General features: G+C 34.0%; 1 protein-coding gene across 1 annotated transcript; it reads right to left on the reverse strand.

Annotated features, from left to right (window-relative positions):
- Positions 1 to 25,379: 25,379 nt before the first annotated feature.
- Positions 25,380 to 60,389, reverse strand: LOC123526938 (uncharacterized). The gene is made up of 11 exons (XM_053523911.1): positions 60,285 to 60,389; positions 59,288 to 59,333; positions 32,296 to 33,621; positions 31,819 to 31,905; positions 30,913 to 31,001; positions 30,539 to 30,607; positions 29,659 to 29,758; positions 28,356 to 28,456; positions 28,028 to 28,096; positions 27,477 to 27,612; positions 25,380 to 27,177 (listed from the first exon to the last, which is right to left on the reverse strand). The coding sequence occupies exons 1-11, from the start codon at positions 60,309 to 60,311 to the stop codon at positions 27,173 to 27,175; spliced, it is 2,055 nt and encodes a 684-aa protein (XP_053379886.1). The 5' UTR covers positions 60,312 to 60,389; the 3' UTR covers positions 25,380 to 27,172.
- Positions 60,390 to 62,737: the final 2,348 nt, after the last annotated feature.

The following is a 62,737-nucleotide window of genomic DNA, read 5'->3' on the forward strand; positions in this document are numbered from 1 at the left end:
ATAACTGACATTTGTTGCAGTCCTAACACGAAATGTGCAATTTCAAAACTACAAAGACAAAAAAAAAAAAAAAAACGTCAATTTCCCTAAAGTTTTACTGCACGTTTCGGTATAACCAGAAAATTTGGCCATAATGATCTTAATTGAACTGGAGTACAATTGTCTATTTATTGTAATAACGAAATATTTTCTGGTAAAAACGAGATATGAGTCATAACGAGTTAAAATCTCATGTGATACGGGTAATTTTCTTCTAATAAAATTGAAAGAATATCTCGTAATTACCAGATAAGAACGATTGTTTTCTAGTAACGATATAAAAGACATATACATACATTTTAGAATGTCTTCACCTGGACCCGTCATTTATTAAATTACTTGATTTATATAAAACTGCAAACTCAGCACGAACAAAGCATGGACAACTATAAATACATACATCATAAGGCCTTGCAAGTTTAATTTTACTTTTTGCAAAGTACTTCAAATCATTCATAAATACGACAAAACGAGATATGTTCGAAACTTTCCTAAGAATCAGCACTGAATATCATTAGTGTTTTAAAAAACTTTTAATTGCAATAAATATTTATATGCAATCTAATTTAAACTCCATTTGACTTGGTATTTTTATTTAGCACTGAGACACAAATCAATGAATTGCCTTTGCCTCAATGAGGACAATATTAGAGACATTATATAATATCACGACAATCTTGATTTTTTCGTGAGGACCGTGTTTTAAGTCAGAGAAAAGCCTCAAACTATCCATTATGTGAAAGAATGGACAATCTCGGCGCGTTGCGCCTCGATTTGTCCATTCTTTCACATAATGGACAGTTTTCGGCTTTTCTCCTTTACGTAGTAATCCGTATCAATCCGTACGACTCAGGTACAAACCTCACCGACTGTTTACTTCTTAATATATAAAATGTTGAATGTGTCATTTTGGTACTATTATTTTTCAGTGGCTCACCCTAAGTTGGCCATCCAAACGTCAGAACTTTCAATGAAAACAAATCGAGAGGGTCATGTTGATTCTCGATTATTATCCTGACTTTATTAAAGGGGCCAACCAAGGTATATTCCTGTGAAATTAATTCAGAATCGGGCCATATGTTTCTTCAGGTGATGAATTTCAAATGTTCCATGATTATAGCCATATAGAGAAGACTAGCCTGACCCCTGTCGATCATAATTTTAGACAAATATTAATAACATGGGATAATTTGGTAGAGGCCATCTAAGGCAATCATTTTAAGATCATTGCGATATTGGGCCAACGGTTTCAAAGTAGAAGGTTTTCAAAGTTTTCAATATAGCCATATAGGGAAAGCTTGTCACGTGACGATTTTTTTACCAAGACTATATAATTTCTAACTTGACCTAGATGGCCTAGAGATAAATATCCTGACAAAATTTGATGAAGATCGAGCAAATAATGTGGTCACTAGAGTGGCAGTAATGTTTTTAATATATGATTTAACCTAGAAAGGTTTTGGTGACCCAGTGTAATACTGACCTAGATTAGTTAGAAACGGACACTCTGACAAAATATATGATGTTCAAATGGAAAAAAATGGTGTATAGAAATTCTAGAGATTTTCCTTTGATTTTATACAGAGACATTGATTTAAGATCTCAGGTATCCTCGTTTTGAAACTGACCTAGATTTCATAGAAACATAATTCTGACAAAGTTTTGTGCAGACGAAGCAGAAAGCGGGGTCTCTATAGTGTTATCAAGGCTTTTCTATGATTTGGTCTAGTGACCTAGTCTTTGCCTAAATAACCCAATTTTAAAGCTGGCATAGATTTTACAAACTTTAGGCAAAAATTCTGACTAAGTTTTATAAGAAGAAGTAGAATGTGTGGCCTCTAGAATGTTAAAAAGAGTGTCCTTTTTTAGACGTGGTGACCTAGGTTTTGACTCCTGATCCCAAATACATTTCTCCCAAGTTGTATTGATGGTAACATATTGACCAAGTTTCCTTAAGACTGGACCAAAATTGCGAGAGTGATAATAATCAACTTGTTGATGATGGACGACAGACCCAGGATGATCAATATAGCTCACCTAGAGCACATTGTGATTAGGTGAGCTACTGAATAATAGAAATGAGCCTAGCGTATGGTGTCCCGCTTCGCAGTTTCAGTTACAGTTGTCGTCTTCAGACAAGAAAACTGAACATAAGACGATTATAGGTTACATTCTACCAATTCAATTCCTTATTTATTTCATATTAATAACAAAACATTCAGACCTCATTTTCAGCACTTTAGAGCATTTCAATGATATGATAACCATATATGGTCATTTAGTATAACATGTCTTCTTATCAAAAATAAAAAAAATATTGACATGTTATGTTGTATATAAGGAAAATAATCTGTTCTGAGAAACATCACCCACTAAAAATGCCCCCATGAAAACAGCCGTTTTGCAATTACGCGTAGGTAGACATTTTTCGCAAAGAATAAAACTTGTCGGCCGTAAAAAGTCGCCCCGACTTCATCTCAGTGTTGTTATATTTTCTGGTCCTTCGGGATCATTGATTTCAACTCATTTATATTTGAAGATTGAATACTGCTTAAGCCGGTGCTAGAGGGCGTGGGCAGTGTTGCATTTTCCATTACTGCCCATGAACAGACTCAATCAAACCGAGTCTGCAATTTTCACTGTTTGCCTTGTTCTCGATGATTCCGAGGGATCTAATTTCCAGATTTTATTCCAGGAAATTCACAATGAAAATGGTCTAGATCTTTTCTCAATACAATAAGCAATTAAAATAAGCCAAAAGATTAACTGTCACCTCCTCATGTCACTCATTATACCAGATTTCATCCATAGCATGGAACTACATTTTGGACTACTTAACACTGAGTAGTCGCTTCCGGTTTGGTGTAATCCGTCCTTATAAGGATCTTTCATGCCTGCCTGTGTAAGACCAGTTTTCCCTACCCGAGGGACAGTGTGGAATGAAAAACCGAGCGTTAGCGAGGTTTTTTATCGAAACTGTCCCAGGGGTTGTGGAAACAGCTGTCTTACATCTAGGCAGACATGTAAGATCATTTTTTTTGCCTATCACGATCAAAATAGATCGTGGTGACAAATAGATTTGGGTATTTCCTTGCATTATTTTTATAATTATGACGTCATAATGAGTGCCATTACTATGTGACGTCACTTAAGTGCACGCTATTTTGGACAAGGTTTTTCCCTAGGGAAAGACAGGAATATCTATACCTGGCGTGTGCTCAGACAAATGTCTACTTTCCCCGCTAGGTAGGCAAGAATATAAGGATCTTACATGCCTGTCTGTGTAAGACGGGGTTTTCCCTACCCGAGGGACAGTGTGGAATGGAAAACCGGGCGTTAGCGAAGTTTTTTATCCATGCTGTCCCGAGGGTAGGGAAAACAGCTGTCTTACACAGGCAGACATGTTAGATCATTTTTCTTGCCTATCATGTTCAAAATAGATCATGGAGACGAATAGGTTTGGGTATTTCCCTGACATTATTTATAAAGTGTATGACGTCACAATGGTACCAGTACTATGTGACGTCACCGTAGTGTACGCCATTTTAGACAAGGTTTTTCCCTAGGGAAAGACAGGAATATCTATCCCCGGCGCGTGCTCGGATAAATGTATACTTTCCCCGCTAGGTAGGCAAGAATATTTGTTTGTCTCAATGCGACTAATACAATGTCTCTTTAAATGGCATCTAGTTAAGAATTTGCCAGTCCGGATTTCAGAAGGTGTCTGTAAACTTAGTTACAAAGTAAGCATTATTGTGTGTATTGTATGAAAAATATCTGTACATAAAACTAATAAGGAAAAATACTTATTCTAAAATTTCCCCGGGGATTTTCTAAATGTTTTGTCCCATTACAATTTGGTTTCATGCAGTGACATGTAATAGACAGTTAATGTTAATTAGAAAGTAAAAGGAAGTGTATAATAATAAATTATGCACCTGTATATTATCGTTTTACATTTTATTGCTATTATTGTCATGGGATATCAGACAGATCATTAAGCGCATCGAATTTGTTTTCAACTTGTCGTGATAAGTATACTTCCGTCTTAAGACATACAGCTGCTTGAAATATGCATTAACCGAAGAAGAACGAAACTATTAAATAGAGGCAAAAATATAAAAAGCAAACTATACATGTGTATAATCCATTCAGTATTTTATAATCGGTCAATAGGTTTTTCGAATAAGATATATAAACAGACACAAAACTATTACAACCTTTTTAAAATCTTAGTAACGATTTTTTTAAAAAGTTTTATATTCTTGAATAACAACAGTTTAAAAATGTAAGAACCTAATAAGCCATAAATATAAAACCTAAGAAGTTATTAATATAAAACCCAGGAAGCTATTAACCTTTAGCCTGTTTGCGGAAAGTGATTTTGCCATTGCATCCAGTGTTTACCAAGATCAGCCTGCAAATCCTGGTCTGCACTGTTCACTATTCAGTCAGTAAATTTTCAGTGAATACCCCTTAAATGATAAGTGGCACTGCCCAAATTGAACGGCCTAGTCCATTATAGAAACTTACCAGGGTAAAAGTTAATAATTAAAATTATGTACTTTTTGGACTATAACTTTACTAATCGAAACTTCTAACGCCCCATCGACAGTTTTGGTATCATCTTCCCTTATACTTAAAATTTGTAATACAATTAATTTATTTTGTTGATAAGATAGAACAAAGGTCAATACAATCGAGTAATTCTACGATATAATTTGACACATTTTATAACTACAGTCGAATTATAAAAAGCCACAAAGCTTTCAATGAAATGTGTGAAATGACCTCTTTTTTTATACCAAAAAAAAAAACCCAAATAATTCGGCGGTTTTTATCAACATTTTTAACATCGTCATTCTTCACTCAAACAAGCGCAGTAAGCTTAATATTCTGAAAAAAACAGAAGTGCTCAAGTGGCTGTGTAGAAAATTATGTAATTTTGTCATTATAACACATATTTTGATGGCCATACTTTCTTTGGACATATTTATGCGAACTGATATTTGTTTATAGAGTTTATGATGTTATGTCCTGTACTAGGTACTCGATTAATAAAAAGTTTCCTATTTGGAATAAAGCAACATCTTGCTTTTTGAAAGTTTTAATTGAAAATGTGTCATTCTAAATGAATGTGTCTAATTGTAATCAGTTTAAGGCTCCAGATCAGAAAAAAAACCATGTGTTAAAAATCGGAAATTAATGCTGTAATTCTTAAGAAACTTAATATGTTACGAACACATGATAATTAGTTGTTTTTGATACTTTTATGGTGAAGTCGAAGACGTTTCTTTTCTTGATTTGCATTTTCAAATTCTATGTTCGTATGTGACCAAACTTAATTTGAAAGAAAGATCATATTTTCCCAAAATGGAGGTCAATGCCTTTAAGGACTTTCGTTGATATATATCACCTTATTGTTAAAAAAAAGTTAAATAACCTAAAAGTATGCCAAAACGTTGGGAAGGGATGAAAAGTGAAAATAACAATAACAACAAACCACTCAGAAAAACTTGCGTATATAAAATTACTACAACTAAATCCTAAACCCCTTACCTTCAGAATCTACATAATAAATACATGTTTATAACAAGTCAAATGGTTTATCGCTGCCAGAAATTTGTACAAACCGGACAGAAGTTACGAAATTGTCATTTGTGCAGGAAAGAAGCGTTTACCATAATGTCCAGTACTGGACAGGTATAGTGACATACGTTTAAGATTATGTAGGTAAACTTGTGTTTGGTTAAATTTCAACAGAGCACCATTGTCTGAACAGTGTACAAACTCATTACTGTTTTTTCAGGCAAGGGTGGAAAAAAAGTGGTAGACAATGAAAGCAGTAACATTTTTATTTAAAAAAAAATAAACAATGAGACAAACATTTCCAACATCTTCGGACGGCTCAAAAATCCCATGTTAAACATACGATAAAGCCCGAAACGCGTGAAAATATTCCGAATGTAAATCGGGTGAAGTAGGCGCTCTATGTATAGAGTTAGATTAATATGCGTCTTGATACTGTACCAGAGGGGTCGGTCAATTGTGGGTTATTGATTACACTGGGCGAGTCTACTTACTTATTACTTGAGGATGAAAAAAAAACGTGTTTTTTAAATGTTGCTCTTAAACAAGGGTGGCGGTTGAACTACAAAAAGTACAACAACAGTTAATTCACAACAAATCGTACGGTATGTTTCATAATCAGTAGAAGCTAGTCGTATTTACGCTTATGAGACCTGTTTCACCCATAAGTAAAGAATTCACAGGTCCATCATGAAATATTTTCCCCAGCGCGCATATACTTCACCTATTCGATATGATCGCGGCCTCCAGGGTTAGGGTTAACCTTAACCCTCCAGGCCGCGATCAATAAAGACAGATTGTTTCCGGTAATACATTATACGCGTCAGTGTTTGTATAATAGTCTCAACAAACATGCGTACAACAAAAATGCAGTGGGCAAGTATTTTATTTTAGATGAAGGAGCAGTCACATGATAAAAATTATCCATTTTAACTGACATATTTTGCATGTTGAAAACATATTGCTTCTATCTATGTTTCTATAAACTATACAATAGCAAGTTTGACAGATCCCACCGAAAATTCGTCACAGGAATGACAGCCGCCCACGAACCAAAACCTCTGTGAGGCAAAAGAACGTGTGACCGTAGCGTATGCACGTAGGGTTTAACTAATACAGGAAAAAAACAGATATACCCTAATTCAATCCTCTTAATACGGACTCCGAGTATGCAAATGTTTCGTAAATGAGTACATCTCGAGGGCTTAGAGCGAAATGGTTATTGTTCTATTTCTTATACAGATAGCAGTTTCGCTCTAAGCCTCGATCTGTAATTACTTATCTTTAGATATATGTAAATATACAATTCACATATTTTTCGGATTTGAAAACTACGTGTTACTTAGCCGAAGTCAAACCCAGAACTGGATTTTCCCTCCAATAAAACCAATCATTTCGTATGAATTCAGGCTTCGATGAACCGCTCATTGTACTACAATAACGTTGAGACATTCGTTCTGCACTATACTGCGTAACGTGCTGAACTAGCAAGGCACAACACACCTGGGTACAACAAAACCAACACAATTGCAAGACTTTTATGGAACGGTAAAAAAAAAGATTAGCATAGCGTTTTCAAATTCGAAAACTTACTTTAGACAAGAACAATACAAGAAAAAACCTTGTCACTTGTCACTGACATGTTCTATACTTTACCTTTCTACAACTTTAGTTGATTGGTAATATGTAATTTCTTTTCAACTGAATCATCAATATATGATCTTTGGAAACATCTGTTTTCCAACTTCCATGGCGTTTAATACAACGCTCTGAAACATCACTTGTGTTTGCAACAGTAGTGGCTCCAGTAGCACATAATGTGTGAGTACCTAATTTCAAATCAGGTGCTACATACCTTACTTTTTGAACAATACACTCGCTAGCACGAGTACAACTCAGCTTTCAATTCTTGTTGAGTAAACATCATTTCGACCCTGGTCTGCACGCGGGTTGAAATAAATATACTTCTGAATTATTGCGGAGCTTAGCGAGCTGTATGTATTTCTGTAATATTGATATCGGGCATGCACTAGTGGAACCTCTAGAAATGAAAACATCTCTACCAGCTCTATAAAAATCTGTTTTACTATGCTTAATACGAAAAACTATTGATCTGAATTAACGTTGTCACAATGTCGTAAGTCGCTTGCTTTACTTCGCTGAACCTGATAGGAATATTTTAACACAGTTCTATCTGCTCTGGACTTAAGAATATATGTTGCCATGCGATCTACTACATAGTCAGAATTTTCCACTGTGACCCCCTGCCTCGTCAAATTTAGTCAAATTTCCTCTTGAGATTTATCTTAAGTCAATACCTGAAAAACATATAATTTTATACAAATATATGTAAAACTTCCACATTTTCGTTTATAAATAAACGTTCTCATTGTCCGCGAAGCTGTATCTCAGCGCTACCATTCTGAAAGAAAATGGTTCTTTACTAAAAACACCACTGTTTCCTCGGCCTTGACAAACAGAACCTACAATAGGCAATACATACTCATCTTTCACAAACACTTTGTATTTGTCATCAGGGTCTAAAACAATTGCCAAAACGGTGCCGACTGCCACCTTGTTATTACTAATGTACCTGTACATTTATCTTTTGCCATCTTATTTATACATTCTGTAATCATACTTGGTGGCGAAACTAGCCTTAAGTTCTTTTGACCACATTCGTCTAAACAATTTACAACTTCTGTGCCCGGTTCCCACCATTTTGCATTGAATCCAACACAGTTATTATTATAATGTTTAAAAAAATGTATCAAAACTGCGGTCACAATAATTTATCTAATAACTGTAAACATGTTCATTTACTGACCAGTCATCTAGATCTTAACAGTGACTATAATATTCTGCCCTCTGATTTCCAGCTCTACGTATCCACTCAACAGTATATCTAATATTGTGCAATTATCATACATCATTAATTTGTAAACAAACTGTATGTAGGTTCTCTATATTACTTCCCGATTTGAGAATGTATGTAATTAGACCTTGAGCTGACAATAACCCCACATCCTCCCTCTAGTGATATTTCTACGCTATGATTTTCTTAAAGCATATAACATGAGCTATCATTCCAGAAATTCTGCCATCTGGCAGTCGGGTTCTTTTTACGTTACAGCCTACTTTATACGTTACCATTAATCATTTCTAGAAAATACTGACTGGCACTACAGTTACCCATAAATGGTTTACCAGCTACACAATATATCAATATATAAAGACAGAATATACAGATCTATATCTTGAAGGTAAAATTGACACTTGAGGCATGTGCTTTACGTGATCAAATGTACGTTACCAAAAATTGTGACGAAAATAGAAAATATAACTATGTGATTTTATATTTTATTTGAAATGTCTATGTCAAAAGTGTTATAAAAAGAGGTTGTGGTTATAACAGATATGAGTTTGACATAATTTTATCGATTGTGAAATATTTCTAATTATTACGAAAAAATAAGCAATAAAGTATAGTAAAGAAGATAAAATGATATAATGTTGACAATATGAGTTTCAAATTTATAAAAATTATTTTTTTACAAAAGTCGAAAAATATTTGGGATATGGTAAAATATTTTGTTTAAACATATATGTAACTTGTACAAATTCCATAAATATGTAATATATATTTTAAAACGTATAAATATATCACAAATCATAAATCTATGTAACGAAAATTACTAATTACATAAATTATATATAGTTTTCTTTAAACAAGATTAATAGAAAATCATTTTTCATGATCGTGAAATGAAACTGATTTCATTGAGTGGAAAATGAAATGAATTGAAGTAGAATGAAATAAATAAATAAATAAATAAATAAATAAATTACAAATGTGTGAAATGATTTGCAGAGAGTGAGTGTTCAAACTTGTTTCATATATATGGCACCTTGGAATTATTCAATCAATGATAATGCTACAGTCCAGCATATGTTAAAAACGTCAGTAGATGCAAGTAATGAAGTTAGCCAGAAATATACTATAGTGACATGTGACTCGGCTGTTGCTAAGAAGGCATATTCTTTGGTTCTGCTGTCTAGAGATGGACTTGGTAACATAATTGTTATGTTAGAATGGGTGTATTTCACACAATCTGCTCCATATTTGGGCCTGTAGGAAAATTAACGAAGGACAATGGTCTTGTAGAACTTAAAATAGAATAAGGAATTTGTTCTAGTGGTTCACTTGATGAAGTATTACCAGGTAAACGCTACAACCATACCCTAAATGTACACAGGACTGTAATGGAAGTTCTTGAGCGTTTGCTTCTATGCAAGTTTGAAGAGACAAAACCCCGTAAGGAAAGCATTTAAGAAGGCATTCATATTACAGAAACAAACTGAAAGTTCATGCAAAGAAAAAGTGTTTGAAATAAAAAGAGAATTTCAACAGACGTGAGCAGTTCAAATCAGAAATCAGAAAGGGTGAAAGTGGCAAAACTGCTCAATTTTGGTTAATGTATATAGACATAATTCACGTGATATTGTTCCTCTTCAAAGCAACACAGATTTATGCTTTTGATTTACATATATCATCTCTGTACAAACTGTGCTCTTTGTTCTTCGCATTTGACCGCAATAATTATGCCCGCTACCTCCTCGTTTACCTGTTAACATTGATAAATATTGATCCAGGTGCAGAAGATCTACTCTGAAGTAATGGTTTTAGTGTATCTGGGTCTTCTGTACCGGCATTGAGAAATGCAGTAGATATAACTACAGAGCAGACAATTAACAGACATGCAAAGTCTGTGGTTGGCATACTTGGTTTCAGTAGAAACTATGCTGCATATTTCCATTGGTGCATGACCCGTCATTACAGCGTCAGGTATGTTGAAGCAATACTTTAGAATGCAGACGTACATAGAGAAGACATGTCCGACCACGAAGAAGTATAACTTGTTCAGATAGGCTTGAGTGAAGAAGTTAACAGGATTATGACGGCATATAATCCTTCACGAACCCATTCCAGGCCGAAAAAATAAAACAACAAAGATAAAATTTACTGCGTGTGGTTTGGTATTCATGCGAAAGCAGAAGTCGCTCATGACCTTAAGGCAACTGAAATAGGTGAAAAAACAATGGATGGATTATCAAAAGAAGATTGATTGAAAAAAATCAGTGCCTTTCCAAGACCCCATTAAGAGAAGAAAAGTTAATATATTTGCCACAGCTGAAGTTAAAAGGAAAGAAACCAGTTCTCAAAACAAAATACTACAGATAAGAGCAGAACGTAACGTGTATGAACAATTGGTACTTTTAGCTGTTCAGCACAACATAGATTTAGAATTGACACTTTCTTTTCCTTTAGGACCTGTCACCTGGCCGTTATAGCTACTGCGACTGGAATGCCAATGAAAACAGACAAGTCAAAAAATATTTCACTATGTAGAGGCTGCAGTCATCAAAAAAAGATGACATTGTTTTGTTGATTGACAGTAACGCCCTGCTGCAAAGCTTAGTAACCATCCCTGCAACAGTCCAAGACGTAGCCGAAGCTGTGTTCATTCAACTACCTAAGACAGCTCGTGTCGATTTTGTAACTGACACTTAGAGTACTCAGTCGATCAAATCATATCAGCGTGGAAGACGTAAATCTGCTCCAAATTCTTACGTGTCAGGAGTAAAGACCAAAGTACCATGTGACTGAAATGCATTCATGTCAGATAGTGAAAACAATATCTTCAAAAAAAAACCGAAATACTGTTTTATTTTACACTGGAACAGACGGCAATAAGAGACGCCATATAAATGCTCACAACATCTTGATAAGCAAAGGAGAAAGAATCTGCTCAATTTCGCCTGCAATACTCTGTCTGACTGGTTGAAACAACCAGTGATTTTGTTCGCACAGGGAAAGTTACACCCCTCAAATTAGTAGGGGAAAAACAGGTGTATGTTGCAACATTAGCAGAAGTAGTTCATACACATCACTGATCAGATGGACTGAAGAATACAATAACATCAATAAACTTATGTATGACATGTTTCTTGCAAAGTATCAAGTACGTGCTGGCAATGTCCCGAGTACATATAATGGTATGGACATGAGTCTAGCTGAAATTGTGACACATCGGCACATGTGACTAATGACTCTGATGATGACTATGAAGAAGTAGAGATGACCAATATAATTGACAACATATACGAAACAGACAGTGATTATGACGACTTAGATGCCTGGACCCCGCAACTTAGTTGTTTCTCAATTTTGGTTTACGTGAATTTATCTGGTTAAACAGATAAGCGATTATAAGCGTGTATTTTTCAGTTACTAAAATACACATTAAGTAACGTATCATAACGTAGGTTACAATGTCAGTGCTGTGCTATATGCATTTTTATATCGAACTTGATAAGATACTTGCATTATCTAAGTTTGAAATAATTTTAAGGATTACATAAACAATCTATTGATTGAGAAATGAAAATCTATATATCGTAACTTTTAGTAACGTATATAATAATTGTAACGTACTTGTTCTTAAAACTGTTGAACAATAAATTTTTAAATACTAATGTATTGTGTATCTGAAAATACTATACTTTAGACATATCTGATATTTTCTGACAATTAAACCTATTGAAGTAATTGATACGATAATATATAAATTATAATGGTAACGTAAATTACAAAATGAATTGATCAATTTAGAGAACAAAACTAGGCGGGAACATTGACAACAGCATATTCTGCATATCACTGAACCTACTTGCTAATGATTCTGGTTGTTTCTACCATATAAATCACCACATTCCAGTTCTATCATTTATTAAATAAATGTTAAGGTAACGTAAATAAGAGGCTGTAACTCATAGAGAACCCGCTTGCCAGATGGCAGAATTCAGAAATATGATCTACATACAAGGGGCTTCAAAACTAATGGGGTCTACAAAAATCCCTAGGGGGGGGAGGGTTTCACCTTCCAGCTCTAGGTCTAAATATTCTTGTTATCCGTGTAAATTTTTACTACTTTATTCATGAACAGTTTTATGTTGTTTAGTAAAACACTACGTATAGCCTTTAATTTTCTTCAGGTAGAACTTCTACACGATTCGTATGCGTTCCAACTCCCTGTAACTTCGTTATTTTGTATATGAACACAACTACTTACGACATTACTTGTCTGCTTATATGTTTGTGCGAACTCGTTTGTCTTACAACTTTCTATCACTTTAAATCCTCACTGGCTCTTTCCGAGAGCGTTAACCTGCTGTCCACTTCCGGGGATTTCTGAAAACTTACTTCTATCAGTCTCTTTAACCCTATGTCATCTTTCGAGACCAAAATCAACTCACTTCCGGGAGTTCCTTTAAACTTATGTCAACTTCCGGGGACTTTAACTGCCGCAATACCGGTGGTTTGTGTGACCTAAGTCCTTTTCCAGGGCCTTGATCGGACTCACTTCCGGGAGCCTCTGTGACCTAAAGTCCACTTCCGGGGACTTGATCAGACTCACTTTCGGGAGCCTTTATGACCTAAAGTTCACTTCCGGGGACTTTAATTGACGCACTACTGACAGTCTCTCTAACCTCGAACAGACACACTTTTTGAGCCTGTCTGACCTGAAGTTCACTTCCGGGGACTTTAATTGATGCACTTTTGATAATCTCTCTAAACTCAAGTCCACTTCCGGGATCTTGATAGGACTTACTTCCGGGAGTCCCCCTGACTTAAAGTGCGCTTCCGGAGACATTAATCGACCCACTCCCGAGAGTGTTTCTAATTCAGAGTGCCCTTCAACTAAATTTACTTCATTATTTGTTTCTGTTAGTGTATTATACAAACCGTTTTGACAATTCTGTACTAAAATGTCTTCTTCAAAAGTTTGAACTTTCCTAGTTTCAGCATAAATTGACTTACTTCACATACTTCAATAAACCTGCCGTACAGATGTGACCTGCATCCGTATAGATTTTAAAGTCTATTGAAACGTTTTCTTTAATAACCCTGCCGGCGTTATTCATGAGCCGAACATTTTGACGTCAAATGTTCAACTTAACTAACGTTTTCTTTTCAATCAACACTGTAGACTTCTAGATACTTCGTGAATCTATACATTTATTACAGTATCAGCAGAAGTCTAAAGTTTCAGATAGTGTAATGAAACTTCTATGCGGTTAATACGCTCTTTTGTGATAAACAACAAGTTTTCATTATAATACAGTACGTGACCATGCCAAGTAACCATGTGTGATCGGAACCAGCTACATTTGTCTTAAGCTTCTAGAAATCCTAGCTCACATAGACGTTCTCTAACAATTTTGCTTGATTTTACGGCCTTCTCAAAATTTCTATCACTACCTATACCATCATCCAAGAACATGATAACTCTGTGACCTATGGTCCTCCAGAGTCCTATTACACATTTAAGTGTTTTTGTGAATATATGACCTGCTGTGTCAATACCAAAAGGAAGATAGTTTAATACTTAATATTTTGTTTCCTCTTTTGTTGGTCAGGCGAGTATGATTTAAACTTATGCTTATGTGCTGATAAGCACTTTTGAGATCAAAAACAAAAGCATACGTGTATTTTATCAAACGTATATTGTGCAATACGAATATCTTCAAATTTTACGTTAAAGATATGCAAAAATGGATTGATGTGCCTGCAGTCAAGTACTAATCTAGGTTTACCTGCCCTATTGTATGCTACTGTTGGTGTGTTGGTAATTAAATTAACCGTGCCTGGTACCTTGGCCGGAATCATTCGTCTGCCCGTTACGCTTAGTCCCGGGTGTCAATGGCGACTCTGAAGCCTGTGAGGGTCTCTTGTATGTATAAGACAAGCTCCTAGACCTTAATTGCGAATTGCTTTTGTCAGATTTTATATTTCTTGTAGCCCTAGCTTCCGCCTTGAAAATCCTTTTCTCGTCTTCACTGTCAGACACTATAGGATTTATCTGAGCTGCACCATGAGAAAACCAACATAGTGCAACTGTGACCAGCATGGATCCAGACCAGCCTGCGCATCCGCGCAGTCTGGTCAGGATCCATGCTGTTAGCTTTCAAAGCCTATTGCAATTAGAGAAACTATTAGCATTCGCACAGTCTGGTCAGGATCCATGCTGGTCTCAAACGCACTATGTTGGTTTTCTCAGTGCGCGGCTCATCTCGTATTCTGCAACAAACCGCCAGCATAAAGTTGACGAATCTGCCAGCTGTATACATTTCTGTCTCCTTTTCACAATATCTTTAGCTAAAAATAATGAAATAAATACGTGAAGTATATACAACTGTTAACGTGAACAGATAAATACACAGGTAAAGATTACCGGTTTACCTTAAGATATTAGACCCGTAATAGTGTACCTCCAGTAACCTCCTTTTTGAAGAGTATTTAATTCTACCATAAACCTACTTTGACTACAATTTTCAGTGGGACGTAGGTTCAAGCCCCACTGGGACCAAATATTTTTCCTTATTTTTCATTTTTTCTAGTAAGATTTTACTTCTTTCAAGACTCATTATTGATTTATTGTACAAAAGTGGAAAATTTTCGTTTGATCAGCAATTTCTTGCTGTTCAATGGGAATTTACCCCTGAAACAGAAGGAGTAGAGTTAGACATCTTTAAAAATACAGAGTTACATGCGGTAAAAGTTCTCTATTTTCCTTCATTGTTTAGACTACATATTGTGGAAGAAATGTAGGTAGGTTTTACTTCTGCCCAAAAGTTATTTTTGAATAAAGTTAGCAAAATTCAAAACAGACCCGCAGGATTCGACCTTGATTAATGGTATATTGAATTCTCTGCAAACGTTTTGGATAGTGGCCATCACTTTGAAATTTATCTCTACTTGAGCTTGAGGAAATATAATAAATTACCCAAAATTCATAAAAAAACGGCACGGTAAAAGTTGTTCAAAATTGCAACACAGTGCGAAACATTTAACAACTTTAAGAATATACCAAGCAAATGAAAGTTTTTTTAAATATTACTATTAGGGGTCTAATACGTTATTATAATAAGTAACCTATCGTAAAAATCTATACGTCTTTGTGTACATAGCTTACCCACAGACACTTGGGGTTCGGACCTCCACACACCCCATTCTCCTACGCCCCTGGTTAAGTTTAGCCAATATATTTTAGCATTTTACCATGTATTCAGCATAGGTGACGATCATAAAAAGCATTTTGTAACATTTCAGCGTGTTTTTAAAAAATGCATTTTAACCATCAATGCTCTCAATACTAGAAGATATGCAACTTCTCACGAACAATGGGAACACTTGCTTGCGCTGGACCCTCGCTTTGTGTAGTGCATGTCATAAACCGGGAACCAAAATTGTTACTCTTACGGCTATGTTAAACCAGATCATCACTTCTTTATGTAAACAAACCTCGTGTAACACGTGGTGAAGCGATAATCCGGTTATAATGCAGTCGAAGCGGTATCAATTTTCACCCCCTGGTACCGGCGCCCCCAAGTACAGGTGGCACTCACACATACAGCGCTCGATAAGCAATTTTAGAGGAGCGGTGGTGTAAGTTTTTCTTATTGTATCTCCGGTAATTCAAAACTTTTTGTAAAATGAAAGATATCTGAGCCCTGGTGAATAATTGATGACTATGTTCCGTGAGTGTCACAACATTTCATCTTGAAATAAACAAAATACGGCGAGTTAAACGTGAACGTTTGACTCAAAAATGTCAAATGTAAAAAAAATCACGTAAAATACTCGGTAAATACTCCAGATGTATTCATTTTTGATACAACATCGTATAGTCATATCTTCCTACAATAACCAGTTCAAATTCCAAGACTTAATTTGTTATATTTAAAGAATGACTCGTGTTGAAAGAAGGTAAGTGGTTTCAAAACGGCACTCACATCGCACAGGTGTCCATTTTTTTTTACGCTCACCAAGTACAGCTAGAGAAAGGTCTTCAGAAATGTGGAGAAATCGTCAGCTCTAAGGCAACTACAACGGAAAAGAGATGAATCGGACTGGTTAGTTATGTGTGGTAGAGATTACACCACCAAGAACAGTTTGATGTTCGATTAAACAGTAGTTAATGGAACTAGTCATTACGTCTCATGTCTGCTATTAAATCGGAATGACTCGCATCGATTCCTGAGAGAGCCAAACAAGAACTCATTAATTGATAAATTCCTTGAATTAATAAGATATTAAAATATGAGCGTCTTTTGTACCGAACAGACATTTTAACAAAATTCTTTGGTGGCTGATATATGCCATTCCGTCTTTCCGATAATTTTAGGCGCCGATTTATAACGTAAATATCGACTTTTCGCTCAGCGCCCCACTAATTATCATGTTTTCAATCCACGCTCTCGCCCTTTCTTATTCCTAGTATTTTTTGTATGGAGAATCGCAGACAAAAAATTTAGATTTAATATGTAAATCGTCGGGGGGAGTCGAGCGAAAACTGGCTGATCAGCGGGCTCCGAGCAAGAAGTTGAGGTTTGAAAGGCATAACATTGGTGGGCACCCGGGCACCCAGCCGCTTTACATCTTGAATCTCACTCAACGCCAGCACCCCCCCCCCCCCCCCCCCACCCCCGCATCCCCATAATCGTGTTTTCGCTCCGCGTCGCCACATGTTATCGAATTTTTGCTCGCTAACCACTCCGCGTTTAACTTTTTTTAATTCTCGTGTTTTCGCTCGACGGGGTCGCGTGGCGAATTGATGAAATGGTATAAATCATCCACCGTAAAAACCTTCTATTTTTCTGTTATGAGTGTTTACTGAATCTTAAATCTAATGAAACAAGTAAAATATTTTCGTTCAACATTTATTATACATTCAATGTAGGCGTATGGTAAGTTGTTAAAATTAAAGAAAAGAATAGAAAACTTGTCAGTCCGTTATAAATGAGTTTTACTAACTCTAATTAACTATAATTAAACATTTATTCCACACCCCAACGAAAAAAGTATCGACCTGGCTCTATATATATCATACGGATGCTCACTGCATTATACTGGTATTCAAAAACGTTGAGATTGACCTGAAATATTGTTTAGTAACGGCGTTTAACCAAACGCATACGCACGCACAAACGCACGCAAGCACACACATATCTTCTTGCAAACCTTACCGTCCACTGATCCCACTGAGTCACATGAATGTTTTGAAGCACGTTTTTCATTTTTCAACGAAATCCTAGGACATATCAAAATTTAGCATTAATCAGTTTTCAAGAAGCTTTTTAATAAAAAATAATGTTAAAGTATTGTCGCCGTAAGTTTTAACATAGAAAGGTCGACTTCTACAGTCAGTTTTTTAACAATATAATGATTTATGATCATACAGGCACCACACTGAGAGTAAACAACAACAAGGTCTACGTTTCTGAAGACTTTTCTCCAGCTGTCCTTGTTGAGCGCCAAAAAAATTAACACCTGTGCGATGTGAGTGCCGTTTTGAAACCCCATACCATCTTTAAACACGAGTCATTCTTTAAATATAACAAATTAAGTCTTGGAATTTGAACTGGTTATTGTAGGAAGACATAGCTATACGATACTGTATCAAAAATGAATACATTTGGAGTATTTACCGAGTATTTTACGTGTTGTTTTGACATTTGACATTTTTGAGTCAAACGTTCACGTTTAACTCGCCGTATTTTGTTTATTTCAAGATGAAATGTTGTGACACTCACAGAACTTAGTCACCAATTATTCATCAGGGCGCAGATATCTTTCATTTTAAGAAAAGTTTTGAATTACCGGAGATACAATAAGAAATACTTACACCACCGCTCCTCTAAAATCGCTTATCGAGCGCTGTATGTGTGAGTGCCACCTGGACTTGGGAGCGCCGGTACCAGGGTGTGATTTTGGTACCCGGCAATGATATGCGCAGTTTAAAGCAGGGATCTATTCGCAAGGAAGTGTTCCATAGAATTTAGATAGATTGATTTATATTATTTATTGATTTCTCGTCGGAATACAAACGACAATTGTCGGGACCGGTGTCATTTAACAGAATGGTAACAGATCTGACGATTGATACCAGTGATTCATTGGTAGGGGTTCATTTAAACGTTTAACTGGCTATTGTTTCTCTAGTGTTCGTGAGAAGTTGCATATCTTCTAGTATTGAGAGCATTGATGGTAAAATGCATTTTTTAGAAACACGCTGAAATGTTACAAAATGCTTTTTATGATCGTCACCTATGCTCAATACATGGTAAAATGCTAAAATATATTGGCTAAACTTAACCAGGGGCGTAGGAGAACCCCAAGTGTCTGTGAGCTTACCTTGTTTATAAAGTGGGATATTTACCTTCAATTAGATATTATGCCAATATGTTCTAACTTCGTCATAACTTTGAAATTATGTTTTAACTGTTCATCATTCCTTTAAGGTTACATTTTGGTATTTCAATGTTAGTAACTGACGAACGGAAGGTGAAATTATCTTTTCCATCATTGCTCCTATGCTATTCAATAAATCCTCTTTATTCTCTTTCAGTGCTGAGTGTGCTGTTTCTTGAATCATTATTTCAATTTCTCCTTCGTCCATGGTGAAAATACGTGTTACTTAGCCGAAATCAATCCTACAACTGGATGTTCCCTCTAATTAAACCAATCTTTCTGTATAAATTGACGTGACTTCACGCTTCATTGGACGCTCATTGTACTATAATAGCATTGAGACATTCATTCTACACTATACTGCATAACGTGAAGATCTAGCAATTCTTATTCAAGTGACACATTTCAGAAATACTGACACAAATACATAGATAAAAATCAAGCATACATTTCAGGTTGTTTTTTTTATTTCAAGTTGTATGCAAATATTCAGAAACTTTATAAAAGAAAATTATCTAAGCTCATACGGTGGCAACTTTTGTGATACTTGAAACACAGCCACATTGATAGAAGTAAGGTTCGTCATACTAATGTGGTATGTCAGCAAAGAGAAAAAAAATGAAAACTTTAAATGCACCTTTCTTTTGTACATTGCGTATTGAATGGCCAATTGCAATCACAGAGAGTAAAACAGAAAACATTGTCATCCACAACCTTAAGCCAAAATCATGAGGGACAAACCTACAATGCTTACATATATTGAGGAATTATAATCGTTTAAACATATGGGTAGGATGGGACATGTGGCAGATTTACATGTATCACACGAAGTCAATGTGTTAAGGAATTCTGATGAGATCGTCCTAATAGAAAAGAAAGGTGGAAAATGTGGTTTAAATTAACGAATTTACAAGTCACATTTAGAAAAATATATTATATGATTGTCTCGAAACTTTTATAAAAAAAAAATCAATAGTCTCAAACTAATATTGTCAGACTTCAAATATTTTTTCACGAAAACGAATAATCGGTATCGGTAAATTCTAAAAGACTTAAGAAAACAAATTCCAGACCACTTGCCGTATAAACAAAATGAAATTAACATCAAAAGACATGTGCGTTTAATTCATTATATAGCACTAATATAGCAATAAATATAAAAACCTATTACATTTGTTCTATTACATACCTGCCATGTGAAAAGCAATCCAAATGTCTGAACATAAGCCAATCAGATCTAACAAACACCATTGACAACAAGTGAGCGCAGTTCAAATTTAACCTTTGTATTATCTGGAACAGTACATTAACTTCTAGAATATAAGAACACATAGGTATACCAATAGTATACAGATTTGTATAGTGAACATGCTTTATTTATAGGAAATAAAGTATCACTTTGCAACGTGTGTAGAAAAAAAAGAAATTACCGAAACAAAAGCGATTGGAAAGATGAAAATGTTGACACTGAAAAAATACTGTTTTAATTTTTCATGTGTATTCAGCTCATACATTACAGGAAAACGCAACGGTAATGGGAAAACATGTAACAGAAGACGTTTTGAATTGCACTCTTAAACCGGCTTCAGCAAGGATGATACTTAAACTCAACCAATTGATAAGTGACGACAAGCGTTTAATTAAATGTACATAACTGTACATTGGAATACTTCATCGCCATGTGTCCAACCTGGAAAAATGTTTTTTTTACAATATCCGTTTTGAGACAGCGTTTACTTTTGTTGTCAGACCATTTTGTTTTGTTTTGTTTTGTTGTTGTTGCTTTTTTTGTTGTTGTATTTTTTTTTTGTTGTTTTTTGTTTTGTTTTTTGCTCGGGACGTTGTCCTATGGCATCGCATATTTACAGATAAGCTTGAAACAAGAAGCGAAAGATTGTTTAGGAAATATGACATCTGATGAAGCAAACACACTTCTGAATCACATTTTACTTACATTTTCGAACAATTCTATAGCAATAAACAACAATGGAATAAGTGTGTTGCATATATATGACAGATCAGTAAACAGTCAAGGAAAGTGTATTTTCTTCACTAAAAAAGTGTTGTACAGAACTGGTTAAAGACTCGCCGACCTTATACATACAGTTTATTTTATTTCAATATGTAATTGTATCGTAATGATCACAAAGTCGGCTTATGCGAACAAATAATTAGAGACTTTGTTGTAGTTTTCAATTTAAATTGACAAAATTCAATAACTATTTTATGCGGAAAGTATAAAGTGGGGGTGGGGAGAAACGATTTCTTTTGTTCCAAACTGGCCGATCTTTTGCTATCGCAGTCATCGACGGATACCAATAATATCATTGTTATAGTTAGAGCACTGGGCAAAACCTCAACCTTAGAAAGAGATCAGTTTCTATCCGAATCGTGTCCTCCGATGGGTATTTTGGATTTCCTTCGTGTAAGTTTTAGAGACATAGTTTAAAGATGCAAGTAAATCTGTGTTTTCAAAAGTTACGGTAATTTTAAATATTATTTATGCTTGATGAATTTTGTTACCTTTCTTGTGTTACTTTGCCTGCTGTAAATAGAGGATATTTATTTTATACAACGACATGAAATTGTTTCCTTTGGACGTTTAATGGTTTGTTCTTTTTCTGTTACACGTCTACATTTATTTCTTACTAAAACTTCTAATAATGAGCTCGGAAGCAGGCTGGATATATGTCTCCCTTCCTGAACTTGTTTTAATGGCCATTATACTACATCGTATATTAATTAAGGTATAGTTATGGATGCTTATTTTTTTTTAAGTTAAATAAAGAATACGAGGCAACATTAAATTAAAATTGTTTCCAAACGTTCGGGTGCTGGCTTTAAAGTCGAAAACCAGCAACACTAATACTTTGACTTGTAAAGGTTATAAACTTCAAAGCTTTATTTTTGTTTGTTTTGCTTTACATATTCTAAGAATGCGGCTTGGCCGACAGGTTAAGTTCGCTGACTTTGAATCACTTGGTCCTTACCATGTGGGTTAATAACCTCGCTTGGGTTGTATAATTTTTCATACGGGGAAGCTAGCAATTGGCTTACGAAAGGTGTATCTATCTAGATGCCCGTCAGTGCCTAAAAATACCTTAAGGGACACATAAGTCTTCGGTACATATGTTAGGGCAGGATGACGGTATCAATTCGGATTATATATTTACAGAGCAAATGTTTCCTATACGTTGCATTTGAAAAAATATATGGTACCGGGTGATTACTTTGAGCTTTCACAAAACTTATCCGTATAGCGCTCAACGTAAATGAGGACCGCATATGATATTAAAAGCCTCAGTAATTCATGCTACTGTGACCTAAGATATTATATCACTAGTTTTTTTTCCAGCTTTCACAGAACGCATCGGTATACGACTCAACGAAGGAACGAAAACCGCATTACAAGCCTGTTTAATCTAGGGCTACAGTGACTTATGTGTCCGTCTCTCCCTGTCATTAAAGATATACCTTTAAAGTTAAGATTTTGATCTACAATTTGAGTGGTAACATTGCCGATTCGGTGCATTGGTTAGGGTGACGGTATCAATTCGGAGTAAAATTATATATTTACAGAGCAAATACGTTGCATTAGAAAAAATATATGGTTCCGGGTGATTACTTTGAGCTTTCACAAAACTTATCCATATAGAGCTCAACGTAAATGAGGACCTCATATGATATTAAAAGCCTTAGTAATTCATGCTACTGTGACCTAAGATGTATGTCACTAGTTAAAAAAAATCAGTTTTCACAAAACTCATCCGTATACGACTCAACGAAGGAATGAAAATCACATTACAAGCCTGTTTTAATCTCGGGATACAGTGACTTATGTGTTTGTTCCTCCCTGTCATTGAAATTATATATTTAAAGTTAAGATTGTGATCTACAATTTGAGCGGTCCGCATTCGTATACGACTCAACGCAGGAACGAACATCACATTTTAGGCATAGTAGCCATAATGCCTTTCTACTCCTAGTCTCTCTCTCTCTCTCTCTCTCTCTCTCTCTCTCTGTGAAAACGATAATGTTTGAAATCTTACAAGGCTGTTTCAATATAGACTTTCAAATATTACTTTGATATAGTTATAAAGCAATCAAAGGCTTTTCTTCACAATTTATTTTAAATTTTGACATTTCTTTACTTAAACTACGGATGTGGGATTATTTTTCCAAACCGTTGAGAATTTATTTTTTCATACTCTCTGAGCATGAAGAACATTAACTTCTAAGACAAACAAGCGAAGAAAAAGCACGGGTCACCGAATTCGTTTTAACCTTATAGGGAATTTTCTTCACCCACTGTTTGAGCATTTCTGAAATTTTGTAAAATTGTACAAATGCTGGTACTTTATAAAACATATAATATATCACTTAATATTATGGGGATTTCAGGTTTTATAGGTTACTATGAATACAAGGTTATATTAGTAATACTAAGCATATACGTCACTAACAAGTCTCTTTCATTTTTACATGTTGACATAATTACCACACCCACCTTATTTAAATCTGAAAAAAAAAATCCCGTTAAGATTGTAAAAATATTTTGCAGCATTAATGACACATAAAAATGTTTCAAAATGGAAAGAAAAAAAGTTGGGGTCACCGTGCATCAGAAATTTATTTACAAAAAAATTCTGGTGAATTTCGATATTTCTATTTTGTTTGTTTTAATTTGTATTTCCTAGATTATTTAAAGTGATTTAAAGGTATCTCCACACAGAAATTCATCCTCTAGAGCGATCTGACCAGAGAGACAGAGTGAGATAAAGCCCCCAGAACAGATAGAGAGAAATCCTGATTTTAGATACAGACTTACCTTTCCTGGGAAGAACCAGTAAAGGCCTCTAAGTTAGGTGGGATACACTCAAGAGCATCTCAGAAATTTCCAGTGTCTGGACCGGGATTCGAACGCCTGACCTCTGGATTGACAGTCAAGCGTGTTACCACTAGACCACCAGCACACCTAAGACTAACCACTAAATCAAACTGAAATTTTGCAAAAGTGTTGACAATTGTAAAATAATTTAGTGTAACCATATGATTTTGAAACCTTTGGCATTATATTAACGAAGATAGTAAGTCGCCTGATATGCCTCACTAGGTGCCGATTACACCGTGACGTAATTTGCCATTCGCCGCGTTTGCTTATGAATATTAATGGCATGCTTTTCCAATTTCTTTCTAGAATTTATCTTTAAAAACTGTTGTTTTCCAATTAGCTTGAAACATCCTTGAGGGGCTTCTAAGTGGTAAATAATTTTGAGCAACCGGATAACGTCAACATGTTCGCCTTTTCAGCTTCCAGTAAAAGCTTTAGAATCCATCACATGTGTGAAAGTTAACCCAAGTTACGGCAAACCCGATTTTGAACACACCCTTTGGGCTTTCTCTTCGAGCTCTCTGTTAAATATGAAATAAATATGAAATTAAATGTTTCCATCTGTCGCGTTCTATGTGTCTTTATGTCGCATTATCTGTTTCGTTTTGTCGCGTTGTCGCGCGCACCAAAACAATCAAAACTTTCAAAACTTCGTAATGGCACGTTCGCGTGTGCGCCAGGACAAAGAAACGTGTTACATAAACCGCGTGCAAGCCGCCCTAGGCACTCGCCCGCTTAGCTCAAGTTCGAGCCCTGGACGAGGCGTATATTCTCCGTGACGATTTGATAAAAGACATTATGTCTTAAAGCATTGGTCCTCTACCGCTGAATTATGTGGAGAAGTTGGCAGTTACTTGCGGAGAACATATTTGTACTGGTACAGAATCCAGGAACACTGGTTAGGTAAACTGCCCGCCGTTACATAACTGAAATACTGTTGAAAAACGGCGTTAAACCCAAAACAAACAAACAAACAAACAAGCCGCCAACGCAACCAAACGAAATGTCCTAAACCAGCCACCATAGATAAACCAATGACAGCCTTTACACCTAAGAATAAAAAAAATCACGCGAAATATTTGAAGACGAGTTTCAGATGTTATCATCGACGAAATAAAAAGTATGCTTTGACGGGCTGGATACAAAGAGACAATGCTAGGTATTAAACAAAAAAGTACACATCAGTTGACTATTTCGCGGCATTTTTGTCGCATGTATTAATCATTAGTGTAATATTGAAGGCAATGTCAGTCACCACTGTTGAATTATATTTTCTGGAGATAATTTTACGATAATGTTGATCAAAAAGCCTGCTAATAACTGTCTTTTTGATATACCATAACAGATTATCAAGCAATTATATAAATAGTAGGACAATTAGATGTTGATGATGTCGTCATACTTTTCTGTCATTGCTGCCCTAAAACCTTAATATCGCTGCCCTACAAACCTACTATGGCATCGCCATCCTGCAATTCTATTATCCTACCATTGTCATTCTACTATTACGCTTTTATTATTGGGCGATGGGCGATGGTAAGATATGAATAAAACAGGATTCCATGACATTTTTTGTTTCTGTATCAATATTATATACTCTTTATTTCCATCTTTTAGCGATTACAACATAAATAACAAGAAACATATATAACGTATTGTACATAATAGTAAGAAATATACATACATCTACTTTTTTAACAAATAGCATGGTCAGTTGACGGTGTATTAAAGAATTTATATATATGCACAATGAATTGTTAAAGTATCGTTTAAAGCAGTCATATCTCAGAACAAAACGAAGGATTTTTAGCGACATAATGTACAAATATTTTCAATTGAGTAAATTACCTAAGGAAAGCTTACAATATATACAATTGAAAGGCAAGAAAGTAAAAAAAGTATTGTTTTCCACTATAGCAATATGAATATATTAATTATCAGAACATCTTCCCACATGATGTATACAATGAAGATGCTTTAATATTGAACCTGGAATCTTAAAGCTTATCGAAACGAAATATAAGCGTTTTAGAGCAGGTTATACTGATAATTTTTTGATACTTTTACTTTTCTATAGCTTGCCAAACTACTTGTTTATTAGACAAGTTGGTTAGCCATCGTATGCTATGCAATCATGTATAAAGTTACAAACACACTGTATGAGCTTTTTGTGGAGCAATTCATCTATGCAATATATATCAAACACATGAACATTAAGTATACTCCTTAAAATATTTCTGCATCACAATTTTTAAAAAAAATTGCTCTGTTAAATACTGTCTTCCGATACAAGACGGAAAGGTGGGACGAGACCTTTTATGAGATGTACATTCTGATACTAAATGGAAATGTAAGTAAGTGTTTTGTGTATTACAATATTTACAAGCTTTTAAATCACTTTGCTTTGTTTGAAAAACAATTCTACAGTACGTAAAGCATGTTTCACTGAGGTTTTAGAATCTGAGTGTCTTCACATTATTGATGGGCTGATATTCGTGTGCACAGCTTTAAAACAAACAAGATCGTCATCGTTATTTAATCGTTCTGACCATTGCTGAGTATGGTATATGCGTATATGGCATATAAGACTGTTCATTTCCATTCTAATTTGCCAGGAAAATTTGCAGTTTTTTAGTAAGACAGATTATATTTTCTCAAAATTCTACAAACATCAGGAATATATCTAGTCTGTCCTGTAAAACATCTATTCGCATAGTTAAAGATTTTACATGTAAGTAAACTTGGAGGCATCGTGCAGAGTTTTTGACGGAAATTTAATTTTCGTTTATTGATTTCGGAAATAGCGGGTAACCATCCATCCAAGCATTTAAGAGCCATGTCAGTTCGAGTTCTCCGCGGAAAATGTTGAATGCACTTGGCAGCAAGCAGAAACAATCTTTCTATTTTTAGATATCATTTTGTTCTTTCTAAATATTAAACGGTTATCTACAAAGTTTTCAGGTTGAGGGATTTTAATAAAAACAATAAGTCGTCCAAATATTTACAAAATTGAGCGTTTTTGTAAAATATCCTCTTTAAATAAAAAAAACGAATGCAAACGAATTTGAAGATTAGAACAATACAGCTATATCTATATTGGATTACCAGATAAATATGTTCCTTCAATTTTTCTTCTTTTTGTAATGCAATTTATAATCCGCTTTAACGGTTAAGCAATAGTAGTAAAAGTTCGTAATGCAAAGTACAATGTCTCAATATATACGTTAATGTTATACATAGTCTGTTTACACTTAAATAATCAAACATATAGTTTATTTACAAATGGCGCGAAATGCTACCCTTCATCTTCTGTCAGTTTTGTCTGTAAGATTTCAAACTCAGCCTAAAATGCAAAGAGGCATATAAATTGTTTAATCCAAAATGCTTCAAACACTTTAACTAAATAAAAGCCGGATATAACAGTTATCCCAGACATTCACTAGATCACTTTTGAAGTCATCATTTATGATAAGTTAAACAGATACATGTTAGTTTTGATATATTGCTTAGACACTTTGATACTTCTGATATTCTACAACTTTGCCTTTGATGCCAAATTTCTCATGATTTTTCATTCCTTAATGTGTACCTATATTAAGCATTAATAGTACCTGTTTAACTGTCTAAATCAAATTTCCTTACCAACAAAAACAGATCCATCAGCTCCGTTAGAAGTTCTGGTACAGTTCTTATTGCAGTAATCATCATGGCAACAAGAATGACAGACTGGTGTTGCTCTTTTTGACAGATGATGAACAGTTCTCGTCAGAGGATCACACTTTGAAAAGAAAAACTCAGCAAATGACTGTAACACCGGCTAGATTCTTCGTATAGTACTTTGTTCGTTATCTAGAAAGTCTTAATTAAATTTTCGACGTTAGAGATCTACATTTTTGTATCCAGACACAATTAGTAGCACATTGTGATTGTGCGTTTTTATCGTGAATCTAAACGTTACTGAATAGTTTAAAGAACTAATAAAATAATTGATATGAATGATACATTTATGTAAAATATGATGAACACACCTCCATTGGCACTGCTGTATATCAAAACAGTATATAAAGCTGAACCGCGGAAACACAGGCGTGTTCCTTGAAAATGTTGCAGTCAAATTAACGAAGGATAACGTATGTCGGTACGACATTCTAAACACCAAATAAAATGCATAAAAAGTACAGAAACTGTCTTACGAGGTTGTTTGCACATCCCATCTTGTAATGATAGCCTTCACCCCATGTCAACTTTTCAATACGACATACCTGCAAAACAACTCATTACCAATACCGTCAGCTGTAGCGTGCTGCTGATTTTTATTGCTGTGTACACGCTAAAGTTCTATATTTTTCTTATGTAATCAGGATATGATTGACAATGTTGATCAAATGTACAAAAATATATACGTATATGGTATCCTTATTTTATTCCATATGTACTTTTGGATAAGATTGGCTGAAGAAATGGTGACAAAAAGTTTTCAAAACTGAGCTAGTGTATATATATATATAGAGACAAATCTACCTGTTGATGTGAGCACAACGTCACAGAGGTACATAGCTCAGGTGACGACACGTGTTGACAATCGTAGCATACTGGACCTCTTTGATCACGGTTTGGAAGCCCTAAAATTGAAATAGCGTAAACACAAAGACAACACACAATCAAATGTGATGGGAAAGTTTGTTTGAACCATAATCTATTATTTCATACATTCAGGTGGATATTATGAACGTGGAGTATCATCTTAATAACCAAGATCTGTATTCATCAACATTTCAAGTCTGAAACTTGAACTTTGAAATGCTAAAATTACATTTTACCCTATAGCTTTATACGTGATTTTTTACGGACTTAAATATTTCTGATTTAAAACGTTGACGAATGCAGCCCCAGACCATGGTTGTCCTTACAAGTTTCCTTATTGTAAGTATGTTAACAAGAGGGCCAAGATGGCCCTAGGTCGCTCACCTGAGGAACACACCATAACAGTGTAAACATGTCCGACCTAGTGATTTCATGGAAACAAATATTATGGACAATTTTCATTAAGACTGGACCAAAAATGTGGTCTCTTGAGTTTAAACAAGTATTTTCTTAGATATGACCTAATGACCTAGTTTTTGACTTCAGACTCCATATTCAAACCTGACCTAGATTTTATCAGAGCAATCATTCCGACAAAATTTCATGAAGATCAATTGAAAAATACAGTCTCTATCGCATACACAAGGATTTTCATTGATTTAACCTAGTGACCTACTTTTTGACCCCAGATAACCCATATTCAAACTCGACCTAGATTTTATCAAGGCAATCATTCTGACAAAATTTCACGAGGACCAATTGAAAAATACACTCTCCATCGCATACATAAGGCTTTTCTTTAATTTGATCTAGTGACCAATTTTTGACCTCAGATAATCCATATTCGAACTCGACCTAGATTTCATCAAGGCATCGAGCGATCACAAAAGCTAATAAGAAACAATGATAAGCTTACACACAAGCCCATTCATATAATTATATACATTTGATTACTGTAATAAATATTAAGAATTTTTGAATGACAACATCGTATAAAATATTTCTAAAATGACAACCTTATTCAAGGGAAAGCTATACACTGATAATCAGGAGTATCTTATAAAATATTGTGATTCCCTGGTTGTTCATCTGGGTCTTCAAGATCAATGTTCTTTTATGATCGAGTTCCGCTCAGAGTTCTGCTGAGTATGAGCGGTGAACATTGCGCTTTTCATAACCACACAGGAGTAGGCTAACTTATTTTCCTCTGTAACGTTGAAATTCTGAAAGATTCATTCACCTGTACTTCCACACCCTTTGTTGTTACAGAAGCTGCCACTGCAGCATTCCACACAGAAGTCGTCCTTAGACAGTGACTCTTGGTGCTCGCTGGCGCATACCTTAAACAAGGAAATTAACGTTTTAAGGCGGCAATCTCTTAACCACATGCGATAGTTTATATGAGTATGTGCATCATTAATGTATACACGAATATACATAGACGGAGTGTTCTTGCCTATCTAATGGGGTAAGATATTATTATCCTGGTAGCAAATCACCTAAGATAAGCTACTCGTACGCACATTAACTTCATAGTTTGACGTCATATTTTAACGTCTTTTAGTAGTGGCGACTTTTAATGTACCTCAATATGTTTTTATATGTTGCAGTAATATCAACGGTAGGCATGGGAATTGATATATCATGTCTTCCTTAGTAAGGCAAGTGTTTCTAAACCATCGTGACAGTTTGAATAAAAAAAAAACTCGCTAGAGCTCGATTTATCACCTCGCGCTGTTTCTCGAGTTTGAGGATATACTAACTTACACAGGCAGGCATATAAGATCCTTATAAACCACATCGAAAACAATGCAAAGCAAACAGATAAATGAACATCACAGTGAGGCACTAACTCTAAAACTACACTGGTGTATTTGAACTGGTTAAAACCTTACTCTTACTCTCCACCATTCTCTTAAGTCTGGCTAACGTCTAGACAATCGTTTTAAACATTTTAAATTGATTTTTCTAACTTCTGTGTTTTTCTAATTTACTGTCTCAACAAAACCCAGACCCGGTTTGTTTATCTCCGTATGTTCTGAGAAGAATAGGGACGTAATTATACAAAATCTAAATAGCTTCAGGAGCTTTGAAATATTTATAGATATTTTTATTCTTACATCGGCAGATAAGCATCCAGATCTGTAAATGTCACGTCCTGATTTGTTCTGTCTTTCCACAAAGCACACCTAGGGAAAATAAGAACTCATTATATTGAAAGATATTACAGACATAATAAAGATTACGGGTAGTTCTTGTTTCTTTTTCCGTTCTATTTTGTCTTTAATTGAGAGATATTCATTTTCTCGGCCTCTAAATATAATACTGGGTATCAGATCCGCTCTCTGGTCATTTGCTCATATGTTCAAATGTGGGAACTTAATTTTATGTTTTAAGCAAGTCATTTCAAATTTCTTTTCAACATACCTGTTTGTTTGGTTTTTAACTTGTACATATGTCACGGTAAAAATTATTATCACTAGATAATGTCTACCTCTTTCACATGACATGCTTTGACAGTGTCACACAGGTCAATCCGTCCAAGATCTTCACAACTGTAGCACATTGTAACGTTGTTTTGATCTGAAATATTTATAACGACAATAAGACAATTTCATTTAACTAAACAAACATCTCATGTTGTGTTCTATGAACTTCAATAATGTACGTCTGTCAATTGATTATTACTTCATTAGTTGATCGTATAATAGGTTTTCTTTAGTACATAACACATAGTTTACACAAAATTTATTCATTTCACAGCCTGAAATCATCATGAATTAATTATTGCATAAAAACTCTCTTTCTCTCTAAATGCACAGTTATAAAGAATATTTTATCTTTCTTAGATTAATTGATTTCTTCATTTTATTTCATAGTTCAATAATAGTCTTTCAAAACATTAAAAGTTACATCTCTGTTCAGACGATTCTGTCGCAGTGTTGAAAATACAGTTTTGCATTTTCCATTACTGCTCATGAACAGACTCATTCAAACCGCGTCTGCAATTTTCACTGTTTGCCTTGTTTTCGGTGCTTCCGAGGGATCTACTTTCCAGATTTTATTTCTCTTTGGTACATTTAATAAAACTATCCAGTAACATTTTATTATCATGATATGTATCCACATGCTTGACCATTTCACATACTTTGCCTATAGTTGCTGACTCCTAATGATAAAAAATAAACTCAATATGTTTATGTCATATAGTCCAGCTACTATATAAAATGAGTGCTGTTTAATTTTAGAAAATGCACGAATTGAATCAAATTTGTTCTTAAACAGTCCGAAATATCAAAAAAAAACTATCAGCTATAGTATTGTAATAAAGGAATCAAAGTCAGTTTTGTAATGTACTCAACGACAATTAGGGAAAATTAACGCAACAAAACATTCTTACCGGGTCCAGTTGTTCCGGTTGAGCTTGTATAGATAGGGGGTACTGAATGTGTTGTGGGTTCAGTACCAGGGTTCTCACACTGGTCGCCTGGAGTATATTCATAGTTTGTTTGCGACCGCAGGAAAATAATACATGTTTACGTTACAAGCCGAAAATGAACCCAAAAAAATGGTGGCTTATATTTTGAATTGATCGGCTTTCAGAATATTTTGATGAAAATGGATAATAAAGCGTCATTTGAAAAGAATGATATGTTCTGCCTTAAATATCCACATATGATCAGTCAAGTAGAATATACACCAACCAATCAAAACAAATTTAAATGTTAAAATGTTCCAAGTTAAGCAACAAGGTCAATGTATATGTGGTGAGAAGTTTTATTATAAACTCTTCATGTCATTAAGAATTTTCTATGAAATAGTTTATATTTATTTGCGAGCTTCAAGAATAGAGATGTTCAATATAAAGTATATTTACCTTGTAAATTGAAGCCAGCATAAAAGCCATAACTGTTTGTATATTCTTCTATACCGCTATACCAATAATCGTAATCACTTGCATCTGATTTTCCAAACCCATAAACAAGCAGTCCAAACTTCACATGTGACAAAAGATGACGAACTCTGTGATAACCTTCACTTACTTCAAATGACAAAACAGTGTAATTACTAAACGGTAACGAGACGGGAAACTGGTATTTTGTTCTCGAGTCTCCCATATATTGTACAGGTACGCCGTCTATGAGCAAGTTGTCTTTGAACGTTGTTGGAACAATGATTGCTATGTAATTCTTCATATGTAGATGCAACTGCGTGCTATTCGAGTGTAGATGTGGAACGGTGAAGCGATAGTCATTGATGTACTGATCAACTCCCGGCACTAGAACCATGAAATCATCATTGGTGTTGTTGGAATAGAAACTGTTTTGCAAAATGGAGAATGGTTTTTCAGCTGTTAGAACCACGGATGTATTAACAAATGATTGGTTTTTATTCATAGACAGAAATGAGTGGGTATCTGTACTTACATGGACTCGAAGTGAAACATACTCAGACCAGATTCTGAGCGAAGCTGTGTCAGCATGTCTCGTTTGGGGTACTATATATTTATTCGACCAATATTTGGTTGGAATCACGGATACCGTTCTAGCTCTGAACTCGTCATTTCTGTAGTAGCCATAGTAGTCATAGTAGCCATAATGCCTTTCTACTCCAGCTATCACCGTAATATCACTTTCAGCTTCGATAAGGAGGCCGGTAATTAGGTTGTAAGGGCTGTGATACTGATAAACCTCAAACCTGCTAATTATCATGGCGTTAAGGAGACCAGTTGAGGTGTTATAAAATTTTACAAGATTATTGTCAGCGTTACTTGTTACAAGGACAGTATTTGATCCATACCCCCAATATGTCCCTTGTGTCCCCGGAGAAATGAAATAACGCCTCCCTGCACTTCTTGAAGGGAACACATTATACGATTCGACAGCGGCGGACTCATTCGACCCCGATTTCACGCATGTAACTAGGACTGATATATCATAATCCGATGTTATACGTATACCCCTTTTTCCACGGAAAGTGCCATTATTTTGTATACTACGACTTATATTTACAGTTTTACTCTGATCAGGTGGTATGTTGTGATATGTATCTATATTGGAGTACGGTATTTGTAGATAAATCCTGGTATGATTGGGCGAAGCGTTAGTTATATGTAATTCAATGGTGTCGTTGCCTGGGTTTGGGTTATAAAAATTCCCCGCTGTCTGTATAATTCCAAAGATGAATTCTCGTCCTTCTATACCTGAAATGTATTTGTGTTTAATGTAACATTGATACTGTAACGACCTGCACGTTTAAAGCCAGTCTCTGACAACTGCGTCTGGGAGTCGTCTTTTTGGCTCAGTTGGCAGTTGGGATTTTTCGGATTTTTCTTCATAAAATAATGCTATGCTCTTTGATTTGTTACGCATTAACCATCGTAAGATAGGGGCTCGTCCGGGATACAGACTTGATCGCGTGCCGAAAATGCCACTTTCTATGCCAAGATGGCTTACACGTCATCATAGATGATGACTTCTTTGAAGATGGGAAGTGTTACGGTCGCTTACGCATTCAATTCATTCTTTATTGCATAATAAGGCCTCCGGCCCATACACAAGAGAAATACAGAACATATAACATCTAATTACATGTGTGAAGCAAAGGTCATTTACTATTACATAATAATATTATAAGGTACTTGTCAATTATGTATTATACAGTAAACACATGTCAGTATATTTTGGTACCTGTTACCAAATACATGTTCAAGTAAAGTCTGAAACTAGCCGACTTCTTTCTTTAAAAGCATAATATATATACATTGCCAGGTTTCTAATAATTTCATCACTTTCTGTTGACATTAGATCATAAAATTTTTGTATTGTAGCATTGTTAACAAAGTGGTATGGAATGTATAATGACCGAATACTTGAATACAAAGGACATAAGTAGTATAAGAAATGAGGGTTCTGGCACAGTTTGACCTCAGTTTGGCCCTAACCCTTAACCTAAACTGACCAATACCAGCAAACTAAAAAAAAAACACAAAATACTGTCAAAACCTTCGGTAAATTGTAATTAAACACTTCTGCCAAACTTCTGCCAAATTTCTGCCACGAAGGCAGCAATGTGTCAGTGTCTGCCACTTTGGCAAGATTTTGGCAATATTTGGCAAGGTTATCTAATGTATTTAAATTTGATAAAACACTTATATTTAAATTTCTGCCAAATTTCTGTCACGTCACGAAGGCAGCAATGTGTCAGTAGAGAGTTTGAGATTTCAACCTTCGCCTTCCCCGTCAACGTCTCTTGCGAAGTTAACGTATGAAGATGAAGTTCGATTAAAATTCCTTGAGATTTCAAACATTAGAATGAACCTTACTTTTTTTTTATCCGCCCATTCATTTTATCCGTAATTATGATCGTTTTTTTTCGTGCATTTTGATACCAATTGTCCGAAAGGGCAGGAATTTTACAAGAGGTTTTAAAAATGAAAAAAATGAAAATTAAATAAAAAACATTTCAATTAATATAATCATCGCATGGATATTAGAGCGATTATCAAAAAAAAAAAGAAAGAAAAAAAACAAACAAAACAAACTAACAAACAAAAAATAAAGCGATAAAACAATGTGAACAATATAAAAACTCGTTAGTGTTGCTCCAAACATTTAGATTTTATATAAAATTATGTCAGTATAGTCAGTATACAATGCACGATTGTCAATCATACATGAGAGGAAATAAAAATGATTATTACATACCTAAAATTATTTTCCATTGGGTTTCAATGGACCGCGATCGTGCAATATTTTTCCATATCTTGACGTTGAACGCTTTCATATCGGACTAGTCCCAATCCGTGACTCTAGTTACCTCCCCTGACGGTCCGTCCATTGCGGATCTCGTTTCTTTAGATTTTTGTTGCTATTGTGTGTTTGTTTAATTTGTAATTTATGCAACATTTTGTTTACTTTTACACTTTGATTAATCTGACCTATTAGATACTGACACGTAGTAATTTATCAGACTGACATGTAATGAAAGTTATAATTACGTCATGAGTTGGACTAATAAAGGACGTGGAATGTTTTCTTAACGTTGTTATGGAAAGAATCGCGTGACGTCCATGGCGTCCACGCGCACGTTGTGACAAAAAGTTGACGTCATTTTCGCGGAAAATATTAATGCGCGTCAGTTTGATTTGTTTATTGCGTTTTCGGAGACTTTTTCCGTATTTTTTCCTGTCTTTCGTGACAGAACGATAATTTAGATATAAATTAATCATTTGATAGTGGATATGTAATAAAAAGGTTATCAACTTTGTATGTGGATATATGCACTCGTTCTTTCGCGGACAATATTGCGCTCATAAAGTCGCGCAATATTACCGCTGCAGAACTCGTGCATATATCCACATACAAAGTTAATAACCTATAATGATCAACGTGATAATGACACTCTGTATGACTCTGTATAATGCCAGACTCTCAGACAGCACAATATGATTTTAATATACTATTTTGTAAGTAAAGCATCTGCCGATCCAGGAATTTTGGTTAGAGGGACACCGACATTAAAGAGGGGGTCACCCATTTCAGGGGGGGGGGGAGGGGGATAGGGTAGGGTAGGGTCACACCGAGTTTCAAGACCGACTTTCTTTGTAAAATGTAAGAATCAAAGGGGGAATTAACCCACAATGTCCCTCTGCCAGGCTCTGGTTCCGTGCATTTAAAGAATGGAGTTATCCCATACGGCTAGCAGGAAACGTCTCTCATCATGATATCATAGATCTGAAATTGTCTGATACTTCAGAAGAATTTTCCGTCTTACTAGTACCATTTTATGTTTATAATTAAAACGCATTTGTCGTATTAAGTGTCCGACAGAAACAGATTGATTTTATTTGGATGTGAAAATAAAATGTTCCACCAAATGATAATCGCGCTTAACTATTTATTTTTCAAGTAAAATGACTGTCATGCCATGTGCCTCCATCCAGATTTCAGTCTTTGATGCCGAGTATATGGACAGAGTAGATGTAAAAAGAATGAAGTTTCGACTTTCGTGATATCACATCTTCGGACGTTCAAAACTTCACTTCATACGACAAAAAGGCCCATCTGGTATAATAGATACCGCCTGGGGACACAAATATGCCGTAGAAGTTAAAGTTTGAACAAAATCTCAAAGTTTCTCAAAATCAGTTGATAACTTCATACTTCCAGGTTCAGTTCAATGTATTTAGTTAAAATCAATAGCCATACAAAACTTCATTATTCTTATACCTATTGATAGTGTTTCGCATCAAATTTAGTCTAATTATATATATGGATAATCAAATAACTTAATAAGCAGAAATCCTGAAACTAAGCTTTTTATTCCGCATAGTAATAAAGAGAAGTCTTAGGCTTACGGGATATTACATGGAAAACTTAAATAGCTTAGTAGCAACGTGTGATATAAATAAAATACACGCATATCGGTGACGTTTTACCCAAAATATATATGAGAGACGTTGAAGGGGAAGGTGAAGTTTGAAATCTCAAACTCTCTATTTTCTGCCACTTTGGCAAAACTTTGGCAGGTTGTTTTAATTGATAAAGTGCAAAGGTATTGGTTTTATTTTCAATTAGTAACTACATTATTAGTTTTTAAACTCATACTGAAAAACAATTTACAATAGTTTTTAACCTTTTTTATTAAAATAATGTATAATTATTTGTTCATTTGCTTTTTGATTGTTAACTTTTAGTATTTTGTACGATAAATCATAAATGTTTATACCATCTTGCAACATTTTTATGAAAAATAAACAATAATAACCACACAATACACTTGTTTTGTTTTGATATTGTATGCTGCTATACTTTACTCCAGGTATATATTTGATTACTTCTTTTGGTGGTGGTAAACCGAATGGGTCAAAGTATATTTTATTTACATAACATACCCAGTGTGTTCCGGATCCAACAGAGTCGTCCAAATTTATAATTCCGCATTCAACCTTTGGTAAAGTGTAACTTTCCGAAGACTTCGTCTTTGGTCCTTTTGTTTTTGGTAAATTATTTCTACTAAATACACCCCTAAAGTTTTTAATTTTTAACTGTTTTACCCATTGTTCAATTTGAAAGTTTGAAATAGGTTTGTTTATAAATTTATTTATTTTTTTTTTACTATAGGAATTCGTCTGTAAGGTCTTCGTTGAGAATCAATCTGTATACCCTGACCTTGTCCCTTACCACTTAACAGAGATGTAATCAAAGGTATTCCGAGACTAGCAGCCAGCATATCTGAAAATCCACCATCTTGTTTTTGTTTCTGAGTTAGTTTTATTACAACAGTTCCCTTTAATTGTTTTCTTTGATTAGGTGTAAGATATGGTGATCTCATATTTCTTTTATCATTAGCTACCGAAATCATACCATTTCCAAGTATTTTACTAACACCAGTACTGGCAAGACCGAACAAAGCTCCGACGCCTAACGGTCCTAATATTTTTGGAATATTTTTGCAGCTACCGGAAGTACTGTTCGGCCTAACAGACCAGCCAAAGCTCCCAAAAATCCGCCATTTTGACCTTGACTGGACAATTTTTTTTTTGAAATTGTAATTTCTAATACCTTCTTATTCCTAATAGACTTTTCAATTTGATTAATCTGTGTTTTTGTTAAAAGTAAAGGAAAGTTTCCACGTAATTGTTCATATTTTAATCTAAAAGTATGTGGAATTTTGTTATTGTTATTTTTTCTTTTGTCCATCTGTTAAATTAACTTTATATTCAATATAATTTGATGCCATTATATATTTTATATATATTTTATTTAAACAAAAACAAGTTCATTTCTAATAGTATTTATTTCAACTGTTCCTTCATACAATACAATTGCGTAAACATTGATATTAGCTGCTTATGGAATATCTAATTTAACTGTTAATGTAATATGCTTAGGATCTTCTGCAATTCCTTCCTTTTTAAATTCTAACTTAAAATGAACAAATCCGAACAATTTTTTAAAATTTGATAAATTTAAAAGACCTCCAGTATTTTTATTAATTTGTTTATAAGAATAATTAAGAACATCATCATAAATTCCTGCTATACTTGTATATTCCGTTTCGGGATGAAAAAAACCACACCATTACCAACTTCAAGACGACAAGATTCCAACCTACAATTATCATTTGCTGCATTAATTTTAAATGTATCTAATAAATGTGGATTATGTTCTTGTGAATTACTTTTATCAGGTCGTTGTAAATAAACAAACACATGTTCGGGTTTTGTTACACCAGCTGTTATTCTAAAAGTTATATTATTCTGTTGTGTATCTGTCGACTGTGTTATCATTTCTCGGAGGTATTTCCATGTTGCTTTCGTATATCTTTCAGAAATTAAATTAAGTCCAAATTCATTAAAAATTAAACGTGGAACCCACAAAATTAACTTAGTTACAATTACCCTACCTGCATCGGCAGCATTAACTCTATAAATCAATTCATCATCATTTGTTTATTGGAGTGTTATTTGGATTTGGCTTGGGGGTAATATGTTTTGTTCCAAACCCTGAAAAAAATGAATAATTATTTAATGGAATTTTTGCATTTACATTATTACCACCCTGGATTAATCCCTTTCTAGAAGCAAAACCTTTATTAAATCCGGCTTGGTCATCCCTGCTTTCAGCACTAGCGGTATTATCTAAATAAATAAATTCATTTGTTCCAGTTGATTCTGCATAATCCCTAGATAGTTCAACTAAATGTTTTACATTTATTACCTTATATAACTTATTACAATCATAGACAATTTTTACCATTTTGTTAAACTATTAGCTGGTCAATTATTGAAGCTGTATTATTATTAAAGCAATTTGATCTCCATCAGCATAATTATTACCATTAGCAAGTTTATTAACTTTAAAACTTACTTCAAAATAACCATTAAACCAATCAAAATATGAACTTCTATCATTAATTGTAAAGTGATATCCACTTTTTTGTTGTTTAACATTATTTCCCAGGGCAGATATTAAAGGCGTATCTAATTGAATAGGAGTTAGTTCGTATCTTTCACAATACTGTTTTGTTCTAAACGTGTATATTATATATTATTTTATTTTTTATAAATTAATCTGTTAATATGTTTACGCTGAGCTGAAGCTGCCGCAGACATCAGGGGACCAAGGTCCACTCCAGATCCTGACAATAATTTATTTATTCTTATATCAATATCCTCATCATTATTTGAATTTGTTTTTTGTAATTCCTTAGCAATTAAATTACTAACAGGGGTTGCTTGCACAACAGGCGTTACAGGTTTTTTTTTAAATTTAATTTTTTCTGCAATTTTATTAGCAGCTTAATTTCCAACTTCCGTTCCAATCTTTTTTGTTCCACTTTCAAGCGCAGTTTTTCCTGCAGTTTCCAGAGCTTTTTTTCCAGCACTACCAACTGAACATGAACAGAAGATGAAAACAATTTTGTTAAAGTGTCAAATATACCTGAACCTTGTATAAATTCTTCTCCCGTTTGAGCATCAACATAAATAGATATTCCTTTATTTTTTATCATAGACGTTTTTGTACATTATATATTATATTTCTTTTAAAATTCGTGTAAAACTTGTTTCAACTCCATTAAAAATAATTATTCTACCAAATACATATGTAACATATATTCTTATTGAATTTATAACTTTTTTATTAATTTCAGAATATCCGACTCTGTTTGGCTCTTTTATAAATGGATAAGCTCTTGTTAATTCTGCAGTACTTAAAGCATAGATAATATCACTAAAATTAACATCAACAAGTGAATTATCAATAAGATCACAATGAATGTAAATTGTATCCACAGAGTTAGTTATATTTGGTGTCGTAGTTCCCCATTCGGTATTTCTCAAAGCTTTTTTTCTCAAATCCAAGCAATGTATGAAAATTTGATATTCCCAAATCCAATATAAAATTATCATGAATTGAAATTAGGATTTTAAAACTACTTAAATCAAATTCCAAACTTATTGGGGCAATGTCTGATTTATCAAATTCAAAATCACCAATGCTTATTAGTGTTTCCCTGATATAATCATTAATGTCCGTATAACTGTAAGAACCATTTGTAAATATGATATCTTTCCATTCCTTACCATTATTATAACGAATTCTTTTATTATCGTATTCATCACTAATATTATGCCAAGCGTAAGTCATAGTGTTAATACTATCCAAACCAACAGCATAAGTTTTATTTTTATCTAAAATTAAGGAACGGCTGAATCTGACTGTAAAATCGCTTGGAGTATCTTTATTATCGTTTCTAACAGCTTCAGAACTTAACACTATTTTTTGTTCCATTTATATATTCAAGAAAAATATTTTTTATATAACATTTCATGTTGTTCTGGTAACAATTTATTTATTTATAATAGTTTTTCAATTATGCTAATACCTTCATTTTTCAGTTCTTCATTATTATTTCCAGCATCAATTGAACCACAAATAAGTTCTAAGTCATTAACCAGTTCTTCTGGATTACATGGACAAACGTCATAACCTTGTCCCCTAATTACTTTTTTAAATTTCATAGATCTTTTATTGATAGGTAATCCTGATTTTTCTGTTAATTCTTTAAATATTTTCCTAGAAAGTATTGAATGTGTTTTATTCTTGTTATATCTTTTATTAATCAAATCAATTAGGTCGTTATCTACGTTAACGTTAATAACTTCTTTTCTTCTTTGATCCTTTGCAATCAATTTGTTTTGACCGTAAAGTTTATTATGATCAATCAATAAATTACCATATTGTCCATTTGGTGAAACTTTATATGGATTTAGAACTTTTGGTTTTTTAAGAAAACTTTGTTTTCGCTTGTGATGTTTTATTCCCTTTCCCGCATATTCTTCTCCCACATATTTTTCTTCATCAAGAATTTTATGGAGCGTTTTTCTATATTCTTTTAAATTATCCGACTTAGCTATAATTGCTTTCTGTTGCTTCAGATCGAGATCTGTGGGGTTTTTCGTTCTGGTTATTGCACCAGATTTATTACCCAAACTTATAATATCATCCGTTGCATTTTCTATGGTATTCTCTACTTCTTCCCTAGTCATTTTTTCATCTGGATCTTTAGATTTGCTGTGAAAATAGTCAAACACTTCTTGTGGTGTATTATATTTTTCATCTAAACATCTTTATTAAAATTAACTTTAATTTTTTTTGGCCTTGCCCCCAATTCTTTTTCATAATCTTCCAGTGTTTTTTCAACTTCTTCAGTAGGTTCTTTGCATATTTCTGTAATTTTCCCTTCCTTGTATTTTTTATATTCCCTCAACAGTTCTTCAGGAGGCCATGTAACTGGTTGTGGTTCTTGGAACAGCTGTGGTAAACCTTGATATGTTTGTATATCTTTCATTTCATCACCGAGTGACTCTAATTGCTCTTTGATTCCGGGCAATGCTTTTAACTGACTTGACAATTCTTCTTTTTGACTTTCTATTCCTTCTGTAATTGGTTTATAAATTTCACTATACATTTCTCGACCAGTAGCTTTTCTTATTTTTTCTCTCATTATTGTGGTGCCTGCTTTTTAATTTTGTCTTTTGAAAGTTCCTGTGATACGCAGGCTCCATAACCTCAGATCCCCTTCCTAAATTCCAGTTTGTTTAGTTCTGCCCATTGTTTTCTCGTTTGGGGCAAACTCTTTACTTTATCTGGGGACCAAACGCCGCTCTTCGTGGAATTACACGCCTCAACACGTGTATCATTGAAGGTTCCATGTTCACCGCCGTTTGAATACATCTGCGGTTGTCTCTAAATTGCTTTTTGTACTATTAGCACGGTAAATATTGAGTTCTGCTCAACCCGGAGCTAGAGGGCGTGGACGGTAGCATGCATTTCCACTACCGTCCATGAACAGGCTCAACCAAACCGAGCCTGAAACATTTTCGTTTTTGTCGTGTTGAGCGACCTGTGAAGTTTCCACTTTTCTCTGTTTTACTATAAAACACCAAAAGATATCCGAATTAACTGTTTACACTATATCTTGTTTGAAAGTCCAGGTAAAAAGGAAAATGATATGATTTGTAATGAGCAAAATATAAATCGTGATTCTTTTGCTAATGCAACAAAACAAAAATATGATTTCTTATGAAATTATGTTGACAAACCAAGGAAGCTTTAATAAGACTTGACGGGAATTATATAATAATTATATAATGGGAGTTTTTAATGATGTATAACAAATAAGTGAACCCGACAGTATAAGTAAAGTTAAAGTTGATATTGATTTATTGATTATGCCACTAGAAAACGATTCAAAAAGCTTAAAAAGGACATGGACTCATATCTTCATAAAAATAAGGAACTTGATAGCACAATAAACAGACCATTAGATATGGGAGGTAATGGAATAATCAACCTAGGAAATCCAGATAAACCCAGTGACGCAGTTTCAAGGCGGTTTGTGTTTAAAAAAATTCAAAGTGTAATAGAAGACTTTAATCTTGAAGACAACAAAAGTATTAACCAGACACTCGAAGCAAAAGTAAAGAATATTGAAGAATTAGAAAAAGGCAGTTTCTCAAAGAGGTGATGATCATGACACAGCATTAGATAACCTTATAAAGAGTTTAATTCTAACTTAAATTCTAACTTAGAAAATTTGAAGAAACAACTTTAAAACTGGATAAGTAATATCGGCGTACGTCATAATTTAAAGTACGCGGACTTACTTAAACTTACAGAAATATTTCAAAAAGATATTAATGAATTTAATGCTAAAATTGAAAAAAATAAAAATGGTCTGGACATTGTAGTTGAAAATTCAGTTAAACAAGGAGAATTTATTACCTCTAATGCTGAAGCAATTTCCACTAATGCAAAAGAAATTACAAAAGTAAGAAATGCTTTTTTAAAACAAGAAACACGATTAGCTAGAACAAAAAATACTATTGACAATTTGTCTGCTTCTGAAGTTGCTACAACAAAACAAGTTGATAATTTGGCTGAAGTAATTCTTGAACATGAAAATAAATATAAAGCAATAGAAGAAGAAATAGAAAATGTAAAACGTGATGTATTTCTTTTTGAACATTACAATAGCAGACAACTACATGTAACGATTCTTAATCAAGGAATATATAATATTGAAGATAAACAGTTACAACAAAAAGTGACAAATACCCTAGATGTTTTTGTATTATTTGGAATACGTGTTAATAAGATTACAGATTATAAAAGTTTTATTAAAAAAGTTAAAGTATTTGAAATCAAAGAAGATGGGGATTACATAATTGAAATAAATATTATCATTGAATACTCTGGTAAATAATTAAATCATTTTTATTTTACATGGCGAGATGATCACACAAACGGACATGAGTATATAACACCTGAGGTTAAAAATACATTTGTTTTCAAGAAAAATATTGAAATCAATTTAAGCAAAGGAACGTGGTTTAATATTTATCCAGATTTATTTAAACATGATGCTAAATTTACTATAGAACCAGGAAGTTATGTTAGATTTTATTTAGTTAATTGATTTATTTCCATTTATTTCCATTTTATATAATGGGAATATTCAATAGTATAAATGAAAAAGTAAGTGAAATAGAAAGGCAAATAGTAAGAAAACCTCTTTTGTTTTTAACATCTGCAACAGAAGATGTTGCTGGCTTATTTCAATGGAAAGTTGGTAATGCTAGTCCTGGTTTATTTCAAAATGGTAATAATGTAACAATCAAACAAAATTGCATTTTAATTAATCTTATAGTTGCAATTAAATTAGATATAGGAGATGTTAAATTGGAATTAAAAAACAAAGAATTTATTTATTTATTTTGGTTCTACGGCGCACCAACACAGTATAGGTTATATGGCGCCAAACAGGACTACAAATTTTGGTTCCACATCTCATTCACATCGAAATAAAAACATGAGGTATGGAATCAAAATTTGCACACCTGCTGGAATCACAGAGTTACTGCAAAACCAAATGTTAAGACCCTATTAGTCGCCTCTTACGATCATGCAAGGGTAAGGCAGTGGCATTTTTACAGCTTGAACACCATTAATAGCTAAACAATTTGGAATATGTTCATTTAATATTCTTTCTTGTGAAAAACATTGTAAACATAATTTGCTGAAATGTTTTTTATTTTTACATTTTGTTTTGTTAAACATTAATCTATTAAAGTCTTTTATCCAAACATAATGTTGTTTTGTTTTTGTTTTTTGTTATTACTGATTAACAACATGTCACAGTGTTCTTTATATTGATATTTTGAAATGTAGAATGGATAAACATTATTATCTTCATAACCAAACATATTCAATGAAATATCATTCTGAGTTTCTATTTTAGGTATTTGATTTAATGTTACAGGAAATTCTATTCCTTTATAATTGAGTTTTTTTAAAATACTTTTTGTAATTTGAAACTCTTTGAGGGTTTTCTTTAACAGGAAATTTATAAGCTAAATGGCACCATCTAAAAATTTATTATCATCATTCTTTATATTTATCAATCCTTTCATTGGATTCTGCAATTGCCTTGGTAATTCTAAATAACTTGAAGCAGCTAATGGATTATATTTATATCTATTTATATAATGAGCGTCAACTGACTCTGTTCTCCAGCCACTTCCTTCTGAAATCCAATTACCAATTCTATTTATTATTTCATCAAAAGCTTGACGTAAAGTGTCATTTATCTCGTTTGTATTAATAATAATTAAAGCCTTTGATTGAAAATAAGCTGATTTATATATTGTATCTGTTTTACTAATTTTGCAAAAGTTATTTATAAAACAGCATTTATTTTTATACCTTTTAAAGTCTCAAGTTCAGATTCAAGAATATCAAATGAGTCTTCTATAGTTAAATATAATTGTTTTTGGATCATTTCTATATTCAATTTCAATTTCAAATTTCTTAAAATACCGCTTTGAAGACCTCTCAGTTTCTCTTACAACCATCTACATATTAAATTTGGAAAAAATCTTTAAGCAAAAAATTAAAAAATAAAGTTTAAGTAGAAATAAAATATTTAAATTTATATCTTTTTCTATTAGTTTTTGATATTCCGCTTCTTACTCGGTTTTTCCCTTCACATCACATTTTTATTAACCCAGAAATAATATCAAGGTCTTTAGATGCTGCGTAAGTGCTTCTATATATTTTTTCTTCATTAGTGTCACAATCGGTGGCAATTATCTTTTTAGGATTGTTTCGATGATTATTTGGTCTTGGGCAATCACATAATCTTACATTATTTTGCTCTTCTGCTAAAGGCACTGCCGAAGGTACTGGCATTAAACAACCACAATCCCATTCAAATAAATTTATATTCTTTTCAAAAATATAAGGATCTATAACATTTTTCAATCTATCAATTACTTTATTTTTAAAATTTTCACTGGTTAATTGATTAAGCTTTGATTGAATAACGTTTTTATTTTCCCTTACTTTTTGATATGAATTTATTTCTTGTATTCTTCCTTCATTCCATATTCTTCCTAAAGTACAAGATAGTTTTACTGAAATGTCATCATCTACCTTTCTATTAACCATTTATATAATATACTTATAGAAAAAAATCTTTAAAAAACGCACGTAAAATAAATTCAGCAATCTAAATTTAATATGACTCTTCTTCTTTTTTATTTCTATATCCGTTAAGTTTAAATTCCTTCATATGCATTTCAAGAGGCATTGAATAGTTTTTTTTCTTTCTGCATTTCTAACAGTATTGTAAAAAATATCCTGAATAACTTTTTTCTCATCTTCTTTATTTACTTTTCCAATTCGTGCTTTTGTTATTAGTTGTTTTATTTTTTTATGATGTAATTTCAAAATATTTTTCTTGTCCTCAACTTTTAGTCTGTTAATAAATATTGTAATCACTGATGGAACAGCGCCAGCAACTGCTACAAATATAGGTATAGCTGGAACAAGTGCTAATGCAGCCGAGCAACCAAAGATACCCGCTGTAATTTGTAATCCTGTATTTACTCTTCCACAAAACTATAACTTTTTTTGTAAGCAGCAGCAAGTTTAGTCAAGTGAATAATTAATTGATCTATTGTTTCTATTTCATTAGAAATTAGATTTTCATTACTCATTTATATAATATATTTTTTTAATTTAAATTTCTTCTAATTCACTAAATGGAACCCAACTATTAAATTTTTCACTATAACCTTTCCACTTTACTAAAGCTTGTTTTTCCTTATAGTCTCTTCTAATAATTTTTTCTATTCTAAAAACCTCTTGTTTAGTATATAAAAGTTCTTGCTCATAAAATGAACCCTGTATTATTTCATTATTCAAATCTTTTATAGAATATGTTCTTGGATTTGTATTATTAATTCTATAAATTATAAATATTTCCTCTGTCCAGTTTGGTGTATATACTTTTTCAAAATGCCGTTTAAGTTTGCTTAAGCGAACTCTATCACCAATTTTAAACTTTGGTTTACTCTTTGGTATCTTTATATTACTATATAAATTAAAGTAAACAGTACCTTTTTAAGTTTTTACTGGCTTCAGTTGGTATCATTTTTATACTAGAATGTTTTGTTTTGTTATATTTATCAACCATTTTCTGTAAATTATCTAAATAAGTGTAAGTATTATTTGCTGTAAAATATTTCCACATTATTCTTTTTAAACTTCTATTAAATCTTTCGATTACTACAGCTTTTCCTTCATTAAATGTATGATACATGTTAATCTTATTTTTATAAAAAAATGATTCAAACTTTTTACTATAAAATTCTTTTCCTTCATCTACCCATAAATTTGTTAGTGTTCTACCTTTAGGCCGAGCGTGAAGAGGAGCTAAAGCTCCGTCTGAAGCTCCAAAAATTACTTTTTCAAATGCTTCAGTAACAGATTCTCCAGTTTTATTCTTTAATGAAATTACCCAAGCATATTTGCTAAACACGTCAATAACGGTTAATAAAAACTTTACACCTTTATTATATTTTGAAAAACCTTGCATATCAACTAAATCAGCAGACCAAGTATCATCAATATCACTAACTATCACTCTTCGTTTCGAAAATGTTCGTTTAATTGGTTTATGTAATTCTTTAGCTAATTCGTCACTCCATGTTATTTCGGGGGTCTTTTTGAGTGAGCTTTCAGCTCCCAAGGACTTACGTCCAAGCAGATGCTCTATCCCCTTTTCCCGTTTTTTGACTTTTTTCCGAGTCCAAGTTTGTATTTCGTTTTGATTGCTGGTTTAACAACTAAATGTTTTGAATCTTTTCTCCAAATGTTTTTGATTGAGTGTTATTTAAGTTGGAAAGCATTTGCTTGTCACATATACCTTTTTTTACACCACTGTCATAGCAAAAGTCATGGTCCATGCATACTGCGTCCGGTTCATTAACAGGAGGTCCATTATCTAAAGGATTTCCTGGCCCGCAATAGTTATATCCTGGGAGTGTTAAACCTTTCTTAGGTAATAAAGGTAGCATTGCTTTATAAATATCTAAATTACCTCCTGTACTTTTAACAAACTTTGATTTCATTCTTCCACAAGATGAACAGGTAGCCATTATCATTTTTTCTCGTATTTTGCTGTAACATAATGAGGATTTACTGCTAATTTCAGAAAAGCTCGCCGAATGGGCGTTTACATCAAACGCAGGTAGTAAATGACGTAGCTGTCACTCCAGTGATCGGTGAGAGGGTAATTTGATGACGCTTCTACGTATTTTTCTATCGGTCGCAGTGGAAAGCAAGTGTTAGTTACAAAAGTGAAATATTATGGGAGTTTATTTCAGGATAATCCTGCATAATCATTACAATATATACGTGCATGTGCATGTATGCATACGCAGCATATACACTTAAAACTATTTACATTTAATATAGATCTGAGCTGTCTGAAGATCGATATTGATGTGTATAATTTGTATTTATAGCAGTTCTCGACGAAATACAACACACAGCTGGTTTCATGTATTTATTTTTAATCGATGTATCTAGTCTCCGTATTATATCCACAGATGTCGGTCATGGATTTTTTTTCAAACGCGAAAAATACCGCTTGTTATCGATGTTGTCTTCCACATTGAATTATAAGGTTCGTTTACCCATGTTTTGCTTTCAGTTGTGAGAAAACAAACTCGGCAATATTTATTTAAAACTACATGCAGTATCTTTTACAACTGAAAGTTTTGTCCCTTGAATCGTGAACGTCTGGTAATACCTAATACATGTATGTATAATGTCTTTCTTCTATTTCAACCTTTAGACAAATTGTGGCATGTGCTTTTGCCTTTGCGACCAGTGCAGACCAAGATCTGCCTGCACGTCCGTGCAGTCTGATCATGGTCTGTACTGTTCGCCATTCAGTCAGTATCTTTTTAGTAAGCGCCCCTTTTAACAGTTAATGGTACTGTCCAACTTGAAAGATAGACAAGTTCATTATAGAAATTTAGCAGGGTAAAGGTTAAGAGCGCAGCTTGTTGCATTTCTTTCTTGTTACACAGAGAATAGAAACCTAAGACCATGCACTAGATTTTGTATTAAAAAGCTTCATTGTCCAGTCCAAATGTCATGTTGATTGCTATTTTAGCGCGCCAATTATGACTGATGTCACTCTATTGAACTTGCTTTCAGGTCACTGTTATATTATAGCACATCAGTAATTCCTTTCTTCTACACATGTGTATCGGACAATTCTGTAAAGAGCGCAACGCGCGCTGATTTCGACCGTGTAAATCGCGTACAGTCTTGGCATTTGTTTTATTTTCATTTTTGCTTCAAAAATTACTAAATGGTGCAGATAAACACGCAGCCATTTTTTAAAAAACTAATACGTATTTCCTTTCCTACGATACGATGTAATCCGATTGTCGGTAAAAATGCAAAGGATGTGGTCATTATAATTATACCTCCGTCTGAGTCTGATTACTACATCCAGTCTTCCAGCGGGTTAATTTAGGTTGCCTTGATGATGTTTATTTCAATCTTTCCAAGTTTGACGCGGAGAATTGTCGAAGGCAGACAAGCTTACGATAGGAAAATTATAGTTATGATTTTAAACTAACAAAAGCACTTGTGATTCTGATTAAATGGATATCATGGTCAGATGGTAAGATCGTTAAAACTAGTATTTTTGGCAGGCAAAGTGTAAGCAAGATCGCCTTTTACAAACGCTGTAAACACAGAGGTGCAATTTTCCTATCACAGTTTTAAATCAAAAAATCTTTTGAGACACGTAAGTTCTATAGAATTTATTTTGTATTTACGACATAATCTATAAAATACCAAAGCAAAGGATAGACATAGATTAGAATTGCATTGGAAAAGTTTTCAATATGAAAAAATATACATTATTTCATAGAAATCCGTCAAATTATTACTGAATGCAGAGGACATGTGGTATGCGATGTCATGAATACATGTACTAAGTCAAACGGAAAAAGTAGAGATAAAACTAAGCTGTCAGATTGGGGTGGGGCATGGGTTCGAGCCTTCCTACCGACCATATTTCTTTATGTGAGAAAGTTGGCAGTTTCTTATGGAGACGAGAGTCTAGTACTGGTTCTTCCCAGGAGAGATGCTAACTACCCAACATCAAAAAAGAACTGTTGAAATCTGGCGTTAAACCCAAGAAAATAAATTTCCGTCGTGAGCAAGTTTCTTGGCAAGGAGACTTATTTAGTCATGAATTCCGAATCAAGTTTCAATTTGCTATTAAAGCCAAATGAAGGAGCCAAGCACTTAAGGTTTTTAACTTCATGTACAACGGCTACATGACCGGAAGTTGAATCATTGATAAGTTCAGTTTTACCAGGGATTCCTGGTTTTACAGACATAATGTAATCAGTCCGAGTGCACGTAGACTGGCTCCTGTCCCTATGTTTGTTCTTATTTACACATATATAAGTTTATTCATTAAGAGGGAAGTAACTCCAGCAGGTTGTTTCTACATTGACATTTTTTATTGCCCCTGGCTCCATTCATAGGTTCAGCCATCAGATAAAATGTGCTATTTTAGAGGCTTAAGATTTTCTTATTTTGCTTGCAGTATTTATATAAAAAATAACCATGCAGCCAGGGAGCCAGGCTAGAGGTGCACATAAAATGTTTGTTTTGAAATTGAGTTTGAGTGAGATACGGCTAAAAACTGTAATATCATCCGTTTTAAAAACCATAAATACATTTATGGCAGACTTTTCAGTTTAACTTGACTCGCGTCTTGGGCGGAGTTTATGTAAATGACGGTTACAAAATTAGCCACTCACGATAAGAAAATTGATATCAGTCAGTGACTAAATGTGTATGATGCGAACACTGAATCGGCGCGCTATTCTGAAATTGGAAGTATATTATCAGTAAATTTTCTTTCTTTCAAACAATATATTTTATTCTGTAAACTCATTTATATTATATGTATTTAAAATTATTTAAAGACTAATAATGTAGTTACTAATTGAAAAAAAAACCGATACCTTTACACTTTATCAATTAAAACAACCTGCCAAAAGTTTGCCAAAGTGGCAGACACTGACACATTGCTGCCTTAGTGGCAGAAATTTGGCAGAAATTTAAATATAAGTGTTTTATCAAATTTAAATATATTAAATACACGGCTACTAAACGCTAGCGCCACCACCAAATTGTGGTGATAATGAAAAGAGCTATCGACATTTCCGTGGTGCAGCTATCGCCCGTTTCTACTTGTAAACACGTGAGTAAAATTTATATTTTATCTTATATTTTTATTGATAGAACTTTTTTCGAAAACTGGAGAATGTAGTTCAGTGTAACAACACTTTTACTACAAGTTGGCTGTAATTTCATTAAAATAATATGCAAATTGTGGTGTCAGGAGCTTTTCTCCCGAATCTGACAGTGGCACATTTTCATATCGGCCAGTATTCGAACACCATTCCGATGAATAGGCACACTGCAAGAACATTCCTGTGCATGCAAATTGTGTAGAAATGATAAATAATTATATACGCACACACCATAAATAATAGAATCTCGGTTAGAAGAAATTTACCAGGATTTTTAAAAGTGGTGGCGCTATAACTCTAGTGATGGCGCTATACAGTAGTGGCGGCGCTGTTTAGGCATTCAATAATACGAACTGCTGACGCATCCGGAACAAAACAAACACTAATATTCTCTAATTGATAATTTTCCTGCAAGGAATTATGTTATTAAGGAAGGAAAAACACGATTATAGTTTATTTACCTTTATGAAAGTTTCCATAATGTTATACATGTAGATTATTTTGCGATCATGTAGAGGTTACTACATGTATTTTTTTTTAAGTAACGTATTTTGGGTATAGTATGGGATAGGCTGATAACATCGATTATTGTAGAAATTTCCGTGGCTTGCAGACAGACATTTTCATATATTAAAATTGAATATATTAGCCACTAATCATATACAACAGCGCCACCACTACTGTATAGCGCCATTACTTGAGTGATAGCGCCATCACTTTAAAAAATAGTCGTGTTTTAACTTTTTACTGTGTTTTTCGTAATTCTTTGGTGTATGGGAATACGTGTAATTTATTTCTACACCATTTGCATGCGCAGGTATGTTCTTACAGTGTGTCCATTCATCGGAATGGTGTTCCAAATACTGGCCGATATGAAAATATGCCACTGTCAGATTCGGGAGAAAAGCTCCTGGCACCACAATTTGCATAATATTTTAATGAAATTACCGCCAACTTGTAGTGAAAGTTTCGTTACACGGAACAACATTCTCCGATTTTCGAAAAAAATTCTATCAATAAAAATACAAGATAAAATGTAAATTTATGTGTTTTCAAGTAGAGACGGGCGATAGCTGCACCACGGAAATGTCGATAGCTCTTTTCCTTATCACCACAATTTGGTGGTGGCGCTAGCGTTTAGTAGCCGTATAAATAACATTGTCAAAGTTTTGCCAAAATTTTGCCAAAGTGGCAAACACTGACACATTGCTGCCTTCGTGGCAGAAATTTGGCAGAAGTTTGGCAGAAGTGTTTAATTACAATTTACCGAAGGTTTTCACAGTACTTTGTAAAAACCTGTGTTTGTTTTAGTTTGCTGGTATTGGTCAATTTAGGTTAAGGGTTAGGGCCAAAATGAGGTCAAACTGTGCCAGAACCCTCATTTTTTATACTACTGACATATAAGTACAAAATGAAATTCGTCTTCAATAACAGCTTCACAATTTGGACAGTCACGATGTTCTCTATCTAAACCAATATGTCTACCTTTTTCAATCATGAGATTATGTGAAAAAATGCGAAAATTTGCCATACAGGATCGAAATTTAGCTATATCTACAACAGTAACATACTTCTAAACATTGTACATAAGTTTAAAATGTATATGGTGACAAAGTTTACTACTTTCATTGCATCTAGTCCTCCAGTTTTGAACATATTGGTCTTTCAACCTTTGTTCAAATTGAAACAGAAAATAGCGTGGGTTAGCGACTTCTTGGCGATCCCAAATATATCCAACTCCGTTAGTATATAAATATTGTTTTACATCTGTAACCCAATTCATATAACCTAAATTATCATAACATAAAAGCGTTTCATAGCACAATTTGATATATCTGTTTCTAGGCAAAGTTAGCAAACGTATCCAATATTTGATACAACGGTTAGCTGAGTATATATACATGGGGAACCTATGAACGTCCCCAAGAACAGCAACGTTACATGCACTTCTGATCACTTTAAAAAAGCGTTTACACGCATATACCTATATTGATTCGACACATCGCATATATTTTAGTCCCCATAGTTCTGAACCATATAGTAACACAGCCGCAACTTTTGTATCAAATATTTTAAAGAACATTTTATAAGGTTAACATTGCAAATTTTGTAGAGAATTAAAAAACATTTGTACAAAGACAGTCTGTTAGAAAAATATATGCCAACATCGGTAAAACCATTCACAGTATCTAACACGTTATTACCAAAGGACCAACGTTCTCTCCTCGCTAATCGTCCACCTCGCTTAAAGACTAGTACTTTTGTTTTAGAAATATTTACTGTAAGTTTCCTTGTATTACAAAAGGTTTCTAAAATATTTAATTGCCTTTGTAGCCCTACCACAGTATCTGCTAGAAGAGCAATATCATCTGCGAACTAAGTAGGAATATTTCCATAGTATCAGGAAATAACTGGATGCCTCTAGTATTGTTTTGACATAACAAAGTATACAATTCGTTTATAAACACGGCAAACAAGATGGGACTCAAGTTACACCCATGACGTAGTCCAACAGGGCATGAAAATATACTGGTAAAACATTGTTGTGTTCTAACACATGCTTTAACAGACACATAAATGGATTGTATAGCCTTGTATAAATGACATTGAACACAATTGTTTTTTTAAAACATCATATAATATTGACCGGTCAACCGAATCAAAGGCTTCCTGAAAGTCAATGAAAGCTACGTATATCGATTTTCCTTTTACACTTAAATATTTGTTAACAATAGAATACAGTATAAAGGCGTTATCAACTGTACAATAACCAGCTCTAAATCCAGCTTGGCATTCTGATATTCTGCTTTACGCTTCTACATAGAAAATTAACCTTTTGGTAATTATAGATATGTAGACTTTACTTAAAATATCTAACAATGCAATACCCCTGTAGTTATTTGGATTGCTAACACTTCCCTTCTTATGCAGCGGAATAATTATTGATTTGGCCCACTCATCTGGAAATTAGTCTTTTGTAAATAATCTGTTAAACAATTTTCGTATAAAAGGTAATAATACATTTACACCATAAACTATATGCTGTGGAATAAGGTTACCACCAGATGCCTTGTGTATATTTAAAGACTTTACAGTATTTACAATCTCGTCATCTGTTATACTAGAATTGAACACTAAGTCCTCGATCTCATCGATATTCATATTCATATCAATATCTCTATCGTCCTGTTCATAATCAATATTGTCATCAGCAACATTCGCTGCAAACAAGTTGCTAAAATGTTCAAACCAGCTGTTCAAAGATATATTTGGTTGCGATTTGGGTTTATCTGTCAATTTCTTCAACTCACGCCAAAACATCTTTGAATTATTTACAGCAGATAACATTTTAGACACATATTTTTTATTATATAAGTAACGTTTCCGTCTACACATATTTTTATAACATGTTTGCTATTTATATAGTCGTTCAAATTATTTTCATATCGGCTGGACCGAAACTTGTTTAAAGCTTTTCTACTCTGTAATTTTGCGGCTTTACAATCACTGTCAAACCATAGTTTATTTTCTTTACGAATAATCGGCCTTCTTAATTTTTGAAATCTAGCACTGCTATCTACTATAACCGTTGCCAATTTGCCTACACTAACGTTTATATCAATATTACTGTCGTCTAGCATCAAAATTAGACTTATAGGCATATGATAACTCTCCGTAATTCGGTGAAATCTGGAACTGTTGAATGAGTTCAAACAAACATTTAGATGTTATAAAATAGTCAGTAGTACTACAGCCATTACCATTAACGAATGTATAGCCATTATTCTCTGGGTGCACACCAAAACGACCGTTTGCTTTAATACAGGAATACACTTTACAAAATTCTATAAGCTCATGACCGAATTAATTCATCTTGGTGTCAGACGAAGACCTTACAATAACTACCTCACTGTCAATAATATCTCTTAATTCCGTTAATTCTGGTATATTGACAGAACATGTAACATAGTCTAAAGCGTTAGAAGTTCAGGCATTAAAGTCACCATTTAACAACAATTCTGTATCAAGTAACTGATTTGTAATAATACAATCCTCCAGTTCTTGTAACCCCGTCATATCCTTATTATCATAAAACAGAGAATTTTCTGGTGGTATATAAAGAAACATAAAGAACACCTCTATCTGTGGACAGTAATGTTTTATCAAACAACAGCATAACACCAAAAGTAAACCATTCGTTTTATAAAAGATGTCATATCGCTTTTAATTAAGACAGTAACACCGCCCATATGCCTTCCACCAGCATTTGATTTTTTAGCACTACAGGAATACACATTATATTCAGGAAAATATTGTTCACAATAATCTGATTCAAGCTCCCATGTTTCTTGAATACCAATGACGTCATGACTTTTCAAAAATTCCAGAATGTCAAAATTATTTAACTTTGATTTAAAACCTTCTATATTGTGACTGACCCCCCGAAGAGACCGTCTCCATGACTTCAACATCAGGTTCGCCGCTATTACCACCTTGCCTGTTACGTACTACACGCCTGAAAGTTCTAGCTTCTCCATTATAATCATCATCCTTAGGAACCATACGCAAAGCTTGCACGTTTAAAGCCAATCTCTGAAAACTGCGTCAGGAAATCGACTTTTTGCCTCAGTAATTAGAGCATTTGACAAGCACCCGAGCGACCCGGGTTCGAATCCCACCACAGGCATTTGGGATTTTTCGTCATAAAATGCTATGCTCTTTGATTTGTTACGGCTAAAAGACGTAAGAATATGCACTTATTGACTTTAGCACAGCAAACCTGGGTTGAACTATAGACCGGTCAATTGAATAAGCTATTGCCCGGCGATTTTAAATAAGGAGTCGTTTAATAAAACAAACTACCAAACCTTTAACACCATATTGTAATACGAATAACGCTTATGTCAAATATGAATGCAATTTGGCATACAACAAACAATTGCGATATATTCCCCTTAGCCGTCTGTGGCCAGCCTATAATAAAGCATCTGTTGCAGTATCAACAAACTCCCCTTCGAATTGTAAAGCATATGGCGTACGTGCCTGTTTTTAGCTCACCTGTCATTGTGACCGCTTGATGTCCGTCGTCAGTCATGCGTCATGTCGTGCGTCGTGCGTCAACAATTTCTAAAAAAAATCTTCTTTTTGAAAACCACTGGGCAACATTACACCAAACTTCACAGGAATGATCCTTGGGCGGCTCCCTTTCAAAATTGTTCAAAGAATTGAATTCCATGTAGAACTCTGGTTGCCATGGCAACCGAAAGGAAAAAATTGAAAAATCTTCTTGTCCAAAACCACAGGGCCTAGGGCTTTGATATCTGGTGTGTAGCATCATCTAGTAGTCTTCTACTAAAATTGTTCAAATTGTCTCCCTATGGTCAAATATGGCCCCGCCCCGGGGGTCACTTGGTTTATATAGACTTATTTAGGGAAAACTTTGAAAATCTTCTTGTACAAAACCACATGGCCTAGGGCTTTGATATTTGGTATGTAGCATCATCTAGTGGTACTCTACCAAGATTGTTCAAATTATCCCCCTAGGGTCAAATATGGCCCCGCCCCGGGGATCCAAAATTTTACATAGACTTATAAAGGAAAAAGCTTTAAAAAGCTTCTTGTCTGAAACCATAAGACCTAGGCTTTTGATATTTGGTAAGATGCATTGTCTAGAAGTCCTCTAATAAAATTGTTCAAATTATGCCCCTGGGGTTAAAAGAGGCCCCGCCCTGGGGTCACTTAATTATTATGTGACTTATATAGGAAAAATACTTAAAAATCATCTGATCCTATTTCCAAGACTGTTTAATTATAATTACTTGATGACCCCAAGTAATATGATGTCACTTGACTGTAAGCTTGGCCTACTGACCCACTTTCTTGTTTTTTAAGATATAGCCTTGAAATTTTGATGACATACACAGTTTTGCACACAAATCGTAAAACTGAATTTCATTGACCGTGAATGTGACCTACTGACTTTCTTAATATTTTAGATCCAGGGTCATCATGACCCTCTTGTTTATATATTGGTGACTCGTTTTGCAGTACATGTTTTACCATGTCTTATATAAGTAAGAATACCTTGCTGATCAATGATGATCAACAACATGAGGCAAAGTTTCAAGAAAAGCTATAATGTTTAACTTGTATCTATGAAACTATTTAAACAAGGTTTCTGATATTTTGATCCGAAAAGCAAACAAGTGCAATAACCACATGACTGTTTAATAGCACTTCAGAATGGTGTCTTTAATTAATGTTGATATCTATTTACCGTATTGTATATTCGTAATTCTTTCCAGATATGTCGACATACCTAGCTAGATGCCGCGTATTGTGCATTCTTCTAGATATGTTAACATGCATAGCTAGTTGCCGTATTGTGTATTCTTCTAATATGCCAACATAATTAGCTATTGGCCGTATTGTTTATCTGTCATGCCTATATTTTTTCTAGATATGCCAACACAATTAGTTATTGGTCGTATTATTTATCTGTCATGCTTATATTCTTCTAGATATGCCAACACAATTAGCTATTGGCCGTATTGTTTATCTGTCATGCCTATATTTTTCTAGATATGCCAATACAATTAGCTATTGGTCGTGTTGTTTATCTGTCATGCCTATATTTTTCTAGATATGCCAACACAATTAGCTATTGGTCGTGTTGTTTATCTGTCATGCCTATATTTTTCTAGATATGCCAACACAATTAGCTATTGGTCGTATTGTTTATCTGTCATGCCTATATTTTTCTAGATATGCCAACACAATTAGCTATTGGTCGTATTGTTTATCTGCCATGCCTATATTTTTCTAGATATGCCAACACAATTAGCTATTGGTCGTATTGGTTATCTGTCATGCCTACTAGATATACCAAAATACCTATTTATTTGCCCTATTATCATCCTTGCTGGCCTATCAGAATAGTGAGGTTGTTTTGGGCTGAAACACTTTAAACGTTTTGCACCCAGTCCGATAACGAAAAAGTACTTATACTCATTTACAAAACGTTTAAAAAAGACCATTTTCTTTTTCACCTAGAAAACTGAAGTTAATATGAAACAATATTAAATAAATCGTTTGCAATGGTCTTAAAAAGCAAGTAATAAAAAATTATTCATTTCAGCAAATTATCCGTATTTTACTAAGTATCTAATTGTAGATAGATAGATACGCAAAAAAAAGTTTATTTTATTGTGTATTCATTTTGAATCTTTAATATTCTATAAAGGGCAATATATTGAATATTATCACATCGTTTGCAAAGCTAAAATACCTATAACATTTTTCCATAAATTGAAATAAAGTACGGACTCTTTCTTTTCGCTATATAAAATATTTCCACTCGTGCGAAAAATCGATGGGATATGTGTACTTTCACAATGACTATCAGTTAAACCAAAGGGGTCTGGCACATGAATGGACATTCTCGACTGTTTCCGTAAATTCTTAGGGAATTTAAGTTCCCTAGCGGTAAAGACTGATTTCTTATCACCCGTTCACGGATCTAGAAATTAGTGGACGCTCCATAACTTGATTTTGTTTACAGTCAATAGTCAATTTTAAACAGCTTGAGGATCGAAATTAAAATTCTTAAAGAGAAGAATTTTGAGTTCGCTAGTTCAAAGCTCGAAACTAAATTTTTCACCGTTAAATTCGAGCCAGTATTGACGTCGAGTCTGCCGAAAATGGATAATTCGAGCTGAATTTAATTTCGAGCGTGTAAGAAGAAAGAAATTAAAAGTTAATTTTGAGGCGGCATATCTTTGGCAAGTTAGAAGATCGAACTTCAAATTTTTGAAAGGATGACGTTGAATTTCCCTGACATTGAATGTCGAGCAAACTCGGAGATCGAAATCAAAATCAAAAGAAACACCAAAAAAAATTTCCGAGGTAAAATTGAAATCAGAGCCAACAGGAAGATTGAAATTCAAATATTTCGAGTTAGCATGAATTTCTAGTCAATCTGCATTTTAAAATTTTGAATTGCGATATTCAAGCTGGCTCTAAATTCAATACCTGCCTGTTGAAATTCAGCTGTTTCAAAAGTTAGTTTCACATTAAATTCTAGCTGTAAATTCAATTGTTTTGAAAATTCGAGCTGGCTCAAGGAGAATCAGGAGAACTACATGCACGAGGAACTTACTTGATTGACATCGTGAGGAGGCACGTGATGTGGTTATCACCATAACCTACAAAACAAACACAGAATAAGCAATATAGACAGCCGTCATCAGTACACAGTGAAAGGTATATGTATAGACGTTACTGTTTTGTTTAAGAATTAATTGTCAAATATCAACTACACAGTGCTTGACAGAAAAACGAGCCAATAAATGAATCAAACAATATCGCCTAATCAGAAATTAATTTTCAGTTTAATTTTCTTATTTTTTTAAGTTACTAGCCAGTGTTAAATATATAGTCCGGTCATATAGCACACACGACGGACCGTCGATTTATATAAGGACCATGTAATGATAAAATTTATCATCGTATTCTGGCATAAATACTGTGTTCCTTTAGAGCGGCGATTCATAGTTTCGTGGTTTCGACTATTTACCATCATAGTTCGTCGTTTCGATTTTTCAATATCCTACTAAATGTAGTATCGTTCCACCGTTGTTTCAAGTTCAACATAGTTGTGGACGGTCAAAACAGTACACCATATATGAAGTAGGGTGAGTAAAACAGTGCACTTATACTTCCTTGCTATTGAGCTAGCTTTTAGCGACGTGATACAGTGTCCGCCTTAGGTGTGAGAAGTCCTGGGTTCGATTCCCGGCCAGGCCTGAATTCTTTTCAGCCTGTTACATATATAAAATATTTCATGTAGGTTTTTGGCAGTAAGCCGTTAGAAAATGAAGCGTTACACCTGAATTGTATAATTATGGTATTGAAATATCAGGGAATCGAGATATAGTTGACAAACCTTTTTCGGTGAAAAGAGCAAAATTTAATTCAAGGTAGTTTAAAAGGAAAGGCTTCTTCGTGGTAAGTGTATATTCTAGTCAGCATTCCACGTTACAATAAGCCACATTTCTTGTCACCATTGCACACTACGATAAGCCATGCAAGCAGTTATATGCCATAAACAGGATCTGTAAGTGATTTATCACAACAAAAAGTAAATAAAAACTTACCAGCAACGGCAACAAAAAAGCAACCATTCTGTCTGTTATAGAAGAGATTATTTCTATGTTCTAAAACAACACTACAACTACCTGACTGATTAATGACAATGTTCAGATAATATACCTTTTTATAACACTGTAACTAACAACGTACGTATTCATTTCAGAATCGCATATCAACTGTTCCACGATACGTTTTAACATAATATGATCTTTACGACCGTATATACGTTTTTCAATGCGATATCATGACTAGTACCTGCTGTTAGTATATTACATATCAACTGATATATGTTCTTTCAAACAAAATGATAATCATAAAATGATTGTATATATTAAAAGAACCCATGACATTAACTTGCACACGTAGCATCGTATCGGGATAAGTAGTTCAATATGTCTATTTGATATTTTTAAAGTGTCTTTCTTTGTATATGTACATGGTGTTATTAAGTTATGTTCGCATGAAATATGGTATGTTACAATCGGACTAAAGTACACGATCTTCTTAAACGTTAGATTGGTGTCAAATTCCTCTTTCCAATATTGCTATTTTCATTTCTACCAATTTATTTGTCTTTCATTTATACGACTTGTTTCAACAAGCGTTTGGCTTGACAAAGTTTGGCTGACATCATCTTTAGAATTGAAGTTTCATCATATCATGAACAAAAGGACATGAGCTTTTGTTTCTAAACTATGTTAAGAATTTTAAAAAATGCGAAATCAATAAAACATTACGCCCGAGTCGGTAATCGAACCCGTGCCGCCGCAGCAATAAAATTTTTCCCGCGTTCTTAACCACAGAGGAACACGTACTTACCGATGGTTAAATATGAGGCAGGTAACCTCAGGTATTCCATTGCAAACGCTTTTCAATTTTAGTTTAGTTTAAACATAGTTTATTTCAAACAATAATTGAAATACTTACTATTCATGATACACAGTACAAAAGATACATGCATGAAAAAGGATCAGAGTTGAAAGCAACAGCTTATAGAGGTCTTCTCCTACTATAACATATTGTTAAAGGTACAGTAAGACAGTGTTTATGGTCTTGTCTGGAATATTATCTTTAAAAAATACAGGTAAATTGAACGCTAAACAAAGAACTACAAATTAGAACATTGTCATTGAAAACGATATTATAGTGAAACAAGCACACATATGGTTAATAAGAGTGTAAGTTGAAAATGAGATAAGCAGAGGAACAAAGAGAAGGAATTAAAGGATTAATGAGATATATTCATTCAAATAATAAATTGGTGGCATCAATCATGTAATCAGTTTAATTGATCAAGTGCTCATGAAAATCTTCTACTTTCCTTGATGTAGTTTTGAACAGCTTGACATATTTGAACCTTAATATCATCGCTGAGATTCCGGTCTCTATTCAGTAAGGTATTAAGTGTTACGGTGCAATAGATGGAAGTAGTCTTAAGCAGACAGGCTCTGATATCACTATAACTGTGACATACAAAGAAGAAATGATGATTACTCTCCGTGAGACCACAATGCATACAGGTGATGGATAAATGATTTTTCTAAACAAAATCTCGTTTAGGGAGCTGCATTCAGTACGGAGACGAGCATGATGGACTTGCCTTCTCCTGTCACCTACACAGAAGTATTTAGGACATTTCGGTGCGTTACGTCTTAGTTGCGTTTTGAAGGAGACCACGGACGGTGAGTTTGGTAGCTCTCTTGAATGTTCGTTCCAATCTCTGAGAGCCGATGGCAGAAAAGTATTAAAGTAAAGGGATGTTCTCGTGTGTGACGACTGGATGTCATCGGCATTGCGTAGGTTATACCGAGAAGCTTCTCAAACAGATGGAGGGACTAGGGACGAAAGGTAATCAGGAGTTCTTCATTTTGTAGAGTAGGATTAGCTTATGGTTTTGCCTTCGACTCTCCAGGGATTCCCAAGGAACTTCTCTGTGGAGTTCATTGAGAGACACAAGTTTTGTTGCCTTAGAAACGATACGGGAAGCTTCATGCTGCATTTTGTTGAGTTCAGGTTCCTCATACTGCATACAGTTGATATAAACTACATCTGGGTCAGGTTTGATGAAAGGTAAGTATATCACTTCTAATGATCTTATATCTAGTTGGAACTTAAGTTTACGCATGATATGTTTTATTTTCCAGGCTCGCTCTTTAGTGGAGTTGATATGAGAGTGCCAGGAACAGTCATCAGAAAAGTAGACGCCAAGATGTTTGTGTACAGCTACTGAGGAAATTGGCTGATTACACATAACTAGTGATGGATGTATGGGTTTCGATAACTTACGTGAGATGGCCATAGTCTCTGATTTGGAAGGATTAAAGGTAATTAACCATGTATCGGCCCAATTTGATATCCTGTCAGTGTCGGATTGGAGTATTTCTGCAGCCGAAACAGGATGATCAACAATTATATGCAAGCTGGTATTGGCAGCAAAAAGATGTACTTGTGAACCAAA

This window comes from Mercenaria mercenaria, chromosome 14 (genome assembly GCF_021730395.1).
Source record: "Mercenaria mercenaria strain notata chromosome 14, MADL_Memer_1, whole genome shotgun sequence".
Taxonomy (NCBI): Eukaryota; Metazoa; Mollusca; class Bivalvia; order Venerida; family Veneridae; genus Mercenaria; species Mercenaria mercenaria.

What these genes read in the sequence shown, in the direction of transcription:
- LOC123526938 (XM_053523911.1), bottom strand. Translation starts at nt 60,311, where the DNA reads ATGGTTGCTTTTTTGTTGCCGTTGCTG. An exon ending in AAGCATGTCATGTGAAAGAG is followed by an intron (nt 30,608 to 30,912) that starts GTAGACATTATC and finishes TATTTTCCCTAG; the next exon opens with GTGTGCTTTGTGGAAAGACA. An exon ending in TGGGATGTGCAAACAACCTC is followed by an intron (nt 27,613 to 28,027) that starts GTAAGACAGTTT and finishes TTCTTTTCAAAG; the next exon opens with TGTGATCCTCTGACGAGAAC.